This window comes from Zingiber officinale, chromosome 6A (genome assembly GCF_018446385.1).
Source record: "Zingiber officinale cultivar Zhangliang chromosome 6A, Zo_v1.1, whole genome shotgun sequence".
NCBI lineage: Eukaryota > Viridiplantae > Streptophyta > Magnoliopsida > Zingiberales > Zingiberaceae > Zingiber > Zingiber officinale.
The window spans coordinates 146,648,568-146,720,656 of record NC_055997.1 but is presented as its reverse complement, the minus strand read 5'-3'; the positions used below and the strand labels follow the sequence as shown (position 1 = coordinate 146,720,656).

The following is a 72,089-nucleotide window of genomic DNA, read 5'->3' as shown; positions in this document are numbered from 1 at the left end:
TAGAGATTAAGGATTATAGTCTCTGGTGATTTTTCATATCCTACCACCAGTAGTTTTAGCTTCCGTTACTACTAGTTGGTTAGGAGATGGAGGCACATACTAGTCTCTGCTATTATTAGCTGGGTAGTAGATAGTATCTACATATTCATGTTGACTTAGTCAGTAGAATACCATTTTATCTTAGTTAATTTCATCAGTAGATAATTTATTTACTCTTGCTACATCGGTCAGAAGAAGTCTGATTTACACTTGTTGATTTGGGTAGTCGTGGATCGATATACTTTAGTTGCTTGTGGAGGATTAATGTATTCTTGATTAGTTAGTAGATGACCGATTTTTTTTTTTTGGTCCGATCAGCAGGGGATCGACTTACTCTATTTTATAAAGAGGCTGATCTTTGAGTTATTCGTTCTTAGTTGGATATCTTGAGCACATTGGGTACATGGCTTGTTCTGACGTGGGAAAGGACTGAATTAGCTGTATACCATTGTCGGCTTGGTCAGTCTATAGAGGATCGATGTATCCTATTCCATGGGTACTTTAATTTTAGACTGTATGTACCTAGTTGGATAACTTGGAAGGTAGCATAGGGAATGTCAAGTTGATTGAGTTAAATATGCTGATTATTCATATCTATATTGCGTGTACATATGATTGTTATGTGTTGTAGGAGCCCTGTGGTAGATTGTCCATTTGCAGGTAGTATATGTATACATGTTCTGATATGATTATTGTAGGTTCCTTGTGAATTATAGCTATGTAGTTAGGTGTACGTGTCTGATTGTATTATTGAAGGTATCATGTCGATAAAATCTGTGTTATGGTATGTGTACATGTGTTTGGTGTTTTATGGGAGGTATCTTATTGATTATAATTGTTCTGAGTGTACACTTGTTTCTATTATGATTTGTTGGAAGTATTAAGTAGTTTATACTCTTGGTGAATGTCGTTGAGGTGTATTGTCGATTATACCTACGTTGATTTATACACACGGGTTCGATATATATTGTTGGAGGTATCACACTGATTTATACATGTGTTATGAGTGTGTTGGGTGTGTACTAATTTGAGGATTATGTCGATCATACCTATGTTGTGTGTGCACGTGTGCCAGTTGTATTGTTGGTGGCATCATGATGATTCTACCTATGTTGAATGTAGGATGTGGAGTGTCTACATTATATCATTTGTTGTATTACCCTATCAACTAATTCTCCTATTGGTGGGTGACCTACTAGGATGTGAGAGAGTTGACAATGGATTTGATTTGCTTACTAGGTTGTTACACCTTTGGATGCCCACAGTGATATGTGGTAGAGTGATCTCGTGCAGTCTCTAGTTGGATAGTAAGATGTCTTGGTCACATATTATGGATTATTGTGGTGGAGCGTTGCTCCCACCTATTTTAGAGTGTTGTGGAGCGTTGCTCCCATATATTTTGGATTTTTTGTGGTGGAGAGTTGCTCCCACATATTATGGATTGATTGTGGTGGAGCGTTGCTCCCACATATTTTAAATGGTTGTGGTGGAGAGTTGCTCCTACATGTTATGGATTGTTTGTAGTGGAGTGTTGCTTCCACATATTTTGGATTGTGTGTGGTGGAGCGTTGCTCCCACATATTTTGGATTGTTGTGTTGGAGCGCTGCTCCCATATAGGTTGCCTTGTTGATGGTAGAGCGTTGCTCCCACATATGTAATATTTTTTGTGATGGAGCGTTGCTTTCACATTAGATGATCTATTCTTTGGTGATTTGTAGTTAGTGATCAGATTTCGGACTTGTTATCCGGGATCTCTGGTTGAGAATGTTTGTTGTACAGACATTATGAGTTTTTGGTAATATCATTTGGGCTTACCGATGCTCCAGCGGTATTTATAGATTTGATGAACCGCATCTTTATGGAGTATCTAGATCAGTTTGTTGTCGTTTTCATCGACGAAATATTGATCTATTTGCGTTCCGAGGAGGAACATGCACAGCATCTTCGCATAGCCTAAGAGACTCTTTGACGACATCAGCTATACGCGAAGTTCAGCAAGTGTACCTTCTAGCTATCTTCAGTCAGGTCATGTGATCTCTAGCCGAGGTATTTTTGTAGACCCTCAAAAGATCGAGGCTATCACCAGTAGGGAGCAATCAAAATCAGTTTAGGAGATCCGCAGTTTTCTGGGGCTGGCTGGATATTACAGACGGTTCGTCGAGGGTTTCTCCTGAATTGCTATGCCATTGACACACCTGATCAGGAAAGGCGCGAAGTTCATGTGTCCAAGGACTGCTAGACCAGCTTACAGGAGCTGAAGCAGAGATTAGTGTCGGCTCCGGTTTTGGTTTTACCTTCTGGAGAGGATGGATTCGTGTTCCACACCGACGCATCTCTTCAGGGTTTGGGTGCTGTTCTGATGCAGCATGGCAGGGTAGTCTCCTATGCTTCTCGATAGTTGAAGGAGCATGAGAAGAACTACCCGGTACATGATCTGGAGTTGATCGCTATTATATTTGCTCTGAAGATTTGGCAACATCATCTGTACGGTATTACATTTGAGATTCTTACGGACCATAAGAGTCTCAAATATCTGTTCACTCAGAAGGAGTTTAATCTCCGACAAAGGATTTGGATGGAGTTCCTGAAGGATTATGATTGTACCATTAGCTACCACCCGGGGAAAGCTAATGTGGTTGTCGATGCACACAGCAGGAAGTCTAGAGGTACTTTGGCTTGCCACCGAGTTTTAGTTACAGACTTGGTTCAGGGTTTCTCCGAGTTGGGCCTTCAGGAGCAGGGACAGACAAAGCAAGGTATTCTGGTTACCATGGTTGCTCAGTCGTCGATCAGGACGAGGATCCGAGAGGCCCAGGCTGGGAATAAGCATTTGTAGTTTATTGGCAGCCAGATAGCTTCCGGGCAGCAGAACGAGTTCACACGAGATGATGAGGGTATTATATACTTTCGAGCCAGATTATGCGTACCTCAGTCTCACCCGGTCTCACAAGAGCTACTTCAGGAGGCTCTTCACTCTCGATTTGCGATCCATCCAGGTGGAACCCGCATGTAACAAGATTTGAGGCGTTCCTATTGGTGGAACGGTATGAAGAAAGACATCGCAGAATTTGTAGCTAGATGTTTTGTCTGTCAGCAGGTGAAGGCTAAGCACCAGAGACCTGCCAGATTTCTACAGAGGATTCCTATTCCCGAGTGGAAATGGGAACACATTTCCATGGACTTTGTAGTGGGTTTGTCGAGGCCATGACGTAATTTGGGTAATCGTTGATCGATTAACCAAATCCGTGCACTTTTTAGTGATCCGAAAAACTGATTCCCTAGATCGATTGACAGATCTGTATTGTCGGGAGATCATCAGATTACATGGTGTCTCTTTGACTATTATTTCGGATAGAGACCCTCGGTTCACGTCTCGATTCTGGCAGAGTCTGCAGCAGGCCTTGGGCACTTAGCTCCGTTTCAGTACAGCTTTCCATCTGCAGACAGATGGAAAGTCAGAGTGGACCATTCAGACTCTAGAGGACTTGTTGAGGTCATATGTATTGGATTTTGGAGGCAGTTGGGAGGGCCATTTGCCATTGGTAGAGTTCGCCTACAACAACAGCTTTCATTCGGCTATCCAGATGGCACCGTTTGATGCATTGTATGATAGGCCTTGTCGGACACCCACCCTCTGGGAAGAGGTTGGGGAGGCCTAGCTGTTGGGACCTCATAGAGCTCAGCATGAGGCAGAGTTGGTCCGTACTATCAGACAGATAATGTCAAAGGCGCAGGACCACCAGAAGAGTTATGCTAATCGGAGACACATACTGTTGGGGTTGCAAGGTTGCAAACATAGTCCCATATTGGAAACACATGGGAAAGATCATGAGTTTATAAGAGAAAAGATATCTCCATTGGCATGAGGCTTTTTGGGGATAGCCCAAGAGCAAAGCCATGAGGGTCTAAGCTCAAAGTGGACAATATCATGCAATTGTGGAGATATCTAAATTCTTTTCGATCCTACAATTGGTATCAGAGCCCGGACTGCCAGAAGGTTTAACCGCCGACTGTGCACAAGAGCTATGGTTTGATTGAGCCATATGGGTACAATATTGATCTCGAACAAAGAAAGTGGGGGCTCCTATGTTTGGATCAAGAGGACCAGACACCAGGAAGGAAGTCCTAGTTGCGACTAGGCAAGGAAGTCCTACTAGGTCGGGTGGACCGAGGGGCAGGAAGACCTGGTGGGTCGAGGATCGGACGTGGGAAGTTTATGGTCCTTTGTTTGAGGGGGGGATTGTTGGGGTTGTAAGGTTGCAAATATAGTCCCATATTGAAAACACATGGGAAAGATCATGGGTTTATAAGAGAAAAGATATCTCCATTGACATGAGGCCTTTTGGGGAGAGCCCAAGAGCAAAGTCATGAGAGTCTAGGCCCAAAGTGGACAATATCATGCTATTGTGGAGATATCTAAATTCTTTTCGATCCTACACATACCCTTGAAGTTCTCTACTGGAGACCATGTATTTCTACGAGTTTCATCTACGAAAGGGGTGAAGAGATTTGGCCTTAGAGGTAAGCTAGCTCCGCGGTACATTGACCCTTTCCAGATCCTGGAGAGGATTGGAGCAATAGCTTATCGGCTGGCACTACCACCGTCCCTAATAGGTGTTCACGACGTATTTCATGTATCTATGCTGAGAAGATACGTACCCGACCCGATACATGTGCTGACAAATATCTCAGTTCTCGTTCAGCCTGACGTCACTTATGAGGAAGTTCTAGTACGGATTCTGGACTGGAAAAGCGTCAGCTGCGAAACAAGACTATCCGACTAGTTAAAGTCGGATGGTAGCATCATTCCGACGAGGAGGCTACCTGGGAGCTCGAGGATACGATTTGAGCTCGTTATCCCCATCTTTCCACTTGAGGTATGTAAGTTATGGTTCCGTTCAACATTTCTACTGTTTAGCTTTTGGTAATACTTGCTGATGGTAGATAACGAAATTTGAGGACCAAATTTTTATTAGTGGGGGGGAATGTAAAATACCGAAAAAAAAATGGTGAATAATGATAAAGAGAATTTTCTGGAATTTTTAGAATTTTTTTTGGAATTTTTCGGAGACCGTATGGTGTAGGTTACGGGGATCAATTATGGGTCCCAGGGAAAACCTATTGAGGCTACCCCATTTTAACGAGAAAAAGTTGAATTTTTATTTTCTATTTTCTTTTTATTTTCTTCTTTTCCACTCCCGTGTCATAACCGTTCCCCCTCTTTTCTTCTCCCTCACCCGTGTCGTGCCCCATTTCTCCTCCCGATCCTCCTCTGCGTCGAACCGTCTTCTCCTCTTCCTCGCCGCCTCGCGCCACCCTTGCTCCACCACTTCGCCGAGCGACGGTGCCAATCTCCACCATAGTCGCCAGCCGAGCCCTAAATCAGGGAGATCAGGAACGTGTCGTTCCTCCTCAGCCCTAGCACTGACCCTTCTTCCCCTCTGCCCTAGATCCACCGTCGATGTCGAGCCCTGACGCTGACCCTCTCCCTTCTTTCACGCGACGCCGGCCTTAGGCCTTACTCCCGATCCCGCGACGCTGTGCTCTAATTCCCGATTCCAGCCTTCGCCGGTCTCACACCTCAACGCTGATTGTTGATCATCAGAGAGGACCTAGCCGTGCCCTAGTTGGATTCTTTCTCTCCGTGTGCCGACGGCTACAGTCCGATCTCTCTCAGGCAGCCACTGCTTTGCATTCCTCTTCCCTAGCGTCTTTGCCTCCATTGCCCTAATCTCTGCTCCGTCTCCCCTGTGCCCTAGATCTCTCTCCGGGTTGTGGACAGAAGCAGAGCGGTCCGAGACCAGCGTCTCGGTGACCATGACTTGCCGCCCGACACCACTACCTCCCCCTCTTCATTCTTTCGGCAGCCGGATTCACTGCCACCAGCAGTAGATTTCTTGCTGCACTGCCATCACTGAAGGAGAGGGAGAGGTAAGGTCAGTGTGTACGCTTCCTAGTGGTGATTTGTGTATCTCATCTCGGTATTGTGTTGATTGGGTGTTTCCTTTTTGGATCCGGGCAATGAAGAGGTGTCTGGCAAGAGCTGTGATGTTTCCAGCAGCAGTTACATCCTTCCGGCAACAATCTTTTTGGCTGTGAATTGAGGTATGGAATTAGGGATAAATTGGATTACTAGTTGATACATGATTAGTGTGATTGATTAGTTAAATGCAGGTTTTGATCTTAGATGTAAATCATGGTTGGATTTGATTATTTTAGATGGTTATGCATGTTGTAGTAGGTTGATAAATAGGAGGTTAATCAATAGTCATATTCGATTATGATTATCCTAAATAGATTTGAGGATTTGATTTAGCTAATTAATTTATATGTAATTAGCTAAATTTGTATGTCATATATTACAGGACTCTGATTCGAGATGAGTATCTCAATGTTGGATTTGACTGGATTAGACCTGCTATTTGAGGCGGACACCTTGACTTGTCTTTGATAATATCATGTTGATATGTTTAGTAGGTTATAACCTTTAGTAATAATTATGCTCGTCTTTGCTTCGGTTGGTCACTACCCAATACCTGTTGCATGCTTGTTTTGTTTACTTATTATGCACTTCATGTTAGTACCTACCTGATTATACATGCTTATAGGGGTATTGACACAACCATGTGTTTATTATGTTCAGGATCTAGGTTTTTATACCTTATCTGATCTATGTACCTTTGATTTGGTTCATTGTCCTATGGTACACATTTTATATATATATAGATATTGCTATGCTGTTCAGGATTTTGCCATGCTTAGTGTCATGCATCATCTCGCAAGATTGCATGTTGTGCGATAGTTTGCTCCATTATTGTCGAGCACATCGCCAGTTACATAGATCTGCACACACCACCACTCATGGGTTAGTGGTATATCAGGCAGGTGTGTGGCAGTTCTGCTATTAGGCTCCGCTGGTCCGGTGACTCAGCATGGTAGCCGGCAGACAGCTCTACTCTATTAGGCTCTGTTGGTTTAGAGACGCAAGGAGATAAGAGCATTGAGTTCCCCCACTTATGATTTGGGGTAGGAGAATAGGTGTACTCCGACAGCATCCCGTCCACTTGGTCACTCATCAGGAGCAGTGATGGCAGAGTGCACGGTTGTCACAGCCCTACCCACTCGGTCTCACCATCGTGTGTGAGATGGTTGATTGGCGTCAGGGGTGACCATGTCATTGGCATCATATGCATTGATGCATTTACTGATTGTATTTGTTACACTTATATGCTGCATTTGGATGGATGCATATGTTTAACATGCATACAGGATTTATGATACTCTCAGTCTGACAACCTGACTATTCTGATAGGAGGCCCTGGTTAGTACAGTTCTATTCAACCCTTTTCTGTTGTGCATTTCCAGCTTTTGTCTAGGAGACTGTACTCCATAGTTATTATTATTTGTTATAATTTACTATACATGTCAACTAGGTATCTGCTGAGTTGTTGAACTCACCCCGTGGACACTATCTTTTTCAGGTATCAGGTTGTTTATGGAGTCGCTTGGAGTATCCTGTCTGCCGCTCTCCACATCACATCAAAAGACCTGTCTCCGCTTTTGTTTATTTTTATTTTGGTATATGAAACTTGTGTATTTAGCTTTGTGTTCTGGTTTTGTTTCTAGAGTATTGTTTTGTTGTGTGGTGTAAGCCTAACCGGCTAGCAATCTTCGTTTTTAGTTTGTATGTGTTGTCCATTGTATTTCCGCTGTGTTTGGTTTTGGTACAGTTGAGTGGGCTGTCAGATTTACATATAACTACATGATTGTATTTTTATTGTATCAGCCGAGTAGGCTACATATAAACTGCGTGGTTGTGTGTATATTCCAACCGCCTGTGGCTGAGGTATATTGTCTCTGTAGAAATGGTTCAGATTGTCACCCGTACAGAGGAGATGTTGTCGGAATTTCCTCTGGCAGGGACTCCTCTGGGGTACCCCTTGGGCGGCCACACTAGCGGCCCAACTTTGGTCCCTTGGGCGGCCACAATGGCGGCCCAACTGACGACCCCTTATGTCGTCAACCGACGACCCTTCGGCCGTGTCATTACTCACAAGGACTTTCCACCCCTGGTCAGTGGATTTTTGCCTTCCCCAGGATTCGAACTCTAGACCTCCAGGATAAGTACTAGAGTTTATGAATCATGGTAACCAAGTGAGCGACCACTTGGCTACTAGGATTCATAAACTCTAGTACTTAGCCTGGAGGTCTAGAGTTCGAATCCTGGGGAAGGCAAAAATCCACTGGCCAGGGGTGGGAAGTCTTTGTGAGTAACGACACATGCCTGAGGGTCGTCGGTCGACGACATAAGGGGTCGCCAGTTGGGCCGCCATTGTGGCTGCCCAAGGGGCCCCCTAATGGGCCGCCATTGTGGCCACCCAAGGGGCCGAGGGGTCGGGTCGTTTCAGAAGGAGTCCGGACGCCCGGACCAAGTTCGCTTGGGCAAGCCGCAGGAGCCCAGGCGGTCCGGGGGCTCGGAGTTAGTCCAGACACTCGGACCCAAAAACTCATCCACAAGCTAATGTGGAGAGCGTCGATTAACTGAGCCACGTGGTACAAGCGCTCGAAGGGGTTCCAGGTGTCCGGAATGGACCTATTTAAAGGCTTTCAACCTTGAACTTCAGAACAACAATCACTACAAGTTTTCTTCTTGCTCGGTGCTCTGAAAAGGCTCACGCAAAGCTGCTACGCTCCACCGACAACCGACGACCAAGACTTTTCAATTCTACTGTTGTTGTTGGTAATTTTTTCCAATTCTTGTACTTAATTCCTGTAATCTTTTGTGAACTGTTAGTGGATTGCCCAACGAAAGCACTCGACGAGTGCGCGCCTTGGAGTAGGAGTCGTCGAAGGCTCCGAATCAAGTAAAACTAGCATTGATTCATTTTTCTTCCGCTCTATACTTCGATTAATTTGCTATCGATATTCGTGATCGCTATTCACCCCCTCCCCCCACTAGCGTTCTTTTCGATCCTACAATATCGTTTCACTTAGAGGTCTTAGCTGTCAATCCCACATCACACTCGAGATCGTATTTTCCCCATTGTGTCTTGTTGTTTGTATTTATATTTTGTTTCATTCGTGGATTTTATCCTTGTGATATCCTTTTATTCGGACTTGTACATGTTGTATAAGTTGTATCGGTATGTAGTGGTGTTAGTTTCTATATTTTGTTGAGCGGATTAGATAAATCCCTCTCTTATGTATGCTTTCTATTGTTTGTTGTGGGATTGTGTGAATCCCTTTATCCTATTGTGAGTATGTTTGTTTTTATTCTTCCGTTGTGTGGTTAGTATGATCTATGACTATGTATTCAGATTTCATTTGTCATTATTATAAAAGAGATACAATATGATTTTATGGGACAAGTACACTCTAAGGTGTAACAGATTGACCTTGGAAACAAAAGAAGTTTACGTTTGACATCAAGATTTGGAGCCGAGCAAGAGATGATGTTGAAATCTGACAAGGAGAAAATGTCGAGACTTAGAGCTGAGTCATGGATGATGTGCATATTTTAATTATTGTACTGTTCTGAGGGGGACATGCTAATGTGAATGATGTGTATTTTTTTGAGCCATTAGAGATTATTAATTCATTAATGATTTAAAAGATTTTTTTAAAAAATAAGCAGGTGAAGAAATTTAGAGGACCCACAAAATCATTGATGAGCCTTATGCGTGTGCGTGAGAGAGAAAGTTAGTTGCATTAGATAGAAGGGAAGAAATATTGAAGGATAATTAAAACTTTATTAAACTAAATTTTAGCAAAAGATTAAATCAGGAATTTTATCGAATAAATTAAAAGGGATTTGTAAAAATAAATATGTTAAATCTCCTCGGGGTCGTATCTAGGGGTGATCATGGATCGAGTTGGTTTGATTATTGAGGTAAAAAACTATCCGACCCTATTAGATCAGATAATGCAAAATCGAGACCTACATCCGGTCCTATATCCGGCGGTTCTTATGTTTCATATATCCGACGGGTTGTCAGTTATTTGGATATCCGACCCTATATCCAATGAAATATAAAATATAAATATAAATATAACAAAAAAAATAAAATTTTTTAAAATGATAATAGACATTACTCATTACATGTTATAGCAGCTAATTGAAAATAACTATTACAATGTGTAGCAGCTTTTCGGCAGTAGTTGCTACAACGTGTAACAACTTATCAACATTAGTTGCTGCAAGTAGGGGTGATCGGATCGGGTTGGTTCGGTTATTGGGATAAAAAACTATCCGACCCTACTAGATCAGATAATGTAATATTAGGACCCTACATCCGGCTCTATATCCGACGGATCATTTTTTTTCGGTTCGGTTCGGTTCGGGTCGGTATAAGCGGGTTGGTCGGTTTGGCGGATTCACTGCTCGCCCCTAGTCGTATCTAATGGTCTGTTTGGGAGGAGATGAGGGAAGGGGAAGGAAGGGTAAATAAGGGGAAGGGAAACTTTGAATCTCGTTTGGGAGGGAGTGAGAAAAGGGAAGGAAAGGTAAGGAAGGGTAAGTTTTAACCTTCATTATCCATGGAAAGAGAGATTTTCTTACACCCCGAATTGGGGTGTAAGGAAGGGAAAGGGAAAACAAAATATTTTTTATTCCAATTTTATCCCTGTTCTTAATAGTTTAAGAAATATTTCAATTTCTAATTTTAAGAAATTATTTTTGTCGTCAAAATTTAAGAGAATATCTACTATTTTTAAATTTTTTCATCAAAATTTAATAAGTTTTTAAAGAATAGAAATTCTCGTTAACGGTGTTATTTTTCAAATTTTTTTATTTAAGATTTCTAAAATCATTATTTTTATTATTTCTCATTTAATTATTTGATTATCGGTAATTCATTGTTTTGTTATGAATAGTATAAAAAATTTAATTTTTTATTAAAAAATAATTAATTTAAATGATGATATAAAAAATCAATTTTATTATTAAAAATATCTAATTTATATTTATAAAATAAATATTAATATTATAAAAATTTTCTTATTTAAAAAATAAAGATATTTTTGTAACTTTATCTATTTAGTAACATGTTAATGAACCTTCCATCCCTTCCAAATAAGGAGAAGTTAAATACTTTACTTCCCTTCACTTCCCTTTCCTTCTCTCCCTTCCCTTTCTATTAATAACCTTTCCTCACTTTATCCAAACAGAGGGTAATGTGAGATCTTGATTTGCTTTCGAATTTTCTCCTCGGCTCTACAGAGAAAATGGCGAAAGGCAAAGTGGTGCTCCTCCCGATCCCCGGCGCCGGCTACATCATGTCCATGTTCGAGTTTGCCAAACTCCTCCACCGCTACCACTTCCACGTCACCGTCCTCATCGCTCCTCTCCCTGCCTTACCCGTTGAGGACTGTATCGCCACCGTCGTCGCCTCCGGCCTCGACATCGACTTCTGCCATCTCCAGCCCGTCGATCTGCCCAAGGACTTCGACGGACCCGAGGATTTCATATTCGCTTACATGGAGGAGCAAAAACAGCAAATCAAATCCGTGCTCCATGACCTATTGCGCTCCGACGACGCCCCTTTAGCCGCTTTAATCGTCGACTTCTTTGCCACGGGAGCGATCGACGTCGCCGCCGAGCTCGGTGTCCCTTGCTATGTCTACTTCGCCTCCAACGCCGCCTGCCTCGCTCTTATGCTCTATCTCCCAACCCTCGAGGAGAAGTTCCCCGTGGAGTTCGAGGAGATGGAAGAAGAGGTGAGGGTTCCGGGCGTGTGCCCCATCCCGCCGATCTCGATGCCGTCGCCCTTTATGAGGAAGAAGAGCAGGAGGTACACTTGCTTCATCCACCATGGCCGGCGCTGCTCCGAGCTTAAAGGCATCGTGATCAACACCTTCACGAATCTTGAGCCGGTGACGCTGCGGGCGCTGGAAGAGGGTCTCTGCGCGCCCGGCCGTCGGACACCGCCGGTGTACCCCGTCGGTCCGCTGATCGCGCGTGAGGACGGCGAGAAAAATAGGCAGCACGAGTGCGTCGTGTGGCTCGACGGGCAGCCGGCACGCTCGGTGGCGTTCCTCTGCTTCGGGAGCGGAGGTTGCTTCAACGCGGCGCAGGTGGGGGAGATAGCGGCGGGGCTGGAGCGTAGCAGGTGCCGGTTCTTATGGGTGCTCCGGGTGGCGGAGGAGGAGGAGGTGTACGGTAGACGGAAGCCGGCGGATGCGAAGCTGGAGGAGGTTCTGCCGGAGGGGTTTCTGGAGCGGACGAAGGCGAGGGGGATGGTATGGCCGTCGTGGGCGCCGCAAGTTGAGATACTAGCTCACCGGGCGGTGGGGGGATTCGTGACGCACTGCGGGTGGAACTCGTGCCTGGAGAGCCTGCAGTGCGGGGTCCCCCTGTTGGGGTGGCCGCTGTACGCGGAGCAGCATTCGAACGCGGTGGTGATGGAGGAGGAGATGGGGGTGGCGCTGCAGCTGAAGGTGGAGAGGGCGAATGATAACTTTGTGAAGGCGGAGGAGTTGGAGAGGGGAGTGAGGGCGTTAATGGGGGAGAGCGAGGAAGGAAGGAGAGTGAGGGCGAAGGCCGGGGAGATGATGGCGGCGGCTAAGAAGGCATGGGAAGATGGTGGATCTTCCTTTGTAAACATGGAAGCCCTGGCGCAGGAGCTGCTCGCCAAATGAAATGAAATTAGAGCCTTTCATTTTATACCCAATGACTGCATCGACAATGTGTGTTTTTGATAAATCGATATGCACTATTACTGATTACTTTCGAGTTTAGAATCGCAAAATCCAAAACAATTCGAAAAATGATTCCAAATAAAAGAGCGATGCACTATATCATTGGAGTAAATTATTAAACTAGAACAAATGTCACCATTGTTCCCGGGTTACATGTGACTGAGTTTCCAGCTTGAGTTCATCTTTATGGAACACAAACTTACCTCAATATCAGAAATATGTACACAATTTGCTCTTAGTATTTTCATCCTATTGAATTGATCCGAGGGATTCCATCAAAGGTAAGTCAAAAGTAAAACAAGATCGATCAAGGTGGAAGATAAAGTCAAACGAGATGTCTAAGTCGATCAAACGAATCAAGTATGGTTGAACAGACAACACAAGTTTAGGGGACAAGTAAGATGGGCATTGTCCGACCGGATAGAATAATCCTCCGGCCACAAAGAAAGCTCAGCAACAATTGATCTCGCTAACCAGGCTCTATGTCCAATCAAATGAGGATAACCGACGATGATCAGGAAGCAAGGAAAGAGACGAGCCGGTAGGCCCTAAGGACACTATCAATCAGGGATAGCTCGGCCGAGTGGACTCCCGTCGGTTGCGCACGATCCCACTAAATATCTTATCATATCCTTTTGAGAGTTTATACCGCTGACAACAGGGCATGTCCAGTAAACAATCATACTTTAGAAGCTTTTAAGCTGTCATATAAGAGAATTCCATAACTACTTAAGGAATAGTATCAAAGACACTTTCGATTTATCTTTTCCTCGTACATCTAGGAAAACGTGTCTATACTTTGGGATGTGTGCACGAACACTACAAGAATATTATAAAAGGGGGCTCTCATCTACAACAGGAGGTATACGCAACTTCATTCTACACACGCTTTAGTTACAGTTTTCCTTTTCTTCTACGCACCGGAGACTAACTTGAGCGTCAGAGGACCAACACCAGGAATCTCTTCCCAGTCCGACACTGACACTTTTGTATTGTAGGATTACGTAGAGTCTTCGCCGTGTTAACTTTGCAGTCACATCTTCAATTGATCATCTTCATCGATTTCAGACAAGATCACAAATGATGACAATCTCATCATCGTTCGATCTCCATAGCCACCAACTGTGTTCTCGCTGCTGTATGTCATGTAAAGAAAACCTTCCTCGTCTTTGTGTTCCTCATAGATGGCAGACATCAAGATAACTAGAAGAATGTAGGAATACAAATAGAGAATCCAGTTCAACATAGGGATTCAAGATAACTACATTGTGGGAATACAAACAAATAGAATGCAACAACCAAAAAAAAACAAGAAGAAAAAAAAATGAAGTGGATCACAAATATAAGATATCACAAATATTTGTCTCTCAGATATTGTCAACGACAAGAACACATACTTTTTTCAGTCAACTTGTCGATCCCTTCTCATGTATGGAAGAAACTCCTTAATGAGGATCAACAAGATACGCTATACAATTTGGAATCATGATTCTCCAAATCTGACAAATGTCCTATTTTAACTAAAAGCAATGTTAGAGTGTTTAAATATCTTTTGGATGATTAAAGGATCCATTTAATGAAGAGGTAGTATACCTCTTAGGAAAGGATGCGATCTACATCACCTATTTTGAAATGGATGGATGAGATATAATTGAACCAAAAGGTTCTTATACTCTTTCATATGTATAAATAAAGTCCCTCACATACTCATTTATTCACTCACTTCCTTCCAAGCAAAGCAAGCATTGCATTCTTGCATTGGAGAGTTCAAGAAGCTTCCTTGGTTCGGAGGTCTTACAATTTGCAGTGCTGCTATCACAAAATAAAAGTTGTTGTATCTTGGAAGACGATTGTCGTATTTCGTGAGCACCGTGTGCGGGGCAAATTCGTCTTAAAGAGATAGAGCCTAACTCTAGCCTTGACTTAGCCGAAAACGGTGATATACCATCATTCTACCTGCACTCAGTTTGCATCAGCATTAAAGGACCCAACATTTTTAAGACGAATTTTTTTCGTGTAAACTGATGGCTGGAATCAATGACATTCCAACTGTCGTTCCAACCGGAGAGAAGCCGGAAAAGTTCAACGGAGCGGACTTCAAAAGATGGCAGCAGAAGATGTTGTTCTACCTGACAACAATGAACCTTGTACGATTTTTGCATGAAGACCCGCCAGCCGCTACGGAAGGTAATTTCGATAGTAAGGATGCATGCAATGCGTGGTCGCACGGAGATTTCCTGTGTCGTAACTACGTTCTCAACGCATTGTATAATGTATATTGTTCAATAGAGACGGCAAAATCTCTATGGGAGTCACTTGAAAAGAAATACAAAACTGAAAGCACCAGGTTGAAGAAATTCATCGTCAGTCGGTTTCTGGATTTCAAAATGTTGGATTCCAAGAGCGTAACATCTCAAGTCCAAGACATGCAACTGATAATGCATGATCTGGATGCCGAAGACATGAAGCTGAACGAGTCGTTCAAAGTAGCCACGGTAATCGAGAAACTCCCTCCATCGTGGAAAGATTTCAAAAATTACCTAAAGCACAAGCAAAAGGAGATAGGACTTGAAGACCTAATCCTGAAGTTACGAATAGAGGAAGATAATCGAAAGATGTCCGACTCCAGAGGAACGAAGCGGGCAGTCGACGAGATGTCCAACCTGGCTGAGCCAAAAGACAAAAAACCGAAGTAATTCAAAAAGAATGCTTAAGGCAAGAAATTCAAGGACACATGCTACAACTGCGGAAAGCCAGGACACATATCCAAGGATTGTAGACACCCGAAAAAACCAACCAAGAGTCAAAAGGATGCTGCAAACCAAGTCGTAACTTCTGACGACATGGAATTGGATCTCACTGCGGTCGTGTTTGAAGCCAACACGGTGGTGGATAACCCGAAGCAGTGGTGGATCGATACTGGAGCAACCCGTCATATCTGTTCTGATAAGGCGATGTTCTCCAAGTATACTCCAATAAGTGGAAGAAAGCTCTATATGGGCAATTCCATGACATCCCCGATTGTCGGACTCGGGAAAGTTGTTCTGAAAATGACGTCTGGGAAAGAGCTAACGCTCATTGATGTGCTCCATGTTCCTGAAATCAGGAAAAACCTAGTTTCTGGATCAGCATTTGTTAAGACCGGTTTCAAACTAGTGTTCCAGTCAAACAACTTTGTACTTATGAAAAATGGTGTATTTGTAGGTAAAGGGTACTTAGAAGAGAGTATATTCAAAATGGTTGTAATGACTGTACACCATGAATTTGATGGTAATAAAATAAAAGCTTCTAGCTGTTGTTGAGTGTTTTAATTTGTGGCATGATCGACTTGGACATGTCAATAATAATACTCTAAAACATCTCGTCAAGTTAAATTTATTATCAAACGTCAATGTTGACGAAACACACAAATATGAAGTGTGTGTGGAAGCAAAAATGACGAGACTACCTTTTCATACCCATGATCTTTCCCATGTGTTTTCAATGTGGGACTATGTTTGCAACCTTTCAACACCAACACAGACTTGTACCCAAAAGGTACAAGCAAAAGGAAGGCTTTGACTACTTTGATACATACTCACCGGTGACAAGGATTACATCCATACGAGTGTTGATAGCCATCGCATCACTATATTATTGGTTGCTACTCGGAATGTCGTACCGGTTCCCCTGTACAAAAAATTTTATACAAGTCCTGAACCTATCCTAACAACCTATTATGTTCTTTAGAAATTAAATATGGAATCGTAACAGAACTTAACATTACTGATTCTAAATTTAACTTGTCTATTCTTAGAGGTTTAGACTTGGATCGCAAACGATACTTAATATTATTGATCCAAACTCACCCATGTTACAAATTGGATTAAATATCTATTTTAGAGATCGCTCCCAGGTCAAACATGGTGAGACACTTGACCTTCTTGGGTATGGGAACATCCACCATTGCCTCGACAAAATCTTTCAAAGAAATTCAATATTTAATCTCCTTATAGTAACCCTAGGTTTAACCAAAAAGAACAATCAAATCACAAGATCAAAAATACAAAAAACACAACTTCGAATCACAAATCCGAAACCTAGAATCACTAGCCTCGTGTTTGGTATTTCAAGATCTAAACAAAAAGATAAACTAGTTATGATGCGGAAACTAATAACTAGTTATACCTTTTATAGCTTATAGACCTCACAATCTTCTGTCGTATTCCTCTTCTTATCTTGGACGTCGTGTGGGCGACGATCTACCGAGACGAGAATCCACCCAAGCTTTCTTCTTCTCCAAGCAAGTTTCGGCCACCACAAAATCTCCAAGAAAAGATAAGGTTCAACCACCACCACCAAGCTCCAAGGGATGCTAGAAACAAAGCCTCCTTTCTCTACTTCTTCTCCAAGCAAAATCCGGCCACCAACAAGCTCCTTGAGAGTTGATGCCGCCGGCCACCAATGAAGAAGAAAAGGAGGAGAGGAAGAAGATGAGGGTCGGCCACCACAAGGAATAGAAGAGAGGAATACAAGATTATGTGCTATGTGGTGAGGCACCTCTACCCTCTCTTTTATATTCCTTGGTCTTGGTAAATAAGGAAAGTTTTAATAAAAACTTCTTTATTTTCTTTGCCATAGAAAGGAAAATTTAATTGATTAAAATAATTTCCTTTTCTCTATCAATGTGGTCGGCCATATCTAATCCTCCAAGGAAGGAAAGTTTTAAACACAAAATTAAAACTTCCTAATTTGTTTCTGGAAATTTTTACACTACAAGAAAAAAATACACAATGCTTTTAAAGCGTTGTCGTTTGTAGCAAAGACAACGCTTTTGCAACGCTTTAAAAGCGTTGTGTATTTTTTGTAAAAACATCATTATTGCAACGCTTTAAAAGCGTTGTCTTTTTTAAAAAAAATAAAAAAAATCTATTTACAAAATCATTTTTTATATTTACAAAACTATTAATTTTCTTTTATCATATCCAGATTCAAATTTGACATATAAAATAGCATTAATTAGCTTAGCTAATGATTTCAAACTCGTACCAAACAATAGAATTCAATTACAAAGTATTAGTATTTACAGGAGAATTCAACTATACAAAAAGATTAAATATTTATGTTTCAAAGTAGTTAGTGATATTCAAATTTAAAACAAAAAAAAAGCACAAAATAGCTAGCCGGCCTCTAAGACAACAATCTGCATGCTTACTTCTACTAGATATATTGATCAAAATGGATTGACGGCTTGAGACTGGAACAAAACACCTACCACCGTGTATCTGTCACAGAAAATAATACCATCAGTATTATGCAAAAGAAATTTTCGGTGGTAATAGCTGAAAATAAATGTCATAATTCACACCATACAATAACTTTTAAGAGAAAAATAATTAAGCATAAAATAATGGAGAATAGAGCAAACGAAAAATACATGTGCTACTTTGTTCCGCTATGAAAATATAGCAAAAAGAATAGCATAATTGGAGATGCTAGGGAAACCACTGTGAGACATAAATACATAATTAAAGATGCAGTGCAAAAAGAACAACATATATTTCATTTGAGTTCTTACACATGAACTAAAGTCGAAATCAGCATATGTTCTGATTTCTTTGGTTTGCAGAACTTGTAGTTTTATCAAACACAATTTGACTTGAAATTTTCCAATAGCAAATGTAGTTTTCCGGTGTACTAAACTATACATATAAAATATGGCTTTGATTCTAGAGTGCAAAGAAAGGATGACCCTTCACTTATCGTCTAAAACTCAAACAGGTTGCTATATTTTTTGTTTCAATTGAGTCCTTAAACTTGCAATATATACTAAACAAGTCCATCCCATTGGTACACTTAAAACACAAGAAACAAGTTACTGACTGAGCATCTAATCACATCACGTCAACACCAGATTATCAACAGAATATAACAACTATGTAAATTCAACCATGAAGCATGGAAAGGAAAAGATGTGTATTTAGAGTTGCAATACATCTCACTATCATTGAAATAGTTCTCCATCCATTCATCTAAGGATGGATCCAAGACTTCATTACTGAAAAGAAATCTATCATCTATCACAAATTCTTTGATTAGAATAGCTGGAAATCCACATCTACTGCTAGAAAAATTCTTTTCGAGGTAAGAAAATTAAAACCTGAACACGTGAGATTCGACTGTAAATTTTGTGTGCATATTTTTGCTGATGTCGAGTCCTCCTGAACCTAAAGTAAAAAAATCAAACGCATCAAGTGGATGCTTTAGCCTAATTTGAATAAAGTATTAAGATGAATCTAATTTATCTAACTGAAGTAACAGTCTTGGAACAAACTACTTCAGAGGACAAATGCTCATTGACGGCTGTGGCACCATCATCATCAGAAAAAAAAATTTAGAACATGACGCCTTTTCACTCTTGATGCCCCGTTTGCTTCCTCCACGCCCTTCTCGACCTCATCTGCTACCATTTATCTCACTTGAGATTTAGAAGGACTTGAAACAGTCAGAAGAGAAGGCAAAGTTGACAAACACACCTCCAAAATCCAATTCGTCTAAGTCGAAATCACCAAATCCTCGAAGTGGAGTTTGATTTCCCATCATATCATCCCATAGAAGTAAAGCTGTGAATTTGAGAAATAGGTACTAAAACGTAAATTCCCTTGGAAAAAAAAAGAAGAAGAATTAGTTGTAGAAAACAAACCAAATTGGAAATATGTTGGCAGGCAACATTCTTCTTCTTCCTGCCATTGCCACATATCGCTCCTACAAATTCCACAGGACATTAGTACGGAGTTTCAAAAATTATTTTAACTGAGCACTCAAAATCTCAAGTTCCGGCAGATCATCAAACAACAAGCTGCTTCAGTCAAAAATGGTAATGGATGCGATATCATCCATAATTGTGTTGCCTCGAATCGCACCCAAAGGGCTCTCGGCTCGATCAAGGATGAGATCTAACTCGGGGAAGAAAGCACGAACGGATCAGCCTTGCTCGCCTCGCGTGGTGGCAGAGCGAGCGACGAGGAAGCAAAGAGACGACCCGTTTCCCTTTTCCTTTCATATGCTCTGCGATTCTCCATCATCCGTACCGCTTTCCGCCTTCGCAAACCCTAACAAAAAAAAAAGATGAAATGAGGATGAATCGGCTTTAACAAATCACCCCAGGCCATCAATAACAATTTTCTCCGACAAACTAGAGCAAGACAAAGACCGAGCTGCAAATATCGATCTTCCAAAGAGGAGGCCAAGTGCGGAGGGTGGCGATCCAAGAGCGGAGTGATTAGGGCATTTGCTATTTGACGAAGAGGTGAAGGAATTCAGAGGAGAGGAGGTTCGCAGAGAGGAGTTTGCCGGAGAGGGGTTTGTTGGAGAGGAGTTGGATGGAGAGGACGTGAGAGGAGTTGGAAGGAGAGGGCGTGAGAGGGGTTCGGGAAGATAGGCATGAGATGAGGAGTTGTGAGAGGGGTTCGGGAAGATAAGCATGAGATGAGGAGTTGTGAGAGTGAAACCTAAGGGCACTTGATCCAACGGTTTGTATTATCTCATATTTAGATGAGGGTTTAATAATACACAACGCTTTTTAAAAATCGTTGTCATAGACACTAAAAAAATACTAATAGACAACGCTTTTCAAAAAGCGTTGTGCTTGACCCATAAAAATCACTAATAGACAACGGTTTTTAAAAAAGCGTTGTCTATTAGTAAGAAAATAAAGGAATAGACAACGCTTTTCACTAAAAGTGTTGTTAAAAAGAAAAAGACAACGCTTTTAAAAAAAAACGTTGTCTTTTAAGTGTTGTAAAATCTCAATTTTCTTGTAATGTTAAATAAAAATTTCTCTTGTAAAAATTCCCTTCATGGGGAAACTTTTATAAATTAAAATCTCTCTATTAAAACATGTGGATGATTTACAAAAAGAAATATTTTCTCTAAAATTAAAATCTTTCTTTCAATCTACAAATAAGGAAAGATATCAAATCTTTTCCTAATTTTTTGTAGAAACTATAAAAGGAAAGATTTAATTTTAAAACTCTCTTTTAAAATCATGAGGATGGTTTCATAAAAAGAAAGTTTTATCAAAAATTAAAATCTTCCTTTTAACTACAAATAAGGAAAGATATCAAACCTTTCTTTTAATCTTTTGTAGAAAGCTATAAAAGGAAAGATTTAAATTTTAAACTCTCTTTTAAAACCATGGCTTCCATATAAGAAAGATTTTAAAAAATAAAATCCTTTTAATTTATTGTGGTCGGCCACACCAAGCTTGGGTTCAAGCTAGGGCCGACCACCTCTCACCTTGGTTTGGCCGGGCCTAGCTTGGGCTCCAAGCTAGGCTTGGTCGGCCACCTTAAGGTGGGTAAGAAGGTGGGTATGGGTGGGTATAATACTTTATAAATAAGAGGGTACGACAGGGCCCAAGCTAGGCTTGGTCGGCCACCTTAAGGTGGGTAAGAAGGTAGGTATGGGTGAGTATAATACTTTATAAATAAGAGGGTACGACAGGGACCGAGAGAAGGAATTGGTTTTGGTCTCCCGATGAACTTGAGCTTCCCGTGTTCGCCCCGAACACACAACTCGAGTTCATCAATAATAACTCATACCACTAAAGAGTTATTATTAAACTACCGCACCAATCTCATATTACTATATGGGCTCCTTCTTATCATGAGTGTGTTAATCTCCCTGTGTTTAAGATATTGAATGCCCACTAATTAAATGACTTACTGACAACTCTCTTTAATTAATATCTAGTCCAAGAGTAGTACCACTCAACCTTATTGTCATGTCGGACTAAGTCCACCTGCAGGGTTTACATGACAATCCTTATGAGCTCCCCTTGGGGACATTATCAACATAGATTACTAGGACACAGTTTCCTTCTATAATCAACAACACACACTATAAATAATATCATTTTCCAACTTATCGGGCCTCTTGATTTATCGAGCTAAATCTCACCCTTTGATAAGTCAAAGAAATAAATATTAAGTATACGTGCTTGTTATTATATCAGGATTAAGAGCACACACTTCCATAATAACAAAGGTCTTGTTCTTTTATTAAGCCAGTATAAAAATAACTTACTTTAAATGGTCCTGCTCAATACACTCATAGTGTACTAGTATAATTTTATAGTCAAGATAAACTAACACCAAATTACACTACGACTATTCCAATGGTTTGTTTCTATCCATCTTGTCGTGAGCAACTGTTTATAATTTATAAAGAACTGATAACATGATCTTCTGTGTGTGACATCACACACCATGTTATCTATAATATAAATTAATTGAACAACTACACTTAAGTTATAAATGTAGATATTTGACCAATATGATTCTTATTTCTATGTAAATATTTATACAAAAGCTAGGCTTTTAGTATACATTCCAATAATCTCCCACTTATACTAAAAGACTATGCTGCCATATACCCTGCCATATATCTGATTCCCAACCCTTCAACCTGCCCATCAAAATCTTTTGCCTTAAGGGCCTTAGTGAAAGGATCTCCCAGGTTATCACCTGATGCAATCTAGGCGGCAACAACTTCTCCTCGTTATACAATGTCTCGTATTGGGTGGTACTTGCACTCTATGTGTTTACTTGCCTTATGGACTTGTGGTTCCTTCGAGTTTGCTACTGCGCCACTTATTATCACAATACATTATAATAATTATTGGGCAAACCAGAAATCACATCTAAGTCCATCATGAAGTATCTTAGCCATACAGCTTCTATAGTTGCCTCAGAGGCTGCCACATACATAGCTTCCATGGCGGAGTCCGAAAAACATTTATGCTTAACACTCCTCCATTGTTATGGCTTAACTTCCTAAAGTAAACACAAAACCCCGAGGTCGACTTACTATTGTCCCTATCTGATTGGAAGTCAAAAATCTGTGTAACCTTCAGGAAGCAAATTATCTGCTTAGTAAACCAGCATATAATCTCTAGTCCTTCTCAGGTACTTTAATATATGCTTTACAGCAGTCCAATGTCCCTGTCCAGGGTTACTTTTGATATCTGCTAACCATGCCCATGGCAAAGCAGATATCCGATCTCGTGCATAGCATACATTAGGCTTCCGATAGCCGAAGCATAAGGAACTGCCTTCATGTCCTCTATCTCCTTTGATGTCTTCAGAGACATCTCTTTAGATAAAGCTACTCCATGTCTAAAAGGTAGAAAACCTTTCTTGGAGTCTTGCATGCTAAAACGAGCTAGGATTGTATCGATATATGAAGTTTGGGATAAGCACAATATTCTTTTCTTGCGGTCCCTTATTACTTTGATCTCGAAAATATGTGCACATTCTTCCAAATCCTTCATATCGAATTGCTTGGACAACCATACCCTTACTTCTGACAACATTTTGATATTATTTTCAACTATCAAAAATGTCATCTACGTATAGTATAAGAAATACCACCACGTTTCTATCACACTTCTTGTATACACAAGACTCATCCGGACACTGAATAAATCCATACCGGATGTTCCAAGACCTTGAAGCTTACTTCAGTCCATAAATAGACCGATTGAGCTTACATACTAGATGCACTTTGCCCTTTGCAATAAACCCCTCTGGTTGCTTCATATGGATGCTTTCTTCAAGACTTCCATTAAGGAAAGCTGTCTTGACATCCATTCGCCAAACCTCATAATCCATATGAGCAGTAATAGATAAGAGTATCTGGATAGACTTAAGCATGGCTACTGGTGAAAAGGTTTCCTCATAATCGATACCCTTTTTCAACAAACCTTGCTTTGAAAGTTTCCACCTTCCCGTCTGTCCTTCTTTTTATATTATAGACCTAATGACTTTTACACTATTTGGTGATTTTACAAGCTCCCAGACTTTATTAGAATACATATATTCTAATTCTGTATTCATTGCTCTTTGCAAAGATGCTATATTTTTATCTTGGAGTGTTTCGTCATATGTTCGGGAATCAGGTTCATGTTTACCTTGGATCAAGTCTGACGACTCTCCAAAAATATGAATCTTTCAGGTTGCCTAACAACTCTCCCACTACGACGAAGCACTGTCTGTGGTTGTGTATCATTTGTGATACGTGTTACAATTTCTTGTGATATTTCATCTTGTACTGTTGGTACTAGATTAGACGTGCCCTTTATTATTTCTTTAAGAACAATTTTTACTTATGGGCTTATGGTTCATTACATAGTCCTCTTCTAAAAATCGGGCATTGGTGCCAACAATAACCTTATGATTTTTAGGACTATAAACCTCCTTTCGTTTCTCTAGGATAACCCACAAACAAGTGAACTCCTGTTCTTAATTCCAACTTATCAGTGTCTTCCTTCAGCATATGTGCTGGACTACCCTAAAATCGAATATGTTTTAGACTAGGCTTACGCCCATTCTATAATTCTATGGGAGTAGAGGGTTCTGACTTAGAAGGTACTATGTTCACTTCCGTTTCCAGAGTATATCCTCAAAACGAATTTGATAATTCTGAATAACTCATCATTGATCTAACTATTTACATAAGAGTCATATTCCTTCGTTCTACTACACCATTCTGTTGGGGTGTACCAGGTGCAGTCAGTTGGGATTGAATCCCGACTTCTGATAAGTGACTCCTAAACTCTCCTAAGAGGTACTCGCCACTACGATCTTACCGTAGTCTCTTGATACTTTTACCTTGACGTTTCTCCACATCAGTTTTGTACTCTTTGAACTTATCAAAGCACTTAGTGTTGGATCGAGACGCGCTAGAGGGGGGTGAATAGCGCTCGTGGCTATTTTGATCGTATCGGAATCGAAGAACTATCAAAGTAAATATACGCAGCGGAAATAACGAATGCAATCACAGAGGGACACAAGAAGTTTTACTTCGTTCGGAGCCTAAGGCGACTCCTACTCGAAGGCCCGCAATCCTTGATCGCTTTCCGTGGGCAACAACTATAAGCTCGTAAAATGTACAATAAGATATTACAATTGAAAGAACTAAAACAAATTATACCGACAACAATAAAGTAGCAGAATCTGAAGCTCCGGGTTGTTGTAGCACTTCGGGACATCTCATTAACAACTTGTGGCGTAAGGATTGCTTGGAGTTCGTTATTGTTGCTACTCGAGACCCCTTATAAAGTGTTCAAGGCGCCTTGAAGCCCTTCAGGCGCCTTAAACAGCCGAGTCACCGGGGGATCAGACTTGGTCGAACTTCATCCAGTTCAAGGCGCCTTCGACCCAAGGCGCCTTCAACCTTCGACCAAGGCGCCTTGAACTTCATCTAAGGCGCCTCAACCTTCTGCGCTGGCTTTTCCTGACCCGAGGCGCCTCAAGCTCCATGGAGGCGCCTCGGACACCGTTCATCCGAGTTGTAACTTGCTCCTTTGTTCTCGCAAAATGTGTTAGTCCCAAACACATACCGTCAAAACAAAGTTAGCACGTAAACATAATGAATGATAATAATGAAAGTTTTGACAACATTCGAACTGTCCGGGTTTCCCGAAAACCCTAGGTCGACCAACGCCTATTGTTCCTCTACGGGGAACACGTCCTCACCTACTCCACTCAGGAGATTTACCTGTTGCCAGTGCGATCCTCCAGATCGACTAGACTTTTGCTCAGCACTCGACGCTTCCGGACTTTCTGCTGGACATCCGCTTCCCGACTAGTCCAGTCTTTCACCTGGTTTGCGACACCAGGACTTTCCACCTAGGGTTACCACCCCCTAGGACTTTTGCCTGAAGCCATCGACCTGCCAAGACTTTCCGCATAGGGTTACCACCCCCTATGACCTAGGGTTACCACCCCCTAGGGTTTTTCCCTTTGCCTAACCGCAGCTAGGACTTTTCTCCACCTAGGGTTACCACCCCCTAGGACCTAGGGTTACCACCCCCTAGGACCTAGGGTTACCACCCCCTAGGGTTTTTCACCTGCCTAACCGCAGTTAGGACTTTCCTGAAACACTCAACAAAGCTGTCAGATCACAAAACCCCTTAACTTTGAATCCTTTGCCATTATCAAAACTCGGGTTTGATCGTCGGATGCTTCCCGCACCAACACTTAGACTTGTGGCATATCAAGTAAATGTACCCGTATCTTGAATAGTCGTCTATAAAAGAGATGAAATATTCGAAACCACCTCTTGCCTAGATAGTCATAGGTCCACATAAATCAGAATGAACCAATTCTTACACATCTTTGGCTCTATACCCCTTAGACTTTAAAATGTCTCTTGGTCATTTTTCCATCCAAGTAAGCCTTGTAGGTTGGAAAGTTTTCCACTACCAATGAACCCAAAAGTTCATCGGCTACCAATGAATCCTACTCAAGTTAATATAACCTAGCCTTAGATGCCAAAGATATGATTAGTTCATTTCTAAAGGCTGTTTTCTCTTATTAGAGTTAGAAGATGTGTTATTAATTTTCATTTGTTGCATCATGGGAGTTATTTGGATTATAAATTGCCAACCAACGTACCAGAGCTGATAACTTCTCTCTTTTTCTTGATAACAATTTTGTTATCAAAAGAGACAGAATATCAAGTTCTTTGAACTGAAATCTAGTTCTTTCTAAACTTGGTACGTAAAGATAATTTCTCAAAACCCATGTTTTATTCCTATCGGAGGATAAACATCTCCCACTGCAACAGCTGCTACTTTTGTAGCAGTGCCCTTGTAGACAGTGATTTCTCCTTCATATAGTTGTCGAGTTTCCTGGAACCCCTATAATGAATTGCAGACATGATCAATGGCTCCTGTATCTGCACACCAGGTACCGGTAGATAACACCACTAAACATGTTTTAACAACTAATGAATAAAATACACCTTTATTGTTCTCAATTCTGAGAGGACAGTCCACCTTAGTGTCCAAGTTTTGTTTCCAATCATTATAATTAGAACTACTAAGTCTACTATATAGAATAACAACTAGGGGATTGACAAACATTTGAAATCCTAAGAATCACAAAAATATTTGGTCACGACCAACACCTTAAAAATCCCCGTGAATTTTGTATGTCACGTTAGTGCGGACGTATACAAATTCAAACTTTAAGAGGAGATTTTATCCATTAATTTTATTATCTCGTCAATCTAACTTTATGACAAATAAAATTAATAGTTAGTCTGTCTTTGACCAAATATTTGGTCAAAACTTTGAATTTAAAATAATATTGATTCTCAAAACAATATCATTTAAATTCACCAACACCTCAATCACCATGAATTTTGCATGCCACGATAGTGTGGACGTATACAAAATCAAACATTTGTAAGAGAAGGTTTTACCCATTAATTTTATTCTTGTCAACCTAACTTTATGACAAACAAAATTAATAGTTGGTTTTTCCTTCGATCACACAAATAATAGCAGTGACTCCGATCGGGAGGATACTATTAAATGTGTCTAAGTGTATACAATTTGTAGGACCGTGATCGTTCGATAGAGGGGGGTGAATATCGATTCGAAAAGTCGAGTAAAAATACGCAGCGGAAAAGTAAATGAACACAGTTGTTTTTACTTCGTTCGGAGCCTGTGACGACTCCTACTCGAAGGCCCGTGGTCCTTGACCACTTTCGTTGGGCAATTACTAGCAATTCGAATATAATTACAAAATGAATACAGGAAATGCTAGTGAAACAAAGTAATACCGACAAAGAAATTAACTAAAAACCGAAGGAGCACTTTGTCGGAGCTTTGTTGGCGTCGCAGGAGCGTAGAGCAGCAGGACCAGCAGTAGAAGAGTTCTCAGATTGATGATTCAAGAAGCTCCATCCCTAGGGCTTCTTTTATATGCTGCTCCGGGCGTCTGGATTTCTTCCGGGCGCCTGGAATGTGACGTAGCTGCTCAAACCGAGATGCTCCACGTGGCGATGACTTGGCTGGATATAATTTGCCTTCCGGGCGCCCGGATCCCTTCCGGGCGCCCGGATCCCCTCCGGGCGCCCGGACCACCTTGTTCCAGAAAACTCCCTTTTCCTGCAAAACAAAGTTAGTCCGAGGCAATATATATCCTGCAACATAGATTGTTAGCACATTTTATAATAGTATGAATTAGCACAAATAGTATGACTTAGATTCCGTCTTTCCGAGACCGGAATCTAGTCACGATCTCGACTTAGACATCCGAAATGGATATAAGCCAGATCGACGCCTAATGTTCCCTTCCCGGGAGCGCGTCCTCGCAGTCACTCCCCTCCAGTGACTTACCTTACTTACCTGCCAGACGTCCGGTCAGCCCTTCGACCCGTCTGGACTTCTTGCCAGCTATCCGGTCAGCCCGTCGACCTAGCTGGACTTCTTGCCAAGCGTCCGGTCAGCCCGTCGACCCACTTGGACTTCTCGCCAACTATCCGGTCAGCCCGTCGACCTAGCTGGACTTCGTGCCAGACATCCGGTCAGCCCGTCGACCTGTCTGGACTTATCCTGCACACTCGATCAGAGTGTTAGATAACGACGAACCTAACTTAACCTGATTTGTCATTCATCAAAACCTGAGTTAGACCGTTAGTGCTAACCGCACCAACAATCTCCCCCTTTTTGATGGAATGACAACCTGGTTAAGTTAGTGATAAATATATGCAAAAAAATCAAGCATGATTTTCGAGGTTTTTAAGGTTTTAAGCTAGTTTTTCAAGTTTGCATTTAGTTGCTCTAAGTTAACCACCTAACCCTCCCCCTTTGGCATTCATCCAAAAAAAACAAGGGTAAACAATCATAGTGTAGAGTTACTGTAAAAAAAATAAGCACAGCTAATCTTGAAAAAATATCTGAGTTTGGTTCAAAATTCAAAGATAAAAGTATAATTTTTAAATCCAAGTAAAAAAAATCAAGTTGACTTGGGGGAGACAAGTTGAATTTTGAAAAGTATAAATTTAAAGTTAATCAAGTTTAACTTTTCAAGCGTGTAAACTTTTTAAATCAGGTTTTTCAAATTTTCTTTTCAAATGTAAGTAACATTTACTTTTCAAAAAAAGGTAAATTTTCAACTTCAATTTTTCAAAACAAAGCAAAAATTAAACAAGTAAGATTAAATTTGCCAAAATAAATTTTTAAGGCAAAAAAAACTAAATTTGGAAAGTTTAATTTTCAAGCATATGTTACAAAACTGAATAAGTTAAATTTGCAATAGTCAACTTTTTAAATCAGGTTTTAAAAAATTAGGTGGGATTAAACTTCCAAGTTTTTCAAACACTTAGTTAAATTTAACTTTTTGTAAACTAATGTTCAAACATAAGTTAGTTTTAAAAAGCATTTTTCAAACACACAGAATTTTAATTAATTTCTCCCCCTGAACTTGATACTTAAATTTAAACAGTTGTCTAACCAATTAGGTACTAACTAACTATCAGAAGATAGTAGCTTTCACTTGGTTAGTCAAATTAAGGTGATTATAAACAGTTAGTGTTTGACTTGACTGATGATCTTAATCTGATTACTGTCTGATTTGTATTTAACGTCCAGACTTATGCTGATGCACTGAAATAAGCATCTTAAGTCCAGACAGTTGGCCTATGCATCTCACCCCTTTCTATGTTTGTCAAACACAAGCAAGGTAAACATAAGGTGTTGGTGAGATGCTGAAAAACTAGTCCTATGGGTACATGCTTTCTAAGGATTTAAAACTAGTCTAAGGCCAAAACTGTTTTTGAAAATATAAAAATGAAAAGTTTTGAAAACACACAATTTTAACTTATAATTTGAAAGAATTTTTTTTTTTTAAAACAATTTTGAAATTTATAATTCCTAGGCTACCAAGATATAACATAATCAATGCAGGTTTGAAATATCACTAGATAAATCCAAAATATTTTACAGGTAGTGTAGCTACAGAAGTGAGTCATAACTAGAGCTACTGAGATGATGAAGGGGGTGGTCCAGATCCCAAGGATCGGAGAAGTGCCATCAACTCAGTGTGTCGGGTGTCCCCGACAACTCGTAACTCGGCAACCTCTCGCCGTATGTCTCGATGAAAATCAGAGTTCTCCTGCTGGAGACTCGCCATAGCTCTCTCTAGTCCGGTCATACGGTCGGCTAGAGTGCGGGGAGCATGACGTGGTGCTCGAGCTGGGGGCGGTGATGGAGCCGGTGCGGCTTCCTCTGGAAATAGTGCGAGCATGAACTCGTCCACCTGTGCGTCTGGATCGGGCTGGTGCTGTGCCCCCCTCCGCCAAGACATAGTCCCATCATCCCTATCTATCTGGACACCAGCTAGGGAGAAGTTCCGAGCTGCTATAACATCGAACTCGGTCATATGGGCAATGTCTCCTCTAGTGACATCAATGTGTAACGAGGACATATAGGCTGTCAGAATATGACAAAATGGCATGTGGACTCGTCTATCAGTCATGAATCCAGCCGAGTAGATAATGGTGGAGAAGATATATAGGCTGATGTCAATATCTAATCTATGACTCAGGGCATAGAGTAAGAACGAATGGAATGGGTGCATCACAGCGATGTCCCGAGTAGTCAGTGGTAAAATGCAAAGGACTAAAACCCTATAAAGAGCGTAGTCCTGGACCCGAAGTTCTACCGACCTAAACTGTGTCACAGTGGGATCTCGCTCTCCCCCAAAAAAATACGAATAAATCGTATCGAGAGTAATATGTGAGTAGAGATCTCCGAATGGTAGATCCCTGGAAGGATAGCACAAAAAGGAACAAGTAGATGGATGCAACTCTAAAAACTCTCGGATTGTCGTAGGGGAAAATGTGATATCAGTGCCCGCTGCCCTAGTGGTATAGGTGAGATCGTCTACTTTCACTAGGTTATTGCAAAATTCGGCACACAGACTTATGTTTATTGGACTGGTACATTCGACAAGGTTCCTTAAGTTATAGTGGTCTATAACCTCTAAAACAGAGGGACATGACCCTAGAAAGAACGATCTATCTATGCAGGTAGTCCTAATGGCCTTATAAATGGTTGACTCAAACTTAATCCTTAGTTCATCTGTGGGAAACCTAGGGTCAGAGCTAGCATTAGAGGGTCTAGCACCAGTATTTGTTCGTTTCCTACTGTTTATAAAAAAGATATTCTAAGAAAGGTTTCAAAGATAACTTCAAATAAATTTTCAGATAGGGGAAGAAGATTTACCGAGGAGCCATCGATAAGATATAGATCTGACGACCTCGGTTGAATCGCAACAACGTCTTCACCGTAAGAAAATTTGATTTAAAATACTCTCGCACTTAGGTACGGAGTGAACCTTGGCAAAAGTGAAGTTGTTGTGGGGCAAGGATTGGGGGCGCCTGCTGCCCCCTATTTATAAGGAACTCCGGGCGCCTGGATCCCTTCCGGGCGCCCGGGGTTGATTTAGGGCGGGGCGCCCGGATCCCCTTCCGGGCGCCCCGGAGGGGAATACCAGGGGTGCCCGCCCCTGGTTTTTGACTTTTTTTTTTTTTTAATTAGAGATTAGGTTTGAAGTTAAGTTTTAAAATTAAAATTTTGAGTTAAATAATTTTTGAAATTAAATTTTGAGATTAATTTTTAAGTTTAAAATTAGAATTTTGAAATTAAATTTTAAGTTTAAAATTAGTATTTTCAAATTAAAATTAAAATTTTGAAATTAAGTTTAAAATTAAAGTTTTGAAATTAATTTTTAAGTTTAAAATTAGAATTTTGAAATTAAAATTAAAATTTTGAAATTAAGTTTAAAATTAAAGTTTTGAAATTAATTTTATGTTTAAAAATTGAAATTTTGAGTTTAAAAATTTTAGCCTTATTCATCTCACCCGATCTATATTATCAATCAGGGAATCCTATGATTTTGTAAGATGAAATTGGATTGTTAATTGCGGAGTTTTGGTTTAACTTGTGTTAGATTCAGATTTAGCTTTGGTTTCCACAAATAGGCAATCTTCGGATAAACTTCTAAGCTTGGTGAGTCACATGGACGTCATTAGAAGTAACCAACCTTTCAAGATTTTCTGAATAGTCCTATCCACGGAGCTTAGTACTAAATCTTGGTCTAACTGATTAGGATCCATTTAAAGGTAGCTTCGGTCAGTTCCACTTGGCCAAATGCACCAAATCGAAGCCATATCTTTCTAGACATGCGATGCCCAAGCTTCCCTAACGTACTATCATCCAAAAATTTCACCAGTATCATGATTCAAGTTAAACTTGGTCTCTAATCCTAATTACCCTGCCGGGTTAGTTTGTTTTAGGTTACCCTGTCGGGTAAAGGTGCCAGCTATTCTGGAGCCTCCCCCTGAATTATTGGCCATTAATTTAAATTTTGGTTTTAGGTTTGTGTCGATTATTTTTATAGTTATGGTTAACTTGGTGATAATTTTGTTGATTTTTAAAGTGTTTAGATTTTGAATTTGATTTAGGTTTATATTTTGGATTTTGGTTTGGTTTATTCGATTTTATATAATGTATTTTTTCTTTAGGTATATAATATTGATTAAGTCCTATTTGCGTGGTTAAGCACGCTTTCGGAACCCAAGCTAGATTGGTTGATTTGTGTTGGGTTATTAATGATTTGAAGGTTTTGTTTGAATTCGACTTATATCCTAGTCCGGTTTTATTATAGCATGCTTTTTGATTATTTAGAATTAAGTCTAGATTTTTTGATCTTGTTGTGAATTTTTCTAACATTTCTTTTAAATTGTTAATCTCATTTTTTAATGATAAATTCTCCTCCTCAAGTGTTAGATCTTGAGTTGGATTTGAATTTTTGATTTATTTCTTGAGGTTTTGATTTTCCTCAAGAAGTGATTTGTTTTTATTTTCTATTTTAGTTAATTTACTATTTAAACAGGAAATAATTCTAAAAAATTTTTTGTTTAAATTAAAATATACCTCATTCGGGCCTTCGGAAACGAGTACGGACCCGTGGCTTGTTTCGGGTTCAGACCCATCTTCATCTTCCAACTCGTCTTCTGTTTCATCTTCGCGGGCCATCAGTGCGAGGTGGCTCTGATGTTTCTGCTCTTCTTCCTCCGATTCGTCCGAGGAGTCGTCCCACGTTGCTTTGAGTGCCTTCTTTTTGGTTGGCTTTGTTTTGTCGAACTTCAGTTTTGGGCATTCGTTCTTGTAGTGTCCCTTTTTATTGCAGCCGTAGCAAGTCACGCTCTTTTGTTCTGAGGGAGAACTGATCTTTTGAAGGTCCTTTTTGCTGAAGCTCCTTTTTCTCCTGGTGAACATTTTTCTTACCAAGTTCACCAGGTGTTCTTCGTCTTCGGAATCTTGGTCGGAATCTTCTTCAAATTCAGGCTTGCTTTTCTTTTCTTTGGTGGAACCTGCAAATAAAGCTATACCTTTCTCGGCTCCAGCATTAGTTTGTTCATGTAATTCTAATTCACAGAAAAGCTCATCTAATTTTAACTTAGAAAGATTTTTAGAAATTTTGTAGGCATCCACTATTGATGCCCACAAACTATTACGTGGAAAAGCATTTAATGCGTACCTTATTAAGTCTCTATTTTCCATCTGGTGGCCTATCGCATGAAGCCCGTTGAGGATGTCCTTGATCCTCGCGTGGAGCTGATTCGCCGTTTCACCTTCCTGCATTTTTATATTAAAAATTTTATTTAAGAGCAAGTCTCGTTTGGTTACCTTGGCGTCGCTCATTCCCTCGTGCAGCTCGATCAATTTGTCCCACAGCTCTTTAGCGTTTTTGTGTGGACCGACTCTGTTTAGTTCTTCTCTTGTTAATCCGCACTGTAGAGTGTTGATTGCTTTATTTTCTGTTGACGCTTTCTTCTTCAAATCAGCTGTCCAGTCTTCAGGATCCAGTATATTCCCGGAAGTGTCTGCTGGAATTTTATAGGGTCTCGTAACGCTCATCCACTGGTCGAAGTCTGTTTTGAGGTAAACCTCCATGCGCTTCTTCCAGTACGGAAAATCGTCCCCGTTGAAGAGTGGAGGTCGTACTGTGCTGAAGCCTTCTTGTTGGGACATCCTGTACACAAGTAAATAACCGAAAAAATATCCCAAGACTTGGTCTTGGATTAGTAGTGCGGGAAGAGAAAATAGTAGAAAAATCTAGATTGGTGTTGCACCAATTTAGATTTAATTGCAACAAAAAAATATTAAAAAAATGATAAACCAGTTTGGAGTTTAAGTGTAAAACTGAAGACCAAAAAAAAGGAAAAAAAAATTTCACCCCCAGTCTGATTGGTGGTTGCACCAAATCAGAGCGGTACCTGCTCTGATACCACTTGTAGGACCGTGATCGTTCGATAGAGGGGGGGGTGAATATCGATTCGAAAAGTCGAGTAAAAATACGCAGCGGAAAAGTAAATGAACACAGTTGTTTTTACTTCGTTCGGAGCCTACTCGTGGTCATTGACCACTTTCGTTGGGCAATTACTAGCAATTCGAATATAATTACAAAATGAATACAGGAAATGCTAGTGAAACAAAGTAATACCGACAAAGAAATTAACTAAAAACCGAAGGAGCACTTTGTCGGAGCTTTGTTGGCGTCACAGGAGCGTAGAGCAGCAGGACCAGCAGTAGAAGAGTTCTCAGATTGATGATTCAAGAAGCTCCATCCCTGGGGCTTCTTTTATATGCTGCTCCAGGCGCCTGGATTCCTTCTGGGCGCCTGGAATGTGATGTAGTTGCTCAAACCGAGATGCTCCACGTGGCGACGACTTGGCTGGATATAATTTGCCTTCCGGGCGCTCGGATCCCTTCCGGGCGCCCGAATCCCCTCCGGGCGCCCGGACCACCTTGTTCCAGAAAACTCCCTTTTCCTGCAAAACAAAGTTAGTCCGAGGCAATATATATCCTGCAACATAGATTGTTAGCACATTTTATAATAGTATGAATTAACACAAATAGTATGACTTAGATTCCGTCTTTCCGAGACCGGAATCTAGTCACGATCTCGACTTAGACATCCGAAATGGATCTAAACCGGATCGACGCCTAATGTTCCCTTCCCGGGAACGCGTCCTCGCAGTCACTCCCCTCCAGTGACTTACCTTACTTACCTGCCAGACGTCCGGTCAGCCCTTCGACCCGTCTGGACTTCTTGCCAGCTATCCGGTCAGCCCGTCGACCTAGCTGGACTTCTTGCCAAGCGTCCGGTCAGCCCGTCGACCCGCTTAGACTTCTCGCCAGCTATCCGGTCAGCCCGTCGACCTAGCTGGACTTCGTGCCAGACATCCGGTCAGCCCGTCGACCTGTCTGGACTTATCCTGCACACTCGATCAGAGTGTTAGATAACGACGAACCTAACTTAACCTGATTTGTCATTCATCAAAACCTGAGTTAGACCGTTAGTGCTAACCGCACTAACACAATTACTTGATACTTAGTCCATTAAATAGGATTGTGCCCCTTTAAATGGAGAAGATCACACGCTCCTAAATAATTTCCTATAAGCATCCATAAAGGAAGTTTGATCTAGTGATCTGCAAAAAAACTCATCCGATGGGGAGGGAGGCACTCAGAGCCAACACACAAGTTTGTCGCATCACTTACAAACCAGTAATGGAGATCGTGGAATTTATCTACTAATCCCTCTCCCACTTAGTTATTTAAGGTGAGGAATTTTAACTATGCAAGCACACATCACAGCAAATAAAGCAATAAATATGGAAAAATAATTTTCCAACTATTATGGCCTTTTCGATCACTTTCCTCCGTGTGCTGCCAACCCTAGCTGCTGCCATTTTAAGCCACCGCAATCGGGTCTTGTCGCCACATTTATCTTGCTTCCTTTTCCGCTACGCCTCTGGTCCACAAATAGTACCACGCCTCGCAAGGATACGATCCGTGATAAAAATAGAATTTTACATATATCGATCCTATATTCTATAAAGGAATGTACATGTACTCTAGATCGAAACAAAAATATAAAATCTTAAAACTAATACAGCTCTTACTATATTTAATAAATACAATCATGCACACACATAAAAATACCCTTGACATATCCAAGGGTCCAATCACACACAATCACATTAAGTCATAATAGTCGTACCGGTTCTGATACCAATTGTTGGTATCACACAATCACAGAGTTAGCATATCCTACTATTATCCTGCCTAAAATATATATGACATATGCATAATTAAACTGAAAACCAAACACACAGAGGCAAACCCTAGCTCTGATACCAATTGTTGGTTGCTATTCGAAATGTCGTACCGGTTCCCCTGTACAAAAATTTTATACAAGTCCTAAACCTATCCTAACAACCTATTGTGTTCTTTAGAAATTAAATATGGAATCGCAAACAGAACTTAACATTATTTATTCCAAATTTAACTTATCTGTTCTTAGAGGTTTAGTCTTGGATCGCAAACGATACTTAACATTATTGATCCAAACTCACCCATGTTACAAATTCGATTAAATATCTATTTCAGATATTGGCTCCCAGGTAAAACATGGCGAGGCACTTGGCCTTCTTAGGTATGGGAACATCCACCACTGCCTCGACAAAACCTTTCAAAGAAAATCAATATTTATTTTCCTTATAGTAACCCTAGGTTTAACCAAAAAGAACAATCGAATCACAAGATCAAAAAAACAAAAAACACAACTTCGAATCACAAATCCGAAACCTAGAATCACTAGCCTCTTGTGTTTGGTATTTCAAGATCTAAACAAAAAAATAAACTAGTTATGATGCGGAAACTAATAACTAGTTATACCTGTTATAACTTATAGACCTCATGATCTTCTGCCGTATTCCTCTTCTTATCTCGTACATCGTGTGGGCGACGATCTACCAAGACGAGAATCCACCCAAGCTTCCTTCTTCTCCAAGCAAGTTTCGGCCACCACAAAATCTCCAAGAAAAAATGAGGTTCGACCACCACCACCAAGCTCCAAGGGATGCTAGAAACAAAGCCTCCTTTCTCTATTTCTTCTCTAAGCAAAATCCGTCCACCAACAAGCTCCTTGAGAGTTGATGTCGTCGGCCACCAAAGAAGAAGAAAAGGAGGAGAGAAAGAAGATGAGGGCCGGCCACCACAAGTAATAGAAGAGAGGAATACTAGATTATGTGCTATGTGGTGAGTCACCTCTACCCTTTCTTTTATATTCCTTGGTCTTGGCAAATAAGAAAAGTTTTAATAAAAACTTCTTTATTTTATTTGCCATAGAAAGGAAAATTTAATTAATTAAAACAATTTCCTTTTCTCTATCAATGTGGCCGGCCATATCTAATCCTCCAAGGAAGGAAAGTTTTAAACACAAAATTAAAACTTCCTAATTTGTTTCCGGAAATTTTTAAATAAAAATTTCTCTTTTAAAAATTCCCTTCATGGTTGGTCATAAAAGGAAACTTTTATAAATTAAAATCTCTCTATTAAAACATGTGGATGATTTACAAAAAGGAAAGTTTTCTCTAAAATTAAAATCTTCCTTTCAATCTACAAATAAGGAAAGATATCAAATCTTTTCCTAATCTTTTGTAGAAACTATAAAAGGAAAGATTTAATTTTAAAACTCTCTTTTAAAATCATGAGGATGGTTTCATAAAAGGAAAGTTTTATCAAAAATTAAAATCTTCCTTTTAACTACAAATAAGGAAAGATATCAAACCTTTCTCTTAATCTTTTGTAGAAAGCTATAAAAGGAAAGATTTAAATTTTAAACTCTCTTTTAAAACCATGGCTTCCACATAAGAAATATTTTAAAAAATAAAATCCTTTTAATTTATTGTGGCCGGTCACACCAAGCTTGGGTTCAAGCTAGGGTCGGCCACCTCTCACCTTGGTTTGGTCGGGCCTAGCTTGGGCTCCAAGCTAGGCTTGTCCGGCCACCTTAAGGTGGGTAAGAAGGTGGGTATGGGTGGGTATAATACTTTATAAATAAGAGGGTACGACAGGGACCGAGAGGAGGAATTGGTTTTGGTCTCCCGATGAACTTGAGCTTCCCGTGTTCGCCCCGAATACACAACTCGAGTTCATCAATAATAACTCATACCACTAAAGAGTTATTATTGAACTACCGCACCAATCTCATATTACTATATGGGCTCCTTCTTATCATGAGTGTGTTAATCTCCCTATGTTTAAGATATTGAATGCCCACGAATTAAATGAGTTACTGACAACTCTCTTTAATTAATATCTTAGTCCAAGAGTAGTACCACTCAACCTTATTGTCATGTCGGACTAAGTCCACCTGCAGGGTTTACATGACAATCCTTATGAGCTCCCCTTGGGGACATTATCAACCTAGATTACTAGGACACAGTTTCCTTCTATAATCAACAACACATATTATAAATAATATCATTTTCCAACTTATCGGCCCTCTTGATTTATCGAGCTAAATCTCACCCTTTGATAAGTCAAAGAAATAAATACTAAGTACACGTGCTTGTTATTATTGTTGGTTGCTACTGGGAATATAGTATTGATTCCCCTGTACAAAAATTTTGTATAAGTCCTGAACCATACGTAACAACCTATTGTGTTCTTTAAAAATTAAATATTGAATCACAAACAGAACTTAACATTATTGATTCCAAATTTAACTTATCTATTCTTAGAGGTTTAGACTTGGATCACAAACGATACTTAACATTATAGATCCAAATCCACCTATGTTACAAATTCAATTAAATATTTATTTCAAAAATCGGTTCCCAGGTCAAACATGGCGAGACACTTGGCCTTCTTGGGTATGGGAGCATCCACCACTACCTCGACAAAATCTCTTAACGAAATTCAATATTTAATTTCCTTATAGTAACCCTAGGTTTAACCAAAAAGAACAATCGAATCACAAGATCGAAAACCAAAGAAACACAAATTCGAAACAAATCTGAAACCTAGAATCACTAGCCTCTTATGTTTGGTATTTCAAAATTCTTACAAAGAAAAAAAACTAGTATGATGCGGAATAGAATTACTAGTTATACATTTCTTTGTAAGCAACAACCTCTTGATCTTCTATCGTATTCCTCTTCTTATCATGGACGTTGTGTGGGCAACGATCTACCGAGATGAGAACCACCAAGACAACTTCCTTCTTGCAAGTTTCAGCCACCAACCTTCAAGCTCCAAGGGATGCAAGAGCAAAGCCTCCTTTCTCTCCTTCTCCAAGCAAAATCCGACCACCACAAGAACTCCTAGAGATGATGTGGTTCGGCCACAAGAAGAAGAGAGGAGAGGATGATTAGGGCCGACCACACCAAGGTAGAAAAGAGAGGGAATACTAGATGATATGTTGTGTGTGGTGAGGCACCTCTACCCCCTCTTTTATATTCCTTGGTCTTGGCATATAAAGAAATTTAATTATAATTAATATTCCCTTATTTTCCTTGCCATTGGTTAATAAGAAAAATGTAATTAAAAATTTCTTTTAACCCTTATCTTGGCCGGCCACCTCATGTGCTCCAAATAATGCAAGTTTTAAATACAAAATTAAAACTTCCTTATTTGTTTCCGGAAATTTTTAAACTAAAAATTTCTCTAATAATTTTTCCCTTCATGGTTGGTTATAAAAGGAAACTTTTATAAATTAAAATCTCTCTATTAAAACATGTGGATGATTTACAAAAAGGGAAGTTTTCTCTAAAATTAAAATCTTCCTTTCAATCTACAAATAAGGAAAGACATCAAATCTTTTCTTAATCTTTTGTAGAAACTATAAAAGGAAAATTTTAATTTTAAAACTCTCTTTTAAAATCATGAGGATGATTTCATAAAAGGAAAGTTTAATCAAAAATTAAAATCTTCCTTTTAACTACAAATAAGGAAAGATATCAAACCTTTCTCTTAATCTTTTGTAGAAGGCTATAAAAGGAAAGATTTAAATTTTAAACTCTCTTTTAAAACTATGGCTTCCACATAAGGAAAGATTTTAAATAAAATCCCTTTTATTTTTATATGTTCGATCACACCAAGCTTGGGCTCCAAGCTAGGGTCGGCAACCTTAACTTTGCTCAACCTATGGCTTGGTCGGCCCAAGCTTGGACTCCAAGCTTGCTTGGCCGGCCACCTAAGGTTGGGTAGGAAGGTAGGTATAGGTGAGTATCACACTTTATAAATAAGAGACTACGATAGGGACTGAGAGAAGGAATTGGTTTTGGTCTTTCGATGAAATTAAGCTTCCCATGTTCGCCCCGAACACCCAACTTAATTTCATTAATAATAATTTATTCCACTAAAGAATTATTATTGAACTACCGCACCAATCCCAAATTACATTTTGGGCTCCTTCTTATCATGAGTGTGTTAATCTCCCTGTGTTTAAGATGTCGAATGTCCACTAATTAAATGAGTTACTGACAACTTACTTTAATTAATTTCTTAATTCCATGAGTAGTACCACTCAACCTTATTGTCATGCCGGACTAAGTTCACCTGCAGAGTTTACATGACAATCCTTATGAGCTCCCCTTGGGGACATTATCAACCTAGATTACTAGGACACAGATTCCTTCTATAATCAATAACGCACACTATAAATAATATCATTTCCCAACTTATCGGACCTCTTGATTTATCGAGCTAAATCTCACCCTTTGATAAGTCAAAAAAATAAATACTAAGTACACGTGTTTATTATATCAGGATTAAGAGCACACACTTCCATAATAACAAAGGTCTTTTCTTTTATTAAGTCAGTATAAAAAGAACTTACCTTAAATGGTCCTGCTCAATACACTCAGAGTGTATTAGTGTAATTTATCAGTCAAGATAAACTAATACCTAATTACACTACGACTATTCCAATGGTTTGTTCCTTTCCATCTCAGTCGTGAGCTACTGTTTATAATTTATAAGAAATTGATAACATTATCTTTTGTGTGTGACACCACACACCATGTTATCTACAATATAAATTAATTGAACAATTACACTTAGCATAAATGTAGACAATTTGACCAATGTGATTCTTATTTCTTAGTAAATATTTATACAAAAAGCTAGGTTTTTAGTATACATTCCAACAATTATATCGGGATTAAGAGCGCACACTTCCATAATAACAAAGGTCTTGTTCTTTTATTAAATCAGTATAAAAAGAACTTACCTTAAATAGTCTTGCTCAATATATTCAGAGTGTACTAGTGTAATTTTATAGTCAAGATAAACTAACACCAAATTACACTACGACTATTCTAATGATTTGTTCCTATCCATCTTGTCATGAGCAACTGTTTATAATTTATAAAGAACTGATAATATGATCTTCTATGTGTGACACCATACACCATGTTATCTATAATATAAATTAATTGAACAACTACACTTAACTTATAAATGTAGATATTTGACCAATATGATTCTTATTTCTAAATAAAAGTTTATACAAAAAGCTAGGCTTTTAGTATACATTTCAACATGTATGACCTTGAAATACACCAAATGGATGTTAAGACTGTGTTCTTAAATGGTGAGTTGGAAGAAGAAATCTATATCGAGTTGTTGGACCCCATGGGTGTTTTGATGTGATCAACTAAGTTGGTTAAGTCCTGCTTTGTGTTTGATCCCTGTGTCTGAGTGTGTAGGAGCTTAGGAGCGTAGGAAGTCGAGCGAAAGACACAGTTAGCGAGAAGGATGACACGGGAAGGGAGCCGACGGGCTCGGTGCGTCCGAAGGACGAGAGAGCTGCGGAAGAGTACACCGGTGGGCGAGAAGAACGTGTGCGGCGTTTGAGGGACGTTAAGCCGGGACGGAAGCCTGCTCGAGGAAAAGACCGGGAATTGGGTTCGGGTGAGCCCTATTCTGGTTGGCCGCAATCACCCAAGTTGTCGGAGCATCGGAAGCTGAAACAAAGTTAAAAGGAGCTAAAAAGCTAAGCTGTAGGCGCCTTAAAGGAAGTGCTGGAGCCGCCTGTGCTGTCCTCCACCTTGGAGGCGCCTTCAACATTGTTGGAGGCGCCTCCAAGCTGGTCAAAATGACCGTTCGAGCACCGAATAGAATTCTATCCACTCACCGAGTTGGAGGTGCCTTGAACCTTATTAGAGGCGCCTTGGACCCTCGGGATAGACTTTCCATGAGCTATATAAAGGCCCCTGGAGCTAGGAATTAGACATCAACTCAGTATTCAACTCTGTAATCAATTCCTAGCAGCTTGTGAGCTTTCTCAGTGTGTAAAAAGGCTTCTCTACCTACAGTAAAGGAGACTTTCTTAGTGCGCGCTTTTCATCGCCCTGGATTAACAACCTTCTTGGTTATAACCAGATTAACTCCCGAGTCTCTGGTTTATTTCTATTTCCTTTTTTTGTCTTATTATAGTTGCTTTTATTTTGAGTTGAAAATGCCGAGGAGGGTATCTTTTATTTTTCAGGCAATTCACCCCCCCCCCCCTCTTGTCAGCCTTCGCTACACCTACAGGAGCAACCCGAGGGGTTCGTAGCTCCAAGAAAAGAGGAAAAGGTGTGTCGACTCATTAAGTCGTTGTCCGTATATTGCCTGTACGGTCAACAAGCTGAGTCATTTTACGAGTAATCCAAACGACACCTATTGGAAAACATTGATGCGAGTTCTTAAATATTTGAAATATACTATGAACTATAGATTACATTACGGAAAGTATCCTGCTGTTTTAGAGGGATATTGTGATGCTAATTGGATATCAGATACAAAAGATTCCAAATCTACTAGTGGGTATGTATTCACAATCAGTGGAGGAGCGGTATCTTGGAAATCCATAAAGCAGACATGCATAGCTTGGTCAACTATGGAATCTGAGTTTATAGCATTAGACAAAGCAGCTGAAGAAGCTGAATGGTTGTGGAATTTCTTGAAAGATATTCCGAGCTGGACGAAACCTGTGCCCGCCGTACTTATACATGTGATAGTCAATCAGCGATTGGAAGGGAACAGAGTAGTATGTATAATGGTAAGTCTCGACATATACGTCGTAGTCACAATACCATTAGGCAGTTGATCTCGAACGAAGTGATTGCAATCAACTATGTCAAGTCCAAAGATAATTTGGTAGATCCTCTTACGAAGGGGCTAAGTCGAAATCAAGTATACTGCTCATCGAGAGGAATGAGATTAAAATCTACAACTAAAAATGACTGTAGCGATAACTCATCCTTATTGAATGGAAATCCCAAGATCTTGGTTCAATGAGACAACGAAATTACAGAAGTTGTGTTACAGCATACAAAATATATTATCAGTATCTCTATTCCAATCCTAGGATGAACTTGTGTTGTCCTACAACATATAGTGAGGTTAAGCTTATGCTTTTAATGACTTCTATACATTTATAAGATGAAATATAGTAGGATACTCTTGATAGAAGTGTTACCTATGTGAGTGTGAAAACTGACTGTTTCAATAAAACACTTATGAATCCAAGATGGTATCCATGGCCAAAACAGAACCAACCATGAGAATCCAAAGTAAGTGAGATAAATCTTTGTGTGGGTGTTATTGTCTTAGTATACACAAACAGCTGAGCAGTTCATAACATCATTGAAACATCCCGCGTCTACCATTGAAGTTTTTTTAAAAAAAAAACTCTCTCATCATTATCATAATACAGTACCAACAAAGAACTATCATAACCAATAAAAATAACCGTATCAACAAAGGTTTACCGAATAAAACAATAATTCCCAAAACATTCCCAATAAAGAAACAAAATCCCTTGCGATGAATCCAATATGCTTGGCACTCCTAGACAACAGACAGTATCATGCGCTCATCCCGCCTCCTCGTCTACTCCATCCGAGAGCCTTCCGTTGTACCCTGAGAATCATCCTCACCTGTAATGTAGACATCATGAGTCTACAGCCCAGCAAGCCCAATCCAATATGTATAAAAGGACATCCATGAGATAATAAAAATAGCAACTAGAACCCTCATAATAAAAAAATTATAACCTAACTACAATACAGTAAAGAAAGGCAAAGCATGCACAAGTGATCCTATGTAGCTAATAGGGTGAGTATGCCACATATCATGTAACCACAATTAGAGACAGTCAACAGTCTCATGAACCTAGAGGTACCTCCTAGAGAACATGCAGTCAATCATATAGCCGAAGCTAACAATAAATTACAGTATCAGTCATGTTTGGAAGGACCCTCCCCGGAACTCATCCCGAGGCACCTAACCCGTACTGCTACCACATATGCTCATACCCATCCCATTAGCCACCTAAGAAAAACATAATCAATCCACATTTTACTTATATCAATAGCACATTTCATTCTTTCGGTAAACATACTAATTCACAATAGCATTTCCATATCTTTCCAATATTCTTATCAATAAACATATTCCACACATATCATATTTTTGCAATCATGCATGAATCAAAACTCTTTACTCAAAGATCTTAGCTCTATTCAATCCTATCCAATCTATAACCATGCACATCTTAAAAAAATTAAGGAGGAGCATCTCTATTAGCATTACCTTAACTAGAAGAACAATTATACCTTGAACCAAATTTGCATCAAGAACCCAAAAGCCCAACATAAACAACAATAACATCACGAATCAAATCACTAGCTCGTTATCTGTCAAAAAGGAAAAGAGTTTGAAACCAACACAAGAAACAGAATCCACACTAAATTCATATTACAAGTTAATCGATTTTCTATCCAGAATCCGAGAACCCTTGGAAGGAGGTAGAACATCCCAAACCAAATCCCTAACTTGCTATCTGTCCAAAGAAGAGAAAACAGTAACTATCCAAAGAAGAAGGAACCATATTGAATTCATTTTTACACCTTCTAAATCTATAGCTCAACCACCAACCACTGTCATTTCAAAGGAACAGAACACACCATCTTGAATCCACAACTTACAAATCAGTCTAGCTGTTCAAAAGAAATCGAGAAATCCACACCACAGTATGACCGATCAAGGCCTAAAGCACAAGCAATCTGCCCAAAATCCTTCAAAGACAAATGGAAAAAACACAAATACACCATCAATCAAACTTAGTCCACCAAGAATCTGTCCGAAAAATGCAAACCAATGTGAAGAATCGAGGTAACAACGAATTCATGTAGAATCCACACTAAATCTACAACATCTCATTTACGCAGAATCTGAAACAAAGCTGCAACGAACCCGATAAGATGCCCTAAATCCGTGCAAGAAACATGAAGAACACGACCTTTGAAATCATTTACCATCCTTTACTAACTATCCAAGAGTACTAACACGACCTTGCAAGGAAAATCTACATCAATTCCCATCCGCTCCTAAATCCAGAAAACACAAGAGGACTCCGAGGAAAACAAACCAAAATTTCAGGATCGCCATCGCATCAATTACTCAAGCAGCCGAACACATTAGTTGGAATTCAAAACCGACCGAAGCATCTGAACCTCAACAACGTCAAATCAAAATCACGTAAAATCTGTAGCTGCCTGCAGGACAGAATTTCATCAAAGGAGTCGCACAAAATTTCATAGCTATCCATAATAGCGAGACGTTATTGAAATACATCCACGACATGACCCACAGTGAATCCATGAACAGAAGAACATATCGGATGCAGTCACAACCCAAATCCATCAAGACAGAACCAATCCAATACCAAAATCCTTTCCAATGAAGCAAGAAAACCAAGCTACAAAGCAAAATCTCAGACCTCGGTGAAGAACCCAGACCAATTCTCGATTAAACGCAATGCCCTAATTCTGTGTCGAAAACCGGAAGAAGACCCATGAATCGCTCAAAACCATCCAAGAGAAAACAGTCGTATCGCATCCATTTAAAAACAAGATACCTTAAATAGACCCTACAACGAATCCACAGAAGGTCACCAGCCGAAGCAAAACATCATGGAGATCACAGATCGACAGAAGAACCTCATAGAAAACCCAAACCGAAGCTAGAACGTCACTGAACCTCAAGCCAAACCATAAACGTCAGGAAGATAACTCGGAACTCAACACAAAATTCTTAGATCGAACACTTCAGGCAAGAAAAAATCGTCCCCTTAGTTACTTGTTCCCTACCTCACCGATCTCCGTTCAACATAGGGAAAGGTACTTGCCTTCTTCCTTCTTGTTCCACTGCCGGATGCCCTAGCTTCCAATTTTTGTGCCGTCAAAGCGAGGAATCGCACGATTCCTTGTCCGATCCGCTACCATCGATGAAGATCGGCAACCAAATCCGACATTGTCCTCAGCTCCGACCGCCGAGGAGAGAACTCCGTCGAGATGACGAAGGTGAGTGAAGAGAGGAAGTCGGCGGTATGAGGTGTGTCGTGAGACGGAGGAACAGTGGTGGCTCTTTATACCTAGGTTAGTTAATTGGTGTTAGCTTAGGTAGGTTAGATTAATTAACAATTATTTGTTTCCCCTTAATATCTTCAATTCAATTCCTTACTTCCATCGTGAGTTCTTACCATCACGTTCACTATACAGTCTAATATGCTCGATAGCATTCCACTACATAAGGTTCAAAGTCATAAGTTATCTTTCCCGATGCATTGACTTATTGATTGAACTCTCCTTAGGTGATAACATGCATACATTATTTTTCATTTATGCGGAGGATTGTTAGAAATTATAAATGAAAAAATAATCAAAAAAGTTTAAATATCTTTTTGATGATTAAAGGGTGCATCTAATGAAGAGGTGGTATATCTCTTAGGAAAGGATGTGATCTACATCACTCATTTTGAAATGGATGGATGAGATCTAATTGAACCAAAATGTTCTTATACCCTTTCATATGTATAAATAAAGTCTCTCACATGCTCATTCATTCACTCACTTCCTTCCAAGCAAAGCAAGCATTGCATTCTTACATTGGAGAGTTCAAGAAGCTTCCTCGGTTCGGAGGTCTTGCGATTTGCAGTACTGCTATCGCAAAATAAAAGTCGTTTTATCTTGGGAGACGATTGTCGTATTCCGTGAGCACCATGTGTGGGCAAATTCATCTTAAAGAGATAAAGTCTAACTCTAATCTCGACTTAGCCGAAAACAATGATATATCATCATCCTATCTACACTCAATATGCATCAGCATTAAAGGACCCAACACGTAACACTAAGCATCAATCAATATAATCTTAATATTCCATGAGTCCCTCCCTCCATATCCGTGGGACCGGCTCTAGGGGGGCCGCTGATGTGGCGGTTCCATATTTTTTTAATATTCCATGAGTCACCTAAATCCCAATTTCTCCAAATCTGACTTATCTCTTTGCAAATTATTTCTGCTTGATATATTTACTTAACCTTGCATTCTTAATCTTGACTATATGCCTTGACTTAAGCTTTTATGTCGTCTTTACCTATTAACCTATTTTGATGTATATAAAAGTGGGAGAGATAAAAATAAGGGTTAAAGTCAAGAAAATTTAAATTGAAAAATTTATCTTTAACTTCCCAATTTAAACAAGTCCTATATGATTAGAGGGGAAAGTTATATGTCAAATTAATATATTCATGTAGGACCATTATATTTATTTTATACATTGAATATAAAATTATGAACTTATCTTTTGATTATTATTTACTAATTTTAATTTAATTTTCATACTCTTAAGAAAAAGGAAAATTTGTTAGTACTAAAAGCATAACATTTAATCCAATGTTTTGAATTATAACTAAGGTTAAAGTTATGTTTGTTGTGATCAAATGAGTTATGTCAAGTGTGCAAGAGTAGCTTATTTGACAAATGATAAAGTCCTAGTTAGAAACCATAGTTAGAAACCAAGTAACGATAAAGTCCCAGTGAAGCTAGGTAACATGAAGTTTTAGTTGGGAACCAATCAGTGACTAAATCCTACTAGAACTAGGTAACGGTAGACTGATTGGTTCACCAGTCAACAAATCATCCACCAGAGCCGGCGTGTCATCTTCCTAGCATTCAAATAGGATCATACGGTAAAATTTGAGTGTTTTGTGAATCGTTACTTTCAAACTTAATTGTTAGTTAAATGACAACAATATCCTTAAATTATATAAATTAATATTTTTTAATTATCTAAATATAATTTTGATACACTATTTGTTTATATAATTACTATTATATTTTAAATATTGTATCAAAATTAATTTTTATAATGAAAAATATATATAAAATTAATTTTTTAAAATGACAAAATTTATATAAATACACAAAAATATGTCTATAAAATTCTAGAAATACAAATTATATAAAAATATAAAATATTATTTAAAAATATATATCAAGAAGTGTGATGACAATTATGTAAAATGATAAATTTATTAAGGACATAAATATCAACTTTTAAGTTTAGACCATAAATAAAAAAATAGAAGCAAAAAAAAATCAAATTCTTACTTCTAGTTTTTGAATAAAAGTTACATAAGCTGAAGCAAAGTTGACATTCACAAACTCTCAAAGGTGCTTTCATATAACTAGAATCTATGAAGCGCTTAGTAGAAGCTTTACCAAACACTCCTTTATACTCGGCGTGTGAACTACATAAATACTAATGTTAGCCATTATAATGTTATTATGAGAGTATAATTATAAAAATCAAGAGAAGGTTATCATTTTTTTTACATCTTGCTTCGGTCTTCGTCATCGCTTAACGATAAAACGGAGAATGCTAACATTATTCTTAGTGTGAAATGATTATTTTAATATTTAGAACCCTAATAGATCATGTTTGATAAAATAAGTAAGCTAAATTAAACCGAATTTAAAATGAATTAAATCATTAAAATGATTATTTAAATTTATCTTTTTTTTTATGAATTTGAGATTGATTTCAATGTCATAGAGTTCTTAATTCAAATTTAAAATTTCAATATTTTTAAACTTATTTAATTGATTAATAAATTTATAAAAGTACATCTAAGTTTCATCTTTTCCAAAAGACCCATCTAATTCTCATTTTATCCCTCCCACTAATAGCGAACTCTTCTCTATCCTCTCTTCTTTTTCCTTTCTTCACTCTTCTCTTTTCTCTTTTGTCATTCATGTAAACACCTCTCCTCTCTCCTCTCTTCCCTTTCCTTGCTATTATTTTTTGTGATGCTAATTTTTAAATACCAACACCACAACTTAACACACTAATATTGTTATAGTGTTGATTTTTTAAAAACCAATATCATAACTTAAACACCAACACTAACTGTACTACTATGGTGTTATTTTTTTTTAAATGGTAAAAAAAGATATATTTAGATTTCGGAGCACTGCAAAAACTTACAAGAGTTGGAATGAATCAAATCAGAGTTTGATAGGTCGAACAATGAGTTTTGAAATCTATTGATGACCTAGAGGATTTGAATTTATGAGAAGTTGGCATATAATTAAATAGGGTAGTCAAGTTAAGGTATTTATGGTGTCTATACATGATTCTGACATTATTACGATAAGTTATGTGTATATTTTAATTGCCTTAAGTCATAAATTTTAAAAATCTTCTAATCATTGCTATTAATGACTTCAAGCAGATATCCTTGGGCATATATAGATTCTGATACTTCAGAAACCTATTGCACTTGAAATGAGTTTAATCAGAGCTATCTCAATCCATCAATGAATTTTTACTGAAATTTATTGATAGACTTAGGAAATTTAGATTTCTAAAAAGTTGAATAATAATGGAAGAGGGTAGTGCAATGAAGGTATTTATCATGTTTATGTCTAGTTCTGGTATTCCTACGATAAGTTATGTGTATGTGTTGATTGCCTTTTAAGTCATAAACTTAAAATTTTTCTAATCACTACTATTAATGACTTTAGGTTGGTATCTCTATGTATATATACACTCAGAGGTATTTCATAAACTTGTAGTACTTGAAGTAAGTTCAATTAGAGCTATGTAGGTTCATAAATAAGTTTTGACTGAAATAATAGTGATAAAAAGGTTTTCAATTTTTATGGCTTAAAGTCAATTGACACATACATATAACTTATCATAGGGAAGTCAAAATCATACATGGAAACCATAGATACCTTCACTGCACTATCTTCTTCCATTACATGTGAACATTTTTAGAAATCTAAATCTTTTAGGTTCATCAATAAGTTTCAATCAAAACTCATTGATAAATCTAGAGAGTTATGATTGTACTTATTTCAACTCTTATGGGTTTATGTAGTGCTCCAAAGTCCAAATATGTCTTTTTAAAATATTTTAAAAAATCAACACCACAATGGTACTTAATGGTATAACCATGATTTTTAACCAGGATGGGCGATTTTTAAAAATTCTAAATATTAGTGTAGATTGATTTTCATCCTCCAAAAATCTATCAAATTTAAAGAGCTAAAAATAAACTTAAATTCAAAAATTTCAACTATAGCCCTTGGTTCTAGTTGAAACAATGATTCATCGATCCTCAAATCTTATCTATAACTCAAAGTTAAAAAATCATTTGTGATCTCGATTTGTCATAATATTTAACTCATAATTCATTACAATCTAAATAACCATCCTAGCTAGCAATCTAATAAAATAAAATTTATATTTTGCAACTCTCCTTTAATTAATGAAATATGAAAGAAGAAAGGAATAACTTACTCCTCTTTAAAAAATTGTTGATTTTGAGAAAAATAGAGAAAAGAAGATAGGAATGAAGAAACAAAAGAGAGGAGCTTTTTCTTTTTCGTTAGCAACCTCGATTAGTTTTGGTGAGCTCAACAACAACATAAAAAGAGCAAGACAAGGCAAGATAAAACATGGCTATTCTTGTAGTACCAACAAAATCCTAAAAATATGAGAAGAGAGAGAGAAGATGCGAGGGCTACCCTTATTGCTGGAAGAGAGTAACAACAAATGTTGCATTTGTTGCCTACTAGAGAAGAGAAAGGAGATAATAAAGAGATCTCTTATTGTTGCGCCTCGGAGGAGTCTCTGCCTGGTAAACGGACAACATCTCTCCCCTTATGACAATATACGAAACCTAGATATAATTACAGAAGATGGTACAAGTATAGTAATAAAGTCCACACGGTTGGAATCACACACACAACCACATAGGATAATAAGCAACCCACATGGTTGTACTAAAAATACAGCGAAAAACAAAAGGACAAGTCACCCAAACCAAAACGACAAACTGCTAGTCAGTTAGGTTTTACACATCATTCACTAAAAATAACCAAAAAAGAACCACAAGGCCAAACATCAAGTCCAAGTCAAATTATTACAATGTCAAGTTTATAAAATCCAAACATGCAAGTAAAATATAAAACAGAGTAAAAGTCACCCTCAGATATAAGGTGGGACCGACATATAGGATACTTCAAGCGACTCTACAACATCTACATGTTATCTGAGAAACATAAAAGTACAAATGGGGGTGGTGAGTCTAAGTGACTTAGCGGATAATAGACATGATAGTGCATAGTCAGTATAAAACATAGAGATCAAAGTATACAATCTCAGTAGAGAAATAAGAACATGATCATATATGACATAATATAATGCATATACCCAATCTAGATTTAATACACATAGTATAGTGATCAGTAAACTCACTAGGGATCAACAACAGATTTGCTTATAACACATGAGCAATATATGACAGCATATACATGTATGATAAATAAACATGTATGAATCATGACAACCATATGCAACAATCATATCTCTAGCAAATGCAACATGTCAAAGACATATGCACAACAGTATCTCCAAGATATGCAACACGCATCATCTGTTCATATGATCATGTATGCATCACTCCTACATATCACTCTAAGCTACCACTACATCTTTATGGTCGAGTGGGCAGGACTGTGACAACTGCTCGCGTCTCCAAACAACCACTACATCAATGTGGTTGAGACGGGCAAGATGCAGAGTAGCTATCTAGCTACATAGCAAGAGGATCACTGTCTGCATGACTCCAGGAACCACTACATAAAATGGTTGAGTGGGCACAACAGGACAGCTGCACCTAATTCCAAGTTATCACTATCCTTAAGTGGTCGAATGGGCAGAAAAAATAACTGACGACTAGCTCATACCATAAGAGAGACAATGGTCATCAGCATGCATATAGTGCAATGATGAATATGACGTAACTCAATCAAATGCAATATATTACAAGCATATGCAGATGTATCACCAAAAGATGTACCGTGCATCATATGCATATGAACACATATGCATCACTCCTGACTCCACTCCATCTATCACTACATCTGAGTGGTCGAGCGGGCAGTATTGTGATGACTGCTCACATCTCCAGCTACCACTATATCAATGTGGCCGAAACGGCAGGATGAAGGAGACAATAAAGAGAGCTCTTATGCTTGAGAAAAAGAGAAAAAACAATTATAGGTTTACTACCATTGGAGAAGAGAAAGAGAAGAAGCAAATGGGGAAAAAGATGAAGAGAAAAATAAAAGAGAGGAATAGGTAAAGGGGTGACATACGGTATGATAGGGCTAAGAAGAAAAGGGAGACAAAAAAAATAAAATAGGAGATTTTTTTATAAAATATTCTAATTCATTTTCAATCAATTGAATCTGTTATAATATTCATTTTTAAAAATCAACACCGTGTTAGTTTAAAAACACCAACATCAACACTAATACTGTAGCGGGCTTAGTTTGTTACAATTTGGTGTTGACGTTTAAAAAAATAGTTTGTAACAAAAAAAAAAATAGAGGGAAGAAAAGAAAAACAAAACGACGAAAAATGAGAGAGGAAATATGTCTACATGAGAAAAAAGAAGAAAAAAACAAAAGAGTTAGCTATTGGTGAGAAGAGTAAAATGGAAATTAAGCGTTTTTTTTAGAATTCCATATTTTCCCTTCATTTTCTTAACACTTTAAAAATGAATATTTTATATGATATTTAGTTGGAGAATATTAAAAGGGTTATAAATAATTTTTAAAAAATATTTGATAAAATTTGTATTAGCTCAAGTTAAAATAATTGTTAATGTAAATACAATCTAAATACTTTAGATAAGTCTTGGGTTGCGTGTAGTGGTTAGAATTTTAAGTGCAGATCCTACAAGTGTTAGGATAAGGGATTTTTCCTCCTATTGATGATCAATCATCCAAGTTAATAAGAATTGGTTACCAATACCAACTAAATAAAAAATTTAAAAAAAAATTGAGTCCCTTTTGCTATCAGATTATCTGGAACACAAGAATATGGCACAAGCCAGAAAAAATAAAACTTCAGATAAGAAGAGTAGCATTTGCCTTTCTGGAACACTCTGCGAGAACATGGCTCAAGCTAGAGTGGTGCTCCTCCCGATCCCTGCCGTCGGCCACATCATGTCCATGCTCGAGATGGCCAAACTCCTCCACCGCTACCACTTCTCCGTCACCGTTCTCATGGTGCCTGTCCCTACCACCTTTCCCGTTGGCGACTATATCGCCACCATCGCCGCCTCCGGCCTCGACATCGACTTCCGGCATATTCAGCCCGTCGATCCGCCCAAGGACGCCGACGGACCGGAGCATTTCATCTCCGCCTACATGGAGAAGCAAAACCACCATATCAAATCCGCCCTCCATGACCTCTTGCGCTCTGGCGACTCCCCTTTGGCCGCTTTAATCGTCGACTTATTTGCCACCGGAGCGATCGACGTCGCGGCCGAACTCGGTGTTCCTTGCTATGTCTACTTCGCCTCCAACGCCGCCTTCCTCGCTCTTATGCTCTATCTCCCAACCCTCGAGGAGAAGTTCCCCGTGGAGTTCGAGGAGATGGAAGAAGAGGTGAGGGTACCGGGCGTGTGCCCCATCCCGCCGATCTCGATGCCGTCGCCCTTCATGAGGAAGAAGAGCGGGAGGTACACTTGCTTCGTCCACCATGGCCGGCGCTACTCCGAGCTTAAAGGCATCGTGGTCAACACATTCACGGATCTTGAGCCGGCGACGCTGCGGGCGCTGGATGAGGGTCTCTGTGCGCCCGGCCGTCGGACCCCGCCGATGTATCCAGTCGGCCCGCTGATCGCGCGCGAGGAGGGCGAGAAAAGTCGGCAGCAAGAGTGCGTCGCGTGGCTCGACGGGCAGCCGGCACGCTCGGTGGTGTTCCTCTGCTTCGGTAGCAAAGGCTGCTTCAACGCGGCGCAGGTGGGGGAGATAGCAGCGGGGCTGGAGTGTAGCGGGTGCCGGTTCTTATGGGCGCTGCGGGTGGCGTCGGAAGAGGTGCTCGGGATGCGGAAGCCGGCTGATGCGAAGCTGGAGGAGGTGCTGCCGGAGGGATTTCTGGAGCGGACGAAGGCGAGGGGGATGGTATGGCCGTCGTGGGCGCCGCAAGCGGAGATACTAGCTCACCGGTCGGTGGGGGGATTCGTGACGCACTGCGGGTGGAACTCGTGCCTGGAGAGCCTGCAGTGCGGGGTCCCCTTGCTGGGGTGGCCGCTGTATGCGGAGCAGCATTCGAACGCGGTGGTGATGGAGGAGGAGATGGGGGTGGCGCTGCAGCTGAAGGTGGAGAGGGCGAATGACAACTTTGTGAAGGCGGAGGAGTTGGAGAGGGGAGTGAGGACGTTAATGGGGAAGAGCAAGGAAGGAGAGTGAGGGCGAAGGCGGAGGAGATTATGGCGGCGGCTAAGAAGGCATGGGAACAAGGTGGACCTTCCAGGGTAAACATGGAAGCCCTAGTCAAGGAGCTGCTCGCCAAATGAAGTGAAATGAAATGAAATGAAATGAAATTAGAGCCTTTCATTTTATACCCAATGACTGCATATGCATCGACAATGTATGTTTTTGATAAATCGATATGCACTATTACTAATTACTTTCCAGTTTAGAATCGCAAAATCGAAAACAATTCGAAAAATGATTCGAAATAAAAGAGTGATGCACTATATCATTGAAGTAAATTATTAAACTAGAACAAATGTCACCATTGTTCATGGGTTACGTGTTACTGTCCCCTCGGATGGGTCTAGTGGCTAGCACATAAAGTGTTGTCATAATGAGGTCTGAGGTTTGAATCTCTGCAAAATCGAGATAAATATCTCCCTTATGTACTAGTCATTATTCCAAAAGCTAATAGCCGCTCGTGATTTACCTTCTCCGTGTTGACATTTGGATAGGTTGACAGGAACACTGGGGACGAACATATTCACTTTTTATCACAAATGAATTACATGTGACTGAATTTCCAACTTGATCAGTTCATCTTTATAGAACATAAACTTACATCAATATCATAAATATATACACAATTTGCTCTTATTATTTTCATCCTATTGAATTGATCCGAGGGATCCCATCAAACGTAAGTCGAAAGTAAAAAAGATCGATCGAGGTGGAAGATAAAGCCAAGAGAGGTCTCTAAGTCGATCAAACATATCAAGTATGGCTGAACAGACAGCATAAGTTTAGGGGACAAGTAAGATGGGCATTGCCCTACCGGATAAAATAATCCTCCGGCCACAAAAAAAGCTAAGCAACAGTTGGTCTCGCTAATCAAGCAATATGTCCAGTCAGATGGGGATAACCGACGATGATCAAGAAGCAAGGAAAGAGACGAGCCGGTAGGCCCTAAGGACACTACCGAGCAGGGGCAGCTCAGCTGAGTGGACTCTTGTCGGTTGCGCATGATCTCACTAAATATCTTATCATATCCTTTTGAGAGTTTATGTCGCTTACAACAGGACATGTCTGGTAGACAATCATACTTTAGAAACTTCTAGGTTGTCATATCAGAAAATTGCATGATTTTTTAGGGAATAATGTTAAGGACACTTTTCGATTTATCTTTTCTTAGGACATCTAGAAAAACATGTCTACACTTTGGGATGCGTACACGAACACTACAAGGATATTATAAAAAGGGGTTCCCATTTACAGCAGGAGGTATACGTAACTTCATTCTACACACGCTTAGCTATAATTTTCCTTTTCTTCTACGCACCGGATACTAACTTGAGCGTCAGCGGATCAATACTAGAAATCCCTTCCCAACCCGACATTGACACTTTTGTATTGTAGGATTACGTAGAGTCTTCGCTGTGTTAACTTTGAAATCACATTTTTAGTTGATTATCTTCATCGATTTCAGATAGGATCACAAATGATGGCAATCTCATCATCGTTCAATCTCCATAGCCACCAAATGTACATGTTCTCGCCGCTGTATGCCATGTAAAGAAAACCTTCGTCGTCTTTGTGTTCCTCATAGATGGCAGACATCAAGATATAGGAATACAAATAGAGATTCAAGATAACTACATTGTAGGAATACAAACAAACAGAATGTAAAAAAAAAAACAAGAAGAAAAAAAGTTGAAGTGGATCACAAATATAAGATATCGCAAATATATGTCTCTCAGATATTGTCGACGACAAGAACACATACTTGTTTCACTCAACTTGTGGATCCCTTCTCATGTATGGAAGAAACTCCTTTACGAGGATCAACAAGATAAGCTATATAATTCCGAATCATGATTTCTCTAAATCTGACAAATGTCCTATTTTAACTAAACGCAACACCAAGTGTCAGTCAATATAATCTTATAATATTTCATGAGTCACCTAAATCCCAATTTCTCCAAATCTGACTCGAGGACATCACTTGCGGATTTCAGCTTCTAACGAATCATGTGCATGAGATCGAGGACACGTTGCTCATACGAGCCAACAACACCCACCGTCTGACAAAGACCAATTCGTCTTAACTTATTTTCAGACACCTGTTTATTAGTTTGACAAGTAGTATTGTGTACTTGATTTAAACTTTTTGACTTATTCTAGGACTTGAATTCTATTTTACAGTTGACTTATCTCTTAGTAAATTATTTATCTGCTTCATTTATTTACTTAACCTTGCATGACTATATGCTTGACTTAAGCTTTTATCTCATATTTACATATTAACCAATTTTAATGTATAAAAAAAAAGGAGAGGGAGATAAAAATAAGGATTAAAGTCAAGAAAATTTCAATTGAAAATTTGTCTTTAACTACTCAATTTAAACAAATCCTATATAATTAAGGGTACTAATTAAAGGAAGTTATGTCTTAAATTAATATATTCATGTATAACCATTATATTTATTTTATACAATGAATATAAAATTCCAAATTTATCTTTTGATTATTGTTTACTAACTTTAATTTAGTTTTCATACTATAAAAAAAAAAGAAAACATTATTTGTACTAGGAACGTAATATTTAATCCAGAGTTTTGATGTATATCTAAGGTTAAAGTTAGGTTTGTTACGATCAAATAAGTTGTGTCAAGTATGTAGGAGCAGATTATTTGACAAATGGTAAAGTTATAATTAGAAATCAAGCAACGACAAAGTCCTAGTGAAACTAGATAAAGTGAAGTCCTAGTTGAGAATCAGACAGTGACTAAGTCCTAGTGGTGCTAGGCAACTGAAGACTGATTGGGAATTAGACATGAGTTAAGTCTTAGTTGAAACCAAACAAGAAAATCCTAGCTAGGAGCTAGAAGAATCAATTCCAAGTAGGGCCACTTGAGAGCTGAAGGCTTGACAAACAAGTTAAACTAGAGTAAGTTGGGAGTTGAAGACTTGGTTGACAAGTCCAAGTTGAATCAATTGGGAGCTATAGCTTGACACCTTTGTTTAGATAAGTTAGCTAGAAGTTGAGCATCTAGAACAAAAGTAAGTGCGAGTAACTTTACATTTTCTATCATACTCATTATATGTAACAATTGTAGAGAAGTAAATTTCGATAGTTCCAGGTGGTCGGAGGGAGTCCGAGAGACTAGTTGGTGATAACTTTCGACGAGAGAAATCAAAGGGTCCAGGCGACCAATTCTGAGTCAGGGCAACTGGAGCATACGAACGACTAGAGTAGCTTCCAAGCGACCGAGAAATAATGTTATCTAGTAATTCGAGTGAGTCAAATCAAGATCAGATTAATCCGCTCTCTAGGTGATTGGAGGACGATCAAGCTACCGGAGAACACGGTTAACATTATCTATTTGATAGATGTTGCATCCACATCAGCATCATTTAGACGATCGAGGAGCTTCCAATCGACCAAAGGATATCTTGTTAGCAATAGACAGAGGCTATGTAAAAAGCCTCAAGGCAGAGCTTGACGATCACCAATTCACTCAATCTCTTATTCATTCTCATTCTTTAGTGTTCTCTTGCTCTCCGTGCTATGATAACTGCAACCTCACACTTCAATTTTGATCGGCAACACCTAACGTAGCTTTTCATTATTTCTTATGTTGTTATATCTATTTTTATTTGAGCTTAGTTTCTAGATTTTATTTCTGTAAGGTGTAGGACCGTTGGCGGTCGGCTAGAGGGGGAGAATAGCCCAGCGAAATAAAACGAACCTTCTTCGATCATTTGCAGCTTAATTAAACTAACACTTGCATAAACAAAATAAAAGACTGAAAAAGAAGTAAGCTAAGAGTAAAGGCACAAAGGAGTTATTTGATTACAACCGGGGAGGTTGTTACAGCATTGATGGCTCACAAACAAATAGTAGAACAAACTAAAAGCGTTTACAAGTGTTGTTATGAACCATTGGGACCAGGGCTATATTTATAGCCCTGGTCGGGGCGCTTGGAAGAGTTTTAGGCGCCTGAAAGGGGATAATTTTTTACCCCCGCCATAACGGAACGTGCCACGTCACGTTCCGAATAATTTTCTGCTCCAGGCACCCCCAAAGGGTTCCGGGCGCCCTGGACCAAAAAATAAGCTTTTTTTTTATTTTTCAGGCCCGGTCTTCTGCTCCGTTTACGTTCACCTTGGTTTGAGTCTTCTGGTTCGGCTCCTCTCATTTGGGTGATCTCGGCCATCCGGAATAGGGCTCACCCGAACCAACTTCCAGCCTTCTCGAGCAATCTTCTGTTCTGACTTCTCGTCCCTCGAAAATGTCGCGTGTCTCATTCTCGTCCACCCGCATACTCTTCCGCAGCACTTCATCCAGATGCACCGAGCTCGTCGGTTCTCTTCCGTGTCATGCTTCTCGCTAGTTACGTCTTGGTCTCGACTTCCTGTGCTCCTCAGTTCCTGTACACTTAAACACAGGGGTTAAATACTAGCAGAACCTAACCTGACTTTGTTGATCACATCAAAATCACGTTGGGGCACTTACAATCTCCCCCTTTTTGATATGAGCAAACCCAAGTTAAGTTAGGGTAAACCATAAACAAATAACAGTTATAATTTTTGCAAGTAAAAAAAAATTGTAGGTAAAAAAAAAATGTACTAACTACCCTCCCCCTAAACTTAATATTTACTACTTCCCCTTTTGTTCACATTAAAAATGGGGTACTTTTTAAATGACTTTGGAAAAACTAACTTTAAAGTCTAAGAGAAAAACAAAAAAAAAATATGAAAGGTTAAGTTTTAAAAACTTTGATTTTAAAAAAAACTCCTTTAATTATGAATTTTAGGCAGAATAAAAAGTTTACATTTTGATAATTAGTTCATAAAAATTTTCTAACGGAAAAAATTTTAACAGGTTGTTTAGATTAAAGTTAAAAAAATAACTTAAACAAATTTTAATGATCAGACCTAAATAACAAAAATTTTAAGCATTAGTTAAATGCTTCACAGTAAGTTAATTAAATATTTATTTCAATAATTGACTTCTAGGCTGTGACGAGGCACTAGACCTTCTTGATTATTGGAACAACAACCAATTTTTAGACAAAACCTTTTAAAAATTCAAATATTTAATTTTCTTTCTGAAAGTCCTAAGTCAAAAAAAATAGTTAACCTAAATATGATTTTGGAACCCAGTATAGATTCCTACCTACTAGGTTTACTAAAAATTTTGGAGGTACATAACTTCTGGGGACTTTTCTAATTTGTCCCTAGTGTTTTCTAATGTACCAGTTTAGCCTACCATACTTTAGTTTTTGAAAGTTATTCAATTTTAAACATGCATGATTATTTTTTAAACTTTCGATTTGTATTTTCAATTTATCGTTTTCTAATTTTAAACTATCAAATAAATCTAAGGGGCATGCATTAGCTAATTGTCTTTTCAAGTTTATATTTTCTTTTTTCTAACTTTAGTAAATCCTTGGAAAGTATCTTAATAAATTGAAATGACTTTTTAGGAGATAAGGCACGTACCTGACTTACCTCATGATCCTGTCCGAACCAGAAGTCAACAGACGCTGGGCACGTGACGCTCCAAGGCTCGCTGATGTAGGTCTCCAACTAGTGTCGAGATGCTCCGGCTATCCTGCACAGAAGTCGAGCCGGGAAGGGGATTCCCAGCGACGACCCTCCGACGCTCAAGTCAGGTAAATCACGATGAACAAGGTGGCTCCAGAAGTCTCAGAGTACATACCAGAATCCCTTGTCGATGAAACCTGAGGTTCTTTATATAGAGCTGTGAAAGGTTTGGGCACGCGTACCAAGGTGCATAAGTGTCCCCTGTCCTATCCTAGGTATGCGGCTGTCAGAAAGCTTACCTGTCCTTTCCTAGGTACGCGGCTGTCAGAAAGTTTACCTGACCCATATCGCTACAGTCAAAGCATGCCCTCGATGGGACAGCAGAATCCCCTGTCACAAGATTTGGAGCATGACACACACGTGAAACCTACAGGTTGTCAGAGAAAGAAATCCTCTGGCCCTTTCCTTTGCTCCAAACTTGTAGTCCGAGCGGAAAGATACCTAAACATCCGACCGGACATCCGCAGTGGTTTACTTGTGCTTTGTGGAGACTAACAAATAGGGGTGCTTTATGACTGTAATCGGTCAAAAGGTCAGCTCGGTCCATGACCTTTTTAACTGAGCGTCGGAACCCCGATTTAAGTGCAAACCGGCCGGACCCTTCCGGGTACTCGATTCCATCGGCCGGCCGGCAGTCCAGTCGGACCGGCCATCTATGGCCGTCCGTCCGGTCGGACCACACTCTCCTCTGGGTGGGCGGCTGTTCCGGTGACTTCCACTTGGCGTTGACTTTGCCAGAGAAGGGGGGGCCCGCTCTTACTACCGGATCACTTGCCTTCCCTTCAAGTCTAGTCGAAGGAGGCGCATAGTCCGACTGACTGGACTGTGAGTCTAGCCGAACGGCTCTTCCATGCTAATCTCCTCCGCCCGGTCAGCGGCAGAGGTATGAATCAATGATGGCTTTCGCCGGATCTCCTTGCGTTCTGCGCCAATCTTCGACATCAATGTCGATCATACCTTCATTAAATGCTCCGAATGATTGACTGCCACGTGGAGCAATGCCATCAGAGTACGGAGGCGGTTGCATGATATTTTGATGTGACCGAAGCAATTCGAAATAAACGGCTAGATGTATGCATTGATTCCCGTGACCTGGATCCGACGGTGGAGGCCGACCGGCCCTCACCCTATAAATTCTTCGTTTCCTTCTCGCCTTCACACGCCTCCGTTACCTCTACTGTTGCTCTCTGCGCTGTGGAGCTCCGGCGATCTTGTTGCTGCCTTCTGACGCTCTCCGGCGCCTTTCCTCGATTCATCTCCCCTCAGTAAGGTTTTAGATCTCTCCTCCTTCCTTTCCGGTATCTAATCCGTATTTCTTCCCCTAGCTCGAGTCTTTGAAATTCCATTCCTTCGTCTTTGGAACTTCCTTTTTGATTTCTTCTGCCCCGATCATGGCCAGTTCTTCTCATCCCGAAGAACAATCCTTAGGCCCATGGTATACTACCATGCGATCTCGTTTCGAACAACGGGATTTTGACATTTTGGTGACAATTTGAAATCCCGAGGATATCAGTTCGCCTTAGCTGGTCTGCCGCTCGGCCACAGACCGCGGTGGTTTCGTGTCTTCGCGACCAATTTATGTCTGCGGTTCCCGTCCATCCTTTTATAGCGGGCGTCGCAATTATTTTGGCGTGCTTCGGAAGTTTAGTACCAAACACCTTCGTCTCCTCTGCGGCGTTGTCGTTTTGTTCAAGATTCACAACATTCCCCTCCGAGGAGGTCTTCTTTTATTTCTATTATCCTAAGCAAGCCGGCACCTTTATGTTCCAAGCTCGGCCGGTTAGTCTTCTTCAATAACTACCCACTTCCAATAAACATTGGAAGGACTATTATTCTACCTCCGCATGCCCGGTCACCAAACTTTCCACCCAGGCAAGTCGGTCTACCTCCCCTCCCGAAGAAATTCAAGACCCGGACTATCTTCACGCCGCAAATGTACTAGCCGGTCTCGACTTGACATCAACAAGCTTCTTCACGAGGGAGTGATGTACATTTTGGGTCTGAGTCCTATACGAACCCCACTTCCGACCGGCTTGGTAAGAACTTTGCTTTGGCACTTGCTTTAATTGCTAACTGATTTCTTTTTCTCTTCATGCAGTGACATCGTCATGGAGGCAGCAGCGCTGGAGGCTGTGGCGGCAAAAGAAATGAAGGCGCTGGGTATTCAGCCGGTCGGTTCTCACGAAGGAGAAAGCGGCACCAGTGAATCGGCCGCTCAGGCCTCTCAACAGCATGTGGACAGCGGGCTACCCCTCCAGGGAACCAACGGCCCCGAGGAAGGGTCCGTTCGGGAGGAGGATCACCGCTGCAAAAGAGACGCCGAGTGGAGACCCCGCTACGCTCGGCTACCTCCGCGGTCCAACCCTCCGACCGGGCCGCCTCGACTGCGAGAGGGAAAGCGCCTATGGCAGAGACCATTTCATCCGACCGGACGCCTTCTGACTGGGACGAGCTGACTGCTCCGGTCGAGGCCACTCCGGTCGACACTCTCCCCGCTGCTCGCCATTTAGTCCAACGTTCGACCATCCATTCGCGGTCTTCTGCGCCAGCTTCGATCCCGGTCAGGCGATCCCTGGTCACATCTTCCGAAGAGTTCGGCCGGACGGACCAGTGCCGAGCACCTGTTACTTTGAAAGGGCCCTCGCCGAGATGTGGGCCGACGCTCAGGCGCGTGTGGCACTGATTAGCCAACAACCACATGCAAGCGGCTACGGGGTAAGTTCTTATTTTTTGTTTTTGTTTTACCTAAAATATTTCCGCTCGGCTTCTAACAACTGCGCCTTCTCGTTTCAGAGGTGGGTGGAAGAGATAGCAGTTTCCCGCCTGGCTATGGCGGACGAGGAGATAAGGCAGCTACGGGCGGTGGTCCGAGCGGCTCCCAAGGACCTTCCTACTCCGAGCTGCAAAAGAGAAGAAAACTCAAACTCGCTAGAATGAGGAGGAAGATGTGATCAGGCCCACGCCCTAGCCGAGTCCGAGCGAGGTCAAGTCGCTTGACACAAAGATAACTCGCCACCACTCGGAAGAACACGACCATCTCCGATCCGGAGAAGAAAACGTGGAGGCCGGGGCCCGAGTTGAAGATAAAGGAGGCGGAGCGGCTCGATCGGGAGAAGGCAGCTCGCCTCGTGCGGAGAAGATTGAGCGTCGAATGAGGCCCGACAAGCTCCGGGCAACCTTCAAGGAATACCGGGATGCCGAGCCGAGTCGCCGCTCTCCGACAAAGTTACATCCGATCGCCGAGTTCTCGGAGAAAATTTGCGAGCGGATGTACTCGGCCGACCGCAATTACGGCCACTATGACCTATCTGAAGTCGAAGGGCCTTCTTCCGGAGTCCACCAATATTCCAGCCGGCGATCAAGTGGAGCTCTGAGCAACATTCGAGGGACCTCTACGACTACATCGAGTAATTTTGTAATTTCGCCGCTCGGTGAACATGAACCTTTTGTACTTAGGCCACTCGACCTAAGGTTCTAATTTTAATGAAATGCTTTCCTTTCGTGTACTCTATCTTTTTGCACTGTTCCCTGGCTAACACTTGTACGGTCCGCTCGTCTTCTATCACATCATACCTTGGGCATTCGAGGTGCATTCTTCCAGAATGAAGTGTTTTCCCCAGCTCTTCCGTCCGGCCGAATATCAATCTGGGCTGCTAGCCAGAATCGCTCGCTATAAGCCGATCCGAACCTTTTATACCTCGAGTCCGATCGGAAAATAGCTTCGGTCTGACAATCGGCGGGGAATACGAATAATCGCAGTGTCGACGATATTCCGCTCGGATTATTTATAGACGCCGGCTCGTCTCTTGATTTTTAACGACGGAGCTCGTCGGCGCGGATATTTATAGCCGGTCGGCGCGGCTCTCGATCTTTAACGACGGAGCTCGTCGGTATTCCGCTCGGAGGGTTTATAGACGCCGGCTCGTCTCTTGATTTTTAACGACGGTGCTCGTCGGCGCGGATATTTATAGCCGGTCGGCGCGGCTCTCGATCTTTAACGACGGAGCTCGTCGGTATTCCGCTCGGAGGGTTTATAGACGCCGGCTCGTCTCTTGATTTTTAACGACGGTGCTCGTCGGCGCGGATATTTATAGCCGGTCGGCGCGGCTCTCGACGTTGAACGCCGAGGTCTGCCGGTATTCCGTTCGCGGCGCTCTTCCGCGCCGGCTCGTCTCTTGATTTTTAACGACGGTGCTCGTCGGCGCGGATATTTATAGCGGTCGGCTCTCGATCTTTAACGACGGAGCTCGTCGGTATTCCGCTTGGAGGGTTTATAGGCGACGGCTCGTCTCTTGATTTTTAACGACGGTGCTCGTCGGCGCGGATATTTATAGCGGTCGGCGGCTCGATCTTTAACGACGGAGCTCGTCGGTATTCCGCTCGGAGGGTTTATAGGCGCGGCTCTCGATCTTTAACGACGGTGCTCGTCGGCGCGGATATTTATAGCCGGTCGGCGCGGCTCTCGATCTTTAACGACGGAGCTCGTCGGTATTCCGCTCGGAGGGTTTATAGACGCCGGCTCGTCTCTTGATTTTTAACGACGGTGCTCGTCGGCGCGGATATTTATAGCCGGTCGGCGGCTCGCGATCTCCAACGACGGAGCTCGTCGGTATTCCGCTCGTAGGGTTTATAGACTCCGGCTCGTCTCTTGAATTTTAACGACGGTGCTCGTCGGCGCGGATATTTATAGCCGGTCGGCGCGGCTCTCGATCTTTAACGACGGAGCTCGTCGGTATTCCGCTCGGAGGGTTTATAGACGCCGGCTCGTCTCTTGATTTTTAACGACGGTGCTCGTCGGCGCGGATATTTATAGCCGGTCGGCGCGGCTCTCGATCTTTAACGACGGAGCTCGTCGGTATTCCGCTCGGAGGGTTTATAGACGCCGGCTCGTCTCTTGATTTTTAACGACGGTGCTCGTCGGCGCGGTTTTTATAGCCGGTCGGCGCGGCTCTCGATCTTTAACGACGGAGCTCGTCGGTATTCCGCTCGGATTGTTTATAGACGCCGGCTCGTCTCTTGATTTTTAACGACGGTGCTCGTCGGCGCGGATATTTATAGCCGGTCGGCGCGGCTCTGCGGTTTAACGTCTGGGCTAGACGGCCGTCAAGGCTAATTTTGACACTTCCGTTCGGAGTTGCTCTTCGCCTTTCCCCCAGCTTGGATAATGCCCTCCTGGCCGCACGGCTCAGGATCTACTTCATCGAGTATTTTGGCTCGGATAATATACCTCCGTTCGAAGGGTACGGGGCCTTCGATCTTCGAGCGTTCGGCTTGACCAATTTAATTCCGGCCGAACGGCACGGGTTATTTGCTTACAAGTCTAACCACATAAACCTCCCGGCCGATCGGGGCCTTCACGATGATAATGCCTTATATTCGCTCCTTTGACTTTTCATCTCGCATTTCAAGTATTTAGTCGAAAAATGAAATACGGGGTGATTTCATGATACACCTTTCACCCCGTTGGAGGTGGTTCGCGCCACGGTCTATCTAGTCCGTCCTCATCCTCCAGGATGTCGCGCGGCGGAGCTTCTCGATGATTTTGAAAGGGCTCGCCCATGGCGCTTGACGTCGTCGACCGGCTTGACTTTCTTCGAGACGAGATCGCCGACTTGAAAGGGAATTACGCTACGGTTGTAGTTTTGCTTCATCCGTGACGGTACGCCATCAGCCGAACGGACGCCTTTGCCCTCTCCTCTTCTACCAAGTCCACTCTATGTTTCTTCGTTCGGTGTTGTCATCATCATAGTTACGGATCCCGGTGACTCAACGCCTACTTCGCCGGTATGACGGCCTCACCGCCATATACCAAATGGAACGGTGTGACTCCGTCCCTTCTTTTGGCGTCGTTCGGATAGCCCACAAGACGCTCGGCACCTCGTCCGGCCAACTCCCTCCCAAATGGTCGAGCCGAGCGCGCAGAATCGAAGAATTTCCCGATTGGCGACTTGAGGCTTAGCCACGGATGTGAAATGTTGCTCAATGCCGTAGCTTGGCACCAATCCTCCAACATCTTCCCCGTGAATTGCCGCCCGTTGTCGGACACCAATCGGCGAGGGATGCCGAACCGACAAATGATGTCTGCCAGATGAATTTTTTAACCATTTGCTCGATGATCTTTGCCAGTGGCTCGGCCTCCACCCACTTGGAGAAATAGTCTACCGCCACTAGTAAAAATTTCCTCTGCCCGATCGCCATCGGAAATGGACCTACAATATCCATTCCCCACTGATCGAACGGACATGAGATGGTTGATGCCTTCATCTCCTCTGCCGGTCGGTGGGAGAAGTTGTGATACTTCGGCATGAAAGGCGTGTAGATATTGTCCGAGCGGCAGTATCCTGCCAAAAGGATCTTCTTTGCTAACGAGCGGTCGCCCAGATGACCTCCACATGACCCTTGGTGCACTTCTTTCAGTATGTAGTCGTTGTCCTCAAGCCCGACGCACTTAAGCAGTGGTCGGGAGAAAACTTTCTTGTATAGTTGATCTCCGATCAGCGTAAATCGACTCGCCCTTCTTCTCAGCAGATGGGACTCTTCCCGCTTGGGAGGCGTCACTCCAAATTACAGAAACTCTATCAGCGAGGTCCTCCAATCACTCGGAAAGGTGAGTCCCTCCATTCGGTCGATGAGTGTCACCAGGGAGACCTGCTCGATCGGCTGCTAAACGATGACTGGCGATATGGAGCTGGCAAGCTTTGCCAGCTCGTCCGCCGCTTGGTTTTCCACCCGGGGTATCTTCTGTATAACCACCTCCCGGAAGTTAGCCTTCAGCTTCTCAAAGGCCTCGGTGTAAAGTCTGAGCCTCAAGTTGCTGATCTCGAAGGCCCCAGTAAGTTGTTGTGCGGCCAATTGGGAATCTGAGTGAATCAAAACCTTGGTACCTCCGGCGTGCCGTGCAGCTTGTAATCCGGCTATAAGGGCCTCATACTCGGCCTCATTGTTGGTGGCCTTGTAGTCCAGCAGGACGGATAGGTGCATCTTTTCTTCTTATGGTGAGATAAGTAATATCCCAATCCGCTTCCGAGTCGAGTGGAAGACCCATCCACGTATATCTTCCAAGCGGCCTCTGGTTCGGGAGTCTGCACCTCAGTAACGAAGTCTGCCAAGGAATGCGCATTGATGGTCGTTCGGGGTTGATACTGGATGTCGAATTCGCCGAGCTCCGTTGTCCACTTGATCAGCCGCCCTGACGCTTCTTGATTGAGGAGGACTCTCCCCAGGGGGATGTTGGTCATTACAATGATCGTGTGCGCGAGGAAGTACGGGCGAAGCCTCCTAGCAGCGAGTACCAGTGCGAAAGCAAGTTTCTCGAGACTAGTATAGCGGGATTCAACATCTTTCAAAATATGGCTCGAGAAATACACCGACTGCTCTTCACCGCTCCCTACAAGTCCGAGCCTAATGCATGTTCGGTTGAATACATATACATCACTCACCTCCGATCGGCTTGGCCAGTACAGGCAGGGAATTCAGATATGTTTTCAACTCTTCAAATGCTCGGTCACACTCTTCGTTCCACTGGAACTTAGTAGCTCTGCGTAGGATCTTGAAGAATGGCAGGCTCCGGTCGGCAGTTTTGGAGATGAATCTGGACAAAGCAGTTATCCGACCGGTCAACCGTTGCACTTCCCTTGTGTTTCTGGGAGGAAGCATGTCTTGCAGAGCTTTCACCTTGTTGGGATTTGCTTCGATCCCCCGCTCGGTCACTATATACCCCAAGAAACGCCCTCCTTTAGCTCCGAACAGGCATTTCTGGGGATTTAGCTTGACTCCATATTTGCGCAGTGTTCGGAAGGTTTCTTCCATATCCTTGAAAAGATCGGCCGCTCGGACGGATTTGATAAGAATGTCGTCCACGTAAACTTCCGAAGATTGGCGCAGAACGCAAGGAGATCCGGCGAAAGCCATCATTGATTCATTCAAGGATACCTCTGCCGCTGACCGGGCGGAGAAGATTAGCGTGGAAGAGCCGTTCGGCTAGACTCACAGTCCAGTCAGACGGCCGTAGAGTCCACCAGCTGATCTATCCGGGGCAGAGGATAAAAATCTTTGGGACATGCTTTGTTTAAGTCCCGAAAGTCAATGCAAACTCGCCACTTGCCGCCCGGCTTGGAGACCAATACCACGTTGGCTAGCCAGCTCGGGAACTGCACCTCGCGTATGTGGCCGGCCTCCAGAAGTTTCTCTACTTCCGCCCGGATTATAACATTCTGCTCGGCGCTAAAATCTCTTTTTTTCTGCTTTACTGGCCGAGCGTCAGGTCGGACATGCAACTCATGTTGCGCTAGGCTAGGCGAAATTCCGGGCAACTCGTGTGTCGACCAAACAAAGACATCATGATTTTGCTGGAGGCATTGGATCAGCTTCTTCTTCTGTTTTTCCTCTAGATCTGAGGCGATGAAAGTGGTGGCCTCCGATCGGGTCGGATGGATCTGAACTTCCTCCTTTTCATCATAAATTAAAGCAGGAGGTTTCTCGGTTATGGCGTGTACCTCGATTCGGGGGACCTTCCGAGCGGAAGAAGCTTCTGCTCGGATCATCTCTATATAGCAACGCCGAGCTGCTAGTTGATCTCCCCGCACTTCTCCAACTTTGTCCTCCACGGGAAATTTTATCTTACGGTGGAAGGTTGAGACAACCGCTCGGAATTCGCCGGCCGTCCCAAAATGACGCGTTGTAGGATGAGGAGAGTCAACCACCACAGTTTGTTGTCTGGTCCTCCTGGCTCTTCTCCCGGTGAGGTGGCCGGATTTGTCCAATCTGAACTTCATTGCCCGTAAACCCGTAGAGCGGGGTCGTCAGAAGCAGCTCGGCTCGATCAATTTGTGATCGAACGCCTTCTTGAATAGTATGTTGACCGAGCTCCCTGTGTCACAAATATGCGATGAATGGTGTAATTTGCTATTACCGCTTTAATGAACAGAGCGTCGTGGGGTACTTCTACTCCTTCCAAGTCTCCGCGAAAGTGATTTCGGTCCACTTGCCCGCTCTTGGCTACAGTGGATCTGCAGCTGCCGACGGCCGCCTTTCTTGCTCGGTTGGAGTCTCCTCCGGTCGGCACCAATAACGTTGATTTCGCCCGGGAAGTATTGCTCCTGTTTTCTTCCTCCCGAGTGGATGGTCGGGACCGTTCCCTGGACGTCCGGCGACTCTCCTGTCTTGGGGATCTATGCCGATCGGACGTATGGTGATGTCGCCTCTCTATGCGGGTCCGGTCGGCTTCCTGGGTCCTTTGCCTCGTGTTGAGGGGAGGAGACCGTCGTTCGGCTTTCCGGGGAACAGGATTGGACACAAAGGGAAGGCTTCGGCAATCCCTCGTGTTGTGCGTATCCGTTTGGTGGAATTTGCAGAACATTGGGGTCCACCTCTTCTTTGGCTTGGGCCGAGCGGCAGCCACTTCTTGCACGTGCGATCTGGTGTGGGGAGATCGAATTGCTTCAGCCCTTGGTCCTCTAGGTGGTTGCTGAGCGGAGTGCTGCTTCCGCTCGGCATGAACAAGTGCACGCTCGGTTGGAGCTTCTTTTTTCCGGGCGGCTTGCGCTTCTTCCACGTTTATGTATTCGTTGGCCCGATGTAGCATGTGATCATAGTCTCGGGGCGGCTTTCGGATGAGCGACCAAGAAGTCCCCATCAACAAGGCCTTGTGTGAAGGCGTTCATCATCGTTTCCGATGTGGCCGTTGGGATGTCCATCGCCACTTGGTTGAATCACTGGATGTAAGCTCGAAGCGATTCTTTTGGTCTTGCTTGATGGTGAACAAGCTAACGCTTGTTTTCCGATAACGCCGACTGCTGGCGAAGTGGTGGAGGAAGGCCGTCCGGAAGTCCTTGAAGCTTGTGATGGATCCGTCCGGCAGCCTACGGAACCACCGTTGAGCCGATCCCGAGAGCGTGGTAAGGAAGACTCGGCACTTCACTCCATCGGTGTATTGGTGGAGCGTGGCGGTATTATCAAACTTACCCAAATGATCATCCGGGTCCGTTGTTCCATTATACTCGCCGATCGTAGGGGGCACGTAGTGCTTGGGCAGAGGATCTCGCAGAATGGCTTCCGAAAATTGGCGGTTGGTCCTCTCGGGAGATGAGTCCGTCCGGGGAGCTTTCCCCTTCCTGTCATCCCGCCTTGGCATTTCATCTGAGGAAGATCCTATATCTCTCCGGGCTGGCGTGGCTCCAGGGGTGCGAAATAAGGCCCGGTGGAATGCGACGGTGGCTGGAGGTGCTTCCGCTCGGCCCCCCGACGCGGATGTTGCTTGTTGCTCCGCCCGCTCGGCGGATGCTTTTTGCTTTTGCTCCACGAGTTTGGCGGCCCTTATCTCGACCAGAGCGTCGAGTTCCTCCCTTGAAAGCGTCACCGTGTGCTGTCGTCCAGCCTCGTCCATTGTCTCTGCTCGGATGCAGGAGCGTTCCCACAGACGGCGCCAATTTGATCCTGTCCGAACCAGAAGTCAACAGACGCTGGGCACGTGACGCTCCAAGGCTCGCTGATGTAGGTCTCCAACTAGTGTCGAGATGCTCCGGCTATCCTGCACAGAAGTCGAGCCGGGAAGGGGATTCCCAGCGACGACCCTCCGACGCTCAAGTCAGGTAAATCACGATGAACAAGGTGGCTCCAGAAGTCTCGGAGTACATACCGGAATTGTCGTGAAAGGTTCTGGTGCCCTTGCTTATAGTGAAAGGTTTGGAGCACAAGAGAAGTCGCATAACGGAAGCCCCGTCCTAACAGGATTAATCGGTCTTAAGTCTTAATCAGCCTTTCCTTATGAATTCGTTCCGGTCAGCCTCATATCGTCGAATTCAAGCATGCCCTCGATGGGACAGCAGAATCCCCTGTCACAAGATTTGGAGCATGACACACACGTGAAACCTACAGGTTGTCAGAGAAAGAAATCCTCTGGCCCTTTCCTTTGCTCCAAACTTGTAGTCCGAGCGGAAAGATACCTAAACATCCGACCGGACATCCGCAGTGGTTTACTTGTGCTTTGTGGAGACTAACAAACAGGGGTGCTTTATGACTGTAATCGGTCAAAAGGTCAGCTCGGTCCATGACCTTTTTAACTGAGCGTCGGAACCCCGATTTGACAGGGTGCCTACCAACTATAAGTGCAAACCGGCCGGACCCTTCCGGGTACTCGATTCCATCGGCCGGCCGGCAGTCCAGTCGGACCGGCCATCTATGGCCGTCCGTCCGGTCGGACCACACTCTCCTCTGGGTGGGCGGCTGTTCCGGTGACTTCCACTTGGCGTTGACTTTGCAAGAGAAGGGGGGGCCCGCTCTTACTACCGGATCACCTCATATTCTTGTGCTCCCCCTTCATCGTAGTTTTCCTCTGATGATCCTCCCCCTTCATCGATGCTCATTTCTGAGCTGCTTTCGTCTTCTTTTCGATGGTTTGCCATTAGGGCTAGTCCGACGTAGGCCGATTTCGAATTCGGATGACGTGTCATCCTACGTCACCTTTAGATTATGCTTGTGCCGGGATGACTTCTTGTTCTTCTCCTTGTCCTTGTTCTTCAATTTTGGATAATTATCTTTGACATGCCCTTCTTCATTGCAGTGATAACATCTCACTTTCCTTTTTCTTTTTGTACCCTGCACTTGATTAAATTTTTTAGTTTTAAATAATTTTTAAATTTTCTTACCATGAGTGACGTTTCGTCATCGTCAAGTGATGACTCGGAATTTGGTTCATCCATTTTTGCTTTTAAGGCAATATTTTGCTTTGATTCCTTCTTTATACCTGCACATCTTGACTCATGAATTTCAAAGGTTGAAAAAAGTTCTTATAAAGTGTGATCCTGTCCGAACCAGAAGTCAACAGACGCTGGGCACGTGACGCTCCAAGGCTCGCTGATGTAGGTCTCCAACTAGTGTCGAGATGCTCCGGCTATCCTGCACAGAAGTCGAGCCGGGAAGGGGATTCCCAGCGACGACCCTCCGACGCTCAAGTCAGGTAAATCACGATGAACAAGGTGGCTCCATAAGTCTCAGAGTACATACCATAATCCCCTGTCGATGAAACCTGAGGTTCTTTATATAGAGCTGTGAAAGGTTTGGGCACGCGTACCAAGGTGCATAAGTGTCCCCTGTCCTATCCTAGGTATGCGGCTGTCAGAAAGCTTACCTGTCCTTTCCTAGGTACGCGGCTGTCAGAAAGTTTACCTGACCCATATCGCTACAGTCAAAGCATGCCCTCGATGGGACAGCAGAATCCCCTGTCACAAGATTTGGAGCATGACACACACGTGAAACCTACAGGTTGTCAGAGAAAGAAATCCTCTGGCCCTTTCCTTTGCTCCAAACTTGTAGTCCGAGCGGAAAGATACCTAAACATCCGACCGGACATCCGCAGTGGTTTACTTGTGCTTTGTGGAGACTAACAAACAGGGGTGCTTTATGACTGTGATCGGTCAAAAGGTCAGCTCGGTC

The 72,089-nt window shown here is 41.5% G+C and overlaps 1 protein-coding gene, 2 long non-coding RNA genes and 1 pseudogene across 7 annotated transcripts; 2 read left to right on the top strand and 2 right to left on the bottom strand.

Annotated features, from left to right (window-relative positions):
* The first annotated feature begins 11,094 nt into the window (after positions 1-11,094).
* LOC121998568 (UDP-glycosyltransferase 88B1-like) lies at positions 11,095-12,763 on the top strand. The gene has a single exon (XM_042553541.1). It carries the CDS (start codon positions 11,264-11,266, stop codon positions 12,674-12,676), a length of 1,413 nt encoding a protein of 470 aa, XP_042409475.1. The 5' UTR covers positions 11,095-11,263; the 3' UTR covers positions 12,677-12,763.
* Positions 12,764-17,761: 4,998 nt separating this feature from the next.
* On the bottom strand, positions 17,762-20,209 carry LOC121998566. 3 transcript variants are annotated; one of them, XR_006116539.1, is made up of 6 exons: positions 19,929-20,209; positions 19,419-19,827; positions 19,252-19,338; positions 19,026-19,175; positions 18,876-18,942; positions 17,762-18,000 (listed from the first exon to the last, which is right to left on the bottom strand). It is a non-coding gene; the product is annotated as an uncharacterized LOC121998566 (long non-coding RNA). The 3 variants fall into 3 exon arrangements; XR_006116540.1 differs by having other exon boundaries at positions 19,053-19,175; XR_006116538.1 differs by having other exon boundaries at positions 18,876-19,175.
* Positions 20,210-43,016: 22,807 nt separating this feature from the next.
* On the bottom strand, positions 43,017-45,863 carry LOC121998565. 3 transcript variants are annotated; one of them, XR_006116537.1, is made up of 3 exons: positions 45,575-45,609; positions 44,016-45,464; positions 43,017-43,360 (listed from the first exon to the last, which is right to left on the bottom strand). It is a non-coding gene; the product is annotated as an uncharacterized LOC121998565 (long non-coding RNA). The 3 variants fall into 3 exon arrangements; XR_006116535.1 differs by having other exon boundaries at positions 44,016-45,863; XR_006116536.1 differs by having other exon boundaries at positions 44,039-45,863.
* A 6,835-nt stretch (positions 45,864-52,698) lies between these two features.
* On the top strand, positions 52,699-54,268 carry LOC121998564 (annotated as a pseudogene).
* The last annotated feature ends 17,821 nt before the right edge of the window (positions 54,269-72,089 follow it).

Excerpts from the sequence above, each read along its gene's own strand:
- LOC121998568 (XM_042553541.1), top strand. The coding sequence starts at position 11,264 with ATGGCGAAAGGCAAAGTGGTGCTCCTCCCGATCCCCGGCGCCGGCTAC.